The sequence below is a fragment of the Nicotiana tomentosiformis genome, chromosome 11, assembly GCF_000390325.3.
Source record: "Nicotiana tomentosiformis chromosome 11, ASM39032v3, whole genome shotgun sequence".
Taxonomy (NCBI): Eukaryota; Viridiplantae; Streptophyta; class Magnoliopsida; order Solanales; family Solanaceae; genus Nicotiana; species Nicotiana tomentosiformis.
The window spans coordinates 83704175-83776263 of record NC_090822.1 but is presented as its reverse complement, the minus strand read 5'-3'; the positions used below and the strand labels follow the sequence as shown (position 1 = coordinate 83776263).

Below are 72089 nucleotides of genomic sequence, written 5' to 3'. Positions count from 1 at the left end.
TAAGTGGCATGCTACGGTATATGCTTATGCGAGTGTACTACTGCAACCCAAGTCAACAAGTAATATCAAAGACATCGAGTAGCTCATCGAAGCAACAAAACAAGTCACGTAAGGTGTATGAAATACATAAGGAAAAGCACACCATCACATGAAATTCACCAACACAATGTTCCTAAGCCATCACACGTCTTCCCTGACATTTGCCACCCTTATCTCTCTGATATCCACCCGTATCATTCCCCCAGACAATATCTTTAGCCACTCTTATCTCTAAGATAGCCACCCGTATCACTCCGTATAATAACCACCCTTATCACTCCGCCAGGACAATAACATTTGCCACCCTTATCTATCCGTATAATAGCCACCCTTATCTTTCCATATAATAGCCACCCGTATCGCTCTGTATAATAGCCACCCTTATCACTCCATCTGGACAATGACACAATAGTCACCCTTAACACTTCGTCTGGACAATGATACAATAGCCAACTTATGACTTCGTACATTCAACAACAGTGAGATGCCACCCTTATGTCCCGCATAATAATAACGGTAAAATACCACCCTTATACTCTGCATAGCAACAACCTAACCACACAATAATTCACAAATGCTAACATCACAGTACACGACGTATCAACTCATAACACAAGTACCCATAGGCCACAACATTTCTAAAGATCCAACAATATCAATATTTCTACAACAAATAGCCCACGGCTCACCACAATGTATATAAAATCTCAATAACAGCAAAATAAACGGGAAAGTAACTCACAAGGAACAACACCCCACTTTAAACACTACTTCAATTTAAAATAGATTAATGACTTCCAATAACCTCAATTCCAATTAATTGTTTAAAGATAATCTCGACATTGAAAGTATTTCCATGAAATGGCACACTTCGGATTCTAGTGTATGAGTTAGGCTAACAATAAAAGGAAATGGCACGAACTAGCAACTATGTCAAAATGCATGAGAATAGCCCGACAACAAAAGGATATAAGATACAGTAATTTCAACTGAGAATAACTCAACAATAAAAGAAATCACATAATTGTAAAAGTGGTAACAACTAAAAATAAGGCATACAAGAGCAAATTTGACAAGTAAAGAATGTAACATGTAATGACAACTTCAATAAATCATGTGATAGTAGACATGGCGAATAAAAGATATAACATGTGCTAACAATTCTAAATAAGTACATGAAAGAAGCATAAGAGTATAAATCGGTCAATATTTCACATATAATCCCGAGTACGTACTCGTCACCTCGTGTACACGGCTTTCACAAGACACAAATAGCACAAATAACTCAAATCCTAAGGGGTAGTTTTTCCACACAAAGTTAGGCAAAATACTTACCTCAAGGAAGCTAAGTTAATACTCTAAAATGACTTCTCGTGTGAAACAACCTCTGAACGGTTCAAATCTAGCCAAAATAACTTCATATCATATATAAAAACTATAGGAAACAATTCCTGATAATAAAACGTTGATTTTTAAAACAAACAACTAAAAAGTCAACCCAAATCGGCAATACCGGGCCCACATTTTAGAATCCAATAAAATTAACAAAATCAGAATACCCATTCAACAACGAGTCCAACCATACCAAAATTACTCAATTTCGATCTCAACACGACCCTCAAATTCTCAAATTATAGTTTATGAAGTTTCTATAATTTTTCCAACCCAAAACACTAATTGTGGTAAAAACAATTATAGATTCATGTACAACAACTAAATCCGAGTTAGAATCACTTACCCCAATCAATGCCTTTAAAATTCCTTCAAGAATCGCCTCAATCCGAGCTCCCAAAGTTTAAATGTGAAATAATACTCTAACCTTCGTTTATATAGTACCATGTCTGATCTCCCGTAGTGCCGACCATACTTTTTTGTGTGGTCCGCAATTCCAAGTTCTGCGGCCGCGAAGCCAAATTGTGCGGCCTCACTTCAGCAGCAACTGCACTACCAGTCTTCAGTAAATTAACATAACTTTTTGTAAAAATGTCCAAATGATGAACAGTTTAATTTTTTGAATATAAGACTCAATGGGCAACAACTTTTATTTTTGGATCATCTCCAAATTCCTTATAGATTAAAAGATATAAGCTTCCGAAATTAGACCAATAAACCTATCGATTTACATGTTGCGGTCCGCACTTTGGCCAATGCCTCCACAAAATTTTATTTGCGGCCGCACATGGGCTTTGCCTCAGCACTCCAAAAATGTTCCCTCCGCACTTCAACTGATCCAAAACATCATCAAAGTGCTAAAATGCCCAATCTTGCTCAAAACTCACCCAAAACTCACCCGAGGTCCACAGGACCCCATCCAAATATACCAACAAGTCCTAAATCACAATACGAACTTACTCGAAGTCCCAAATCACATCGAACAACATCGAAATCACGAATCGCATCCCATTTCAAACCTAATGAACTATTGAACTTCCAACTTCTAAAACTAATGCCAAAACATACCAAATCAACTCCGTATGTCGTAGTAACGACACCTAGTCTCTACGACTAGGTAAGCCTAACATTTCCGAAATAATAAAATGAAAACATAATTTTAACAAATAAATGTTTAAAAATATACAGCAATCCCAAAATCCGGAACATCGTGAATCATAAACTACAGAAGGAAAATCTAGCGTCTTTATACATCAGAATCTAACAAAGGAAAAATACAGAAGATAATGGACATGAGAAAGACTAGAAGGGGACTCCGAGGTCTGCGGACGTGATAGATAGACCTTGAAGTCTCCAAAGCTGTCCCGACTCACTGATAGTGCGGCTAATAAGGAGCACCTGGATCTGCACACGAAAAATATGTGCAGAAGAGTAGCATGAGTACATCACAATCTGTACCTAGTAAGTGCCAAGCCTAACCTCGGTAGAGTAGTGACGAGGTCATATCCGAGCCCTACTGGAATATGATAATAAAGCAAGGCAAAAATGAAATATCGTAGTAAAATAAAGACTAAAATTTAACAAGAAAGAATTTATAGAAGGTAACAGCTCAATACATAGAGATAACAATAGGGGATCTCCCGAGATACCTTCTCGTAGTCCCAAACATAAATGTATAAGGGGGATCTCCCGAAATACTGTTTCGTAGTCCCAAAGTAAATATGCAAGACATGAGGATCTTCCGAAATACCGTTCCATAGACCCAAAGTAAATATGCAGTACAGGAGGATCTCCCGGAATACCGTTTCGTAGTCCTAAAGTAAATATGCAGTACAGGGGGATCTCCCTGAATACCGTTCCGTAGTCCCAAAGTAAATACGCAGCACAAACAATAGAAATACAACTACATCACGAAATCTTATGATTTGGACTAAGTACCAGTCAAGGAAAAAGCAAGAAATTCACTAAGCATGTTGCACAGAGTTCACATAAGCAATTAGGACACGTAGACATGTTGTATTAGACTAAACATGATAGCTACACATATTGGAATAACTCAATTAAGAATGAAAATATATTAATACTCATTAAAATGGTATAACTCAAAATAAAAGGAAAACAAGTTGCTGCTCAGTAAGAAAATCGGGTTTTTCCACAACTAGCATGTGTACGTACTCGTCACCTCACGTATACGGCACTCGCATATCACAATAGTTCCAAATCATAAGGGGATTTCCCCCACACAAAGTTAGGCAAGCCACTTATCTCGAACCAAGCCCAATCAATCTGTCACAATACATTTCCCACGAATATCCGGCTCTGAATGGCCCAAATCTAGCCAAAAGCAATTACATATCATAAATACAACCATAATAGACTCATCTAATTAATGAAATCAACATTTTAACAAAAATTCCGAAATTAACTCAAAATTCGCTTGTGGGGCACACGTCTCGAAATCGGGTAAAAGTCACAAAATACGAACACCCATTCACTCATGAGTCTAACCATATATAAATTACTCAAATCCGACCACAAATCCCCTTTCAAAATTTGAAATCTTTGTTGAAGAAGTTCTTCAAAAAATTTCCAAATTTCAACCCAAAATCCGAAATTAAATAATGAAATAAACCATAGATTAGTGGAATATAACCATAAAGGAGTTGGGAATCATTACCCAAAAACTTCCTTCGAAAATCTCTCCAAATTTCGCTTTCTACCGAGCTCTCAATCAAATTTTGAGTTATGAACCAAAAACCCTCGATTTTGAACTATAATTCTGCCCCAGATATTTTTCCTTTATCGCGATCGCGAGGCTGTTTCCGCGATCGCGAAGAACAACTTCGCTGCCCCATTATTTTACTCTACGCGAAAGCGTAACTCTTCATGTGAACGCGATGAAATAGCTCCTCAGACTTACGCGATCGCGAAGAACAACCCCAAATTCCATTACTGCCTTATTTCTTCTTCGCGAACGCGGCCTAGTCCACACGTTCGCGATGCATAACCTGACAAACCTATGCGATCGCGTACCATTCTTGGCGAACACGAAGAGATAACCCAGCTGGTCTCCCAATTACTCTATGCGATCGCGAGCCTTCTCACGCAATCGCGATGAAGGAAACCAGCTGCAGAACACCAGCAAACACTGCCAACTCCTTAAGTCCAAAAATGACCCGCTGAGCATCCGAAACACGCCCGAGGCCCCCGAGATCCCAACCAAACACACCGACCAATCCTAAAATACGATACGAACTTAGTCGAGTCCTCAAATCACATCAAACAATACTAAAAATTGTGAATCACCCTCCAATTCAAATCTTAAGAACTTGAAACTTCAACATTCTACAACCGATGCCGAAACCAACCAAACCACGTCTGATTGGTCCCAAATTTTGCACATAAGACATATTCAATACTACGGACCTACTCCAACTTCCGGAATCGATTTCCGACCCATTTATCAAAATTTCCACTACTGGTCCAAAACTCTAAAATTTCGACTTTCGCCATTTCAAGAAATAGGAGTTCGGGGCTCTAACTCTCAAAAACGACCGGTCGGGTCGTTACAAGTCATAAATGACATAACGGACCTATTCCATGTTCCGGAATTGTAATCCAACCCCGATATCAATAAAGTCAACTCCCGGTCAAACTTCTCAACCTTTCAAACCTTCAACTTTCAACTTTCTAACTTTCGCCAAAATACATCAAATCAACCTACGGACCTCCAAATCCCAATACAGACACACGCCTAAGTTCAAAATCACCATACGAAACTATTGGAATCATTAAAACACCATTCCGAAATTGTCTACACAAAACTCAAACTCCGATCAACTATTTTCACTTAAGCTTCTAAAACAAGAATTGTCCTTCCAAATAAATTCTGAATCATCCGAAAACCGAGCTCGACCGCACCCGCACCCGCACCCGCACCCGCACCCGCACCCGCACCCGCAAGTCATACATAATACGAAGCTGCTCGAGACCTTAAGCCACTGAACGAGACGCTAATTCTCAAAACGACTGCTCGGGTCGTTACAATTTTGGGTATTAAATCGTGTATTGGATTATTAAAATTCAAAGAACATGTTTATATTTTAGAACTTAAGATTTGAAATCTGAAGTTGCATTCAATAGATTGAACTACCTAAGATTCGAATTTTTTAAGTTGCATTTGAAAGATGGAAGAACTTCAAATTTGATTTGTGAAGTTGTATTGAAGAGATTGAACTATTTGAGATTCTAATTTCTGAAGTTGCATTTGAAAAATAGAAGAATTTCATATTTGATTTCTGAATCTGCATTGAAGAGATTGAACTACTTAAAATCCAAACTGATATACTTTACAAAATTTTGTGCAATACGGATATAACTTCAATCGTGGCCCCAAAAATAAATATATATGAAAATGCTCCGTCATTTCTCTTAAGTTCGCGACATATGGATTTCTCACGACAAAACTGTGTCATAATCACACGACAAGAATTAGGAAGAAAGTGCGGCCATTTTGCTTGGACTAATGGAAGGCCTAAATTAGTCTTTTTTTTGACGTTTTCTTTAATTTGCCGGATTTTTATCTAAGAATCACTAATCTAGACCCAGTCCAAGCAATAATCAGCCATTCCTTAATTCACTAAATTTTTATAGATTTAAGTTGTAAGATTTTTAAGATTTAAGGTGTAAGCTTTGTATTCTAACCAAGTTATTGCTAATCTAATGGATTTAATCAGGAAAGTAAAACTTAAAAAGGAAGTTAACTCTCTAACTGAAAAGGATATAATTTTCTAATAATAAATCACAAATTCCATTTATTTCTTCCGTCCGTGGCTGGCCTATCCTATTAGTTCCTTGGGAACTTGAACTTTATATTATTGAGGTCACAAATGCTGTGGTTTGTAGTAATACCCGAAGGTTGACTCATTTTCATTGGTATTCTTGTCTTAACTAAAATGAAACTGAGCTGTCTCAAATAGGTGATTTTAAATGTCTAAAACTATTTTTTTTTTAAATAAAAAAAATATATAGTGACATGAAGTCACGAACGAGCCAAGTCAAATGCTCACATTATGTATATGATAATGTCACGCATTAGGCAACCAACTTAAGGTGATATGATTATCCTAAATTAAAATAACTAGTACCCTTATAACATACCTAGCCAGACCAAATAAAAATAATTAAAAAGAAAACTTCAATGTTTTAGTGTTAAAAGCAAAAGAATTCTATTGCAATGAGCATGGTCAAATGCTTTGAACGTCTACGTGATGTATGTTGAAAAAATAAATGTGACTGATTCCTTTAGACTTACTGATATAGTTAACAAAGATGTAGACCTAATCTAAATAACAGTAATCGTGATGTTATCAAAATTGAACCGGTGACATTGCGCTTCCAATTGCGATTCCTTCAAAACAAAATGAGACTGATTCATTGCAATCCTTTTTTTTATTTTTTCAGCTCTACGCTATTGTTCTTGCTTTTTTTTACACACTAGTTTCAGCATACGTGGTTGCACATGTGTATTGTATGGGGTAAAATTGATTGATGACAGCCGGACAAATAATGAAGTGACATGTGACACTAAAAACAGGTGAGATGTGAGTCAGCGAACAGCTGACACTGGATGCAAGCGAGCAATCAGTGCTGAACAAGTCTCGAAGACAGAGCAGCCGGTAACAAAAATTTGCAACCTTGTCATCAGGTAACATTTATTGGACAGTCATTACAGAGAATATCTGCATTTAAAGCCAACCGTTATGCACCCATCAATGACGATTTTATTCTCATTCAATAGGATCTTGATTTGAGAATCTTGTTTCCTTGAATAAGGCTATAAATAGAAGGGTTAACAACCATTGTAGACACAAGAAACTCTATACACAAAAAGCTATAAACTATTGTCTTATTAAGCTAAATTTAAACACTTGAACATTGCATTCATTCTTGTCATCGAAAAGACTAAGTTCTTAGTTAGGATTGTTATCTCTTCTAATTGCATTTGATAATCTTATCTTTGTTCTCATTTACTTATCATTTTTGGGTCAGATCGATTCGCTTGTCTATAAATCACGCTATAAATTCAACTGTACCGTTTTACTGGTAAATTGTTTGGCGTCGACCGTGAGGAATAGACAGCTGCGTAATTGCTTTGATCCATTCATTTGTTACTAATACGTTTTGACCCTTTCCTTAGTGAAAATCAAATATGGAAGCTAATGATGTCAACAACGCTTACAATGTTGGAGCACACGATGAACGGGAAGATGTGTTCCAGCATCATGATTCAACCAGCAAAACCCGTAACAAAGAGGATGAAGCGACCCCGGTTCGCGAAGGACAATATCCTCGGCATGTGCGTGGCTAGACTCCTGATGACACAGAGGACGAGCATGTTGTAGAAACGGTCAAGATCTTGAGATAATAACAAAGGGCGATTATGGATCACCTTTCAAAGCAAGATCGTGTGATGACAGAATTGAAGCAAGCGTTATCGGGTGCTTCCAATAACGCCAATGGAAAGGCACTGGTTCCTCCCAGCGTTCCCACAAATCAGCTGCCTCAAAGAACCGATAACAACACTCCAAGGAATAAAGTCATTTTCGACGAAGCTGGAGGGACCGGAAGCGGATATGGGAATAACAACTTGGATGACCCTTTCAAAACCACGCTCGTGAGATTCATGAGAGAACTGAATGAATGAATGGACTAGAACGCAAAGGAGTTCGTGCTCAGATGGATCAGATCCAGGCGTGCCGTCGGTGTTAAAAAGACCAAATTCGAGGAAGTACATGTAGTTGTCGTTTAAATCAAGCACGACACTGGAGCAGATCCTAAAGAGGTATAAGATGTCGGATATCCCAAAGTATAATGGGACATCTGATCCACAGGAGCACATCACGACCTACACTACGACGGTAAAAGGAAACGACCTGGCTGAGCACGAGATCAAGCCGGTTTTGTTGAAAACGTTTGGCGAAACCCTCATGAAGGGTGCCCTGACAAGGTATTCTCTCTTGCCAGAACATTTAATCGATTCTTTCAAAATTCTTGCAGATTCGTTCATCAAAGCGCATGTAGAGCAATAAAGGTCCAGGCCAAAAAGGTGGAAATATTCGGAATTTCGCAAGGAGAATCCGAGTTGCTGCAAGAATTTGTGATCTTGTTCCAGTAGAAAAGAAGGTTTTACCAGTAGTTCCAACGAAAGGGAAACAGAGGCATTTACAAAGGGCCTCAATTCGTTGAATTCCAATGCCTCCCAAAAATTGAAGGGGAGCTTGCTCGAGTTTTAGGAAACCACATGGGTAGATGTTCATAATCGCTACGAGTCGAAGATAAGGATAGAAAATGATCAACTTGGCTCTTCGGCATCCTCTAAGTGACAGAGTTGCGATAGGAATCAGGATAAGTTTAAAACTGACTTTGATACAAATCGGATGTCCTCTAAGGTTCGTTTTCTACCTTACGAGAGGACCGATGGGTGTAGCAGTAAAGGATTCCAGTCATCGGATAGGTTTAATTCCGATAGAAGGATGGATTATGGCCGGAATAACATATCGTTGCAAGAGAAAGAGGTGTCAGGGTACCGAGATCTCGTATATCCTAAGTTATCAGATTACAACTTTAATATCAGCCTAGTAGAGTTGGTGTCGGCAATGAGGAATATTAAAGATGTTAGGTTCCTAAAACGGATTCGGTCGAATCCTAACCAAAGGGATCCCGATCTATGGTGTGAATTCCATGGGACTCACGGCCATAGGATTGGGGACTGACGACATCTTCATGAAGAGGTGGCAACGCTATCAAAGAATGCACACCTTAGAGAATTTCTAAGCGATCGCGCCAAGAACAACAATGGTATAAACCAGGATAATGTGGAGTCATCGAAGACGGCATCAGGGTCACGTTGAATGATATTCAATATGATCTTCGGAGGGGACGAAGTCAATGCGGTGACATTTTCAACAGCAAAGAAAATGATGATATTAGTAACTCATGGCAAGAGGATCTGGGAGGTCTCGAAAGATGACATCACCTTCATAAAAGGAGATGTTGATGGACTTATTTTTCCACACAATGACGCGCTTGTAATTTCACTTAATGTTTTAGATTTCAAAATTAAGCGTATTTTGGTTGATCTAGGAAGTTCGGCCAATATCATACAATGAAGAGTTTTGGAACAAGCGAAGTTAACCGAGAACATCATTCCGACGATGAAGCTTCTGGCTGGCTTCAACTTAACAAGCGCGACTACCCGATAAGAAATTTTACTACCCACGCATGCCAAAGGAGTAATAAATCCCACCATGTTCGAAGTGGTAGATGGCGACATGGGCTATAATGTGATCCTCGGAAGGCTGTGGATACACGAGATGAAGGATGTGACCTCGACCTATCATCAACTATGGAAGTTTTCGATACCAGAAGGGATCAAACAGGTAAGAGGAGACCAATCGGCAGCAAGGGCGATGAACAATGTAACTATTTCCAACAGCAAGTACATAGAAACTAGCAAATAGCAGTTACAGGAACCGGTGTCTACTCCCATCTCAATCGAAGATGATAAAAATGAGGAGTCATACGAATTATATCAGGTACCGAGATCTTTTCAAGTACCAGAGGATACGGATGCGACCAAATCAACCGCAGAAGAACTCGAACAAGTGGATTTGTTTGAGAAATATTTGCAAAGAAAATTCAATTTAGGAACAGGGTTGAGTCCCGAACTCAGATTAAAACTTATAGATTTTCTTAAAGCTAACATTGACTGCTTTGCGTGTCGCATTCAGATATGCCAGGTATTCCATCGGAGGTAGTGGTTCATAAACTAAGCCTGAATCCAAACTTCCTACTGGGGAGACAAAAGAAGCGCTAGATAGCAGAGGTTAGAAACAGGTTTGTTAAGGAAGAGGTAACCCTATTACTTAACATTAGTTCGATTTGAGAGATAAAGTACCTGGAGTGGATAGATAATATAATAGCAGTAGTAGTGCCTAAAAAGAATAACAAATTTAGGATGTGTGTAGACTACAGGGATTTAAATAAGGTGTGCCCCAAAGACTCTTTCCCATTGCAAAACATTGATCAAATGAATGATGCTACGGTCGGGAACGAGTTAATGTGTTTTATTGATACTTATTCCGAGTATAATCAAGTTAGGATGAACCCATAAAATCAGGATAAGATTTATTTCATCACAAACTTTGGCGCATATTGCTATAATGTGATGCCTTTTGGGCTTAAAAATATTGGAGCCACTTATCAGAGGCTCGTTAATAAGATATTCGAAAAACAGATAGGTAAGACGATGGAAGTCTATATTGACGACATATCAGTTAAGTCTCTTAATGCAGATGATCTTCTGGAACATCTCCAAGAGACATTTGACATTCTGAGAAAGTACAACATGAAGCTCAACCCAGAGAAATGTGCCTTCGGAGTTGGCGTTATCTTGATTTACTTAGCAATCTCAGAACTAGCAGTAAGCGTTATCTTGATTTAGAAGAAGAAGGTATGCAATTTCATGTTTATTACATTAGTAAAATATTATCAGGAGCGGAAACACGATATCCGCACCTTGAAAAACTGACCTTAGATCTTGTAGTTGCCTCTCGAAAGTTTAAGCCTTATTTTCAATGTCATCCAATAGCCATTGTGACAACCTCTCCCTTAATGAATGTCCTTTCCAAGCCTAAGTTTTTAGGTCGATTGGCTAAATGGGCAGTCGAAGTTAGTGAATTCGACATAGAATACAAGCCCAGTACTGCAATGAAGTCACAAGTTTTGGCCGATTTCAATCAGGGATTAATGTCTTTGGCTACGAAAGAGGCAGTTCTAGTATCAGGAACGATATCAAGAATTTGGACCATAGTTATGAATGAAGCCGTCAACGTAAAATGGTCCTCTAATCACTCCCTCGGGGGAACCCTAAGGCAGGGCATTAGAACTTTACCATTAACTATTAATGAAGCCACGTACGAGGCTTTGGTTGCAGGACTTAAATTAGCTCAGGGTATGGGTTCTGAGGTCATCGAAATAAAGTGCTACTCCTAGTTGGTGGTAAACCAAGTTTATGGAATTTTCGACACAAAGGAGGAGTGCATGCAACAGTACCTGAACAAGGTTCAATCATTACTTACACAATTACGAGAATGGTCAATCGTCCACATTCCGAGGGAGGAAAATATGGAGGTAGATGCATTGGCTAATTTGGATTCGTCCACATCGATGAAAGGATATGGTTTTGGTACGATCGTCCAATTATTGCATTCGGTGTTGGATGTGGATAGCTACTGTAAAGTTAATTCAACCAACTTAATTTGGGACAGCAGGAACGAGTTAATTGAATATCTCATACATAGTAAATTACCCGAGGACCCAAAAGTATCTCGGACACTACGGACCAAAGCAGCTCGTTACTGTCTTGTTAATGGACAGTTATACATAAGGTCATTCCAAGGACCATTGGCTTGATGTATAGGGGCCTCATAGGCTGACTACATAATAAGGGAGGTCTATGAGGATGTCTGCAAAAACTATTCCGGTGCAGACTCGTTGTTTCTTAAGTTAGTCAGGATCGACTACTACTGGCCTTGGATGGAACAGGATGCAAAGCGATTTGTACAAAAATCTGACAAGTGTCAAGTCCATGCACAACTAGTACACCAACCAACGGAACTTTTGTATTCGGTAGTGTCACTGTGGTCGTTCATAAAATGGGGGATGGACATAGTCAGTCCCTTACTACAAGGGCCGGGGATGGTAAGATTTCTTTTGGTTTTAACTGATTATTTTACTAAAAGGGTTGAAGCAGGTCCTTACTAAAGATTAGAGAACGTGAAGTAGTTGATTTCATATGGGACCACATAATCTACCAATTTGGAATACCGAAGGAGATTGCTTGTGGAAACGGGCCAAGTTCGTACGTTCTAAAGTCATAAAGTTTTTAGAAGGATTAAAGATCAAATGAATTACGTCTTCTCCATACCACCTGAGTGCTAATGGACAGGTAGAGTCAACTAAGAAGGTAATTATCCAAAACCTTAAAAATAAGTTAGAATATGCTAAGGGCAAGTGGCCAGATGAGCTACCGGGTGTTTTATGGGCTTATCGAACCACAATAAAGTCAAGCACGAGGGAAACACCCTTTTCGCTCGTGGGCGGTTCAGAAGCGTTGATACTAGTAGAATTAGAGGAACAAACCCTGATGTTTTCCCGAGCAAACGAAGAAGTAAACAATGAAGCGTTGCTAGTCAAGCTAGATTTACTTGAAGAGCTCCGGAATCTGACATATGTGAGGATGGTGGCACAAAAGCAAAGGATAGAAAGGTATTACAATAGCAGAGCAAATCTCCGATATTTCAAAGTAGGGGACTTGGTTCTAATGAAAGTCACTCAAAGCACCCGAGAAGTCAGCGTCGGGAAGCTAGGATTGAGATGTGAAAGACCTTACCGAGGTTCAACTATAACTAGTAAAGGCTCATACTAATTGGAAAATCAAGATAGTGTTAAATTACAAAGCAAGTTGAATGTCACTCACCTCAAAAGGTATTATTGTTGAAGATCCTTGCCAGTACTGAAAGTATATGCTGTACTCTTTTTACTTCGACCAGTTTTTGTCCCAATTGGGTTTTTCTGGCAAGATTTTTAATGAGGAATTGATGTAAAACATACTATGAAGGAAGGATCATCGGTAATCTGGTAAATCAACAACCAAAAGTTCTGTGTGGATCAACTCATATGGAAATCAATATATGGATGGTTAAATAATCTTTGGCTCAATAACATAACTCGTCTCCCAAGACTCTCATCAGCCTTCGATAACAGAATGTTTATCCATCCACAAGTTGTTTCCATCATTGAGGAAACAACACAAGAGCTTGCTATGAAAGGAATGTCATCGGCGGATGCAAGACCTCCAGTATTCGAATTCTCATGCTTAGCATCCGAACACTAGGGGGAATGATACATGACAAGACACTAAAAGTGTTACGAGAACCGAAGACTGTTAGAACTGGGGTCGATGCCTTATCAGGACCAGGGACTGCATAATCAGCCCCATAAAAATAAGTTGTACAAGTTAGCCACCTGTATTGGCAACTTTATTTACTTAAAAAAATAAATATTTATGTAAATGTACTTTTAAATATAGAAGGAATAAATCAAAGTCATTTTGTTTTAATTTTATTTCTTGTCCGAATGATAAGTTAATTTATTTTATCATTTGAGAGTTAACAAAAATTTCAAATGCTTGTGTCGGAATGAATAAGAGGTGTCCTTTTCAAAAGCAGCATAAATATAAGGGCCCTCTATTATGAAACCTTCATAGTAAATGGTAGATTCCGGAAGTGTTTACGCCCGAAATTAAAATCTATCGGATGCAGTAATATTCCCGAGGCTTTGTCAATTAAATGAAAGAGAATACGTTTTGCACAACACTTAAGCAAAAAGTTTCTTTTATTAATTAAAGCGCCAAACTTAGTAAAAGGTTTTGGCATAGTTATAAAAGGTAAAATAAAAACTTTATACATCATTCCTTGTTGCCAGTACCCGAAGGGAGAGAAGGGTCTTCATTTTCCCTGGTGGAAGAAGGTTGTCCCGCTGCCGGTTCGGGGCCTTCACCTTCTTTGGTTTCCCCTTCGGTTCTCGAGTACTCAGAATTAGTATTAGAAGAATCGGATGCAATAAACCGAGTAGGAAGGTTCTCGCGAGCGGTTATCTCCAGTTCCCAGACCTTAGTAATACAATCATCGATGTCGGCAATGCCTTCTTTGGCCTCATCCAAAGTCTTCATCGTCATATGATATATGGCATATGTGTTTTCGAAGACAAGGGAATCTTCTTGGTCCTGTAGTTTTGCCCGGAGCCTATTAATCTTAGACTGGAGATCTTCGTTCATAACCCTCATTGTGCTGATTTTGGAATCGAGCTCAACGTTGGTGGACGGGTGAAGTCGATTTTTCTCCATGACTCTTTTGAGTCTCTCTTCCATTTTTCCCCTATCCTCGGCAGCATTGGCTTCCTCGGTTTTGGCACTTAAGCCAGCCTCCAAGTTATTAACTTGTTACATGAAAGCAGCCTCACACTCGGCAGCAACAGTCACAGTATCATGAAGCTCAACCTACTTAGCCTTTCCTTCCTTAAGGTTTTCATGTAGCTGGGTGGCTTCTTGGATATGAGCCATCCTATCTTGTTCAGGCCTCAAGCTCATCCATTTGAGCGATTTTGGCCTCCAGTACTGAGAGCCGCTTGGCGAGCTCATTTATTTCAGCAAAAAGTTGATCTCAATCTGAAGCAAGCTCTTACTTGTCTAGGATCAACCTTTGCAGGCCCTCGAAGGCAAGAAGGTTGGTCTGAAAAAGGGATAGAACCAAAGTTATTACTTTGAAATATGAATTGAAAGAAGATAGAAGGAAGTGAGGTTGCTACATGCGCCGAACAATGCATGCAGTTATTTATTAGGCACTCCCCAGAAAAGGAGTCCATCTTTTTCTAATACTTCACTGAGGCCAGCGAGTTTAGTTAGTTGGCAAGCTCCACTGTCTTGGAAAGCAGATGACACCCACTAGAAATCGAGATAACAATAATTATTATTCCGTGAGGGTCTTGAGTGGGTGCCGAATAAGTACTTACTAGATTCCCGTGATCTGGAGACCTCGGGAAAGAAGGGCTCTCTATTTATTTGGCCTGGGCCAGTGGAGAAAAAGAAGCCGGTGCCAGTGGATAAGGAGTTGTTGGCGTAGATGGAGAAAAAAATAACTGGTGTAGAAGAAGTCGCGGTTGTTTCTGACTCAGAAGGTTGTGACATGGGAAGATCAGGGGCCGAGCTCATATGACCGGAGATGTTGACAGGGATCAGAAAGCATGAATCGACATTTTCAATGAAACCAATTTTCTCCCAAAGCGCCTGAACTTCTTCTACTAGTGGATCTTGGAGCCCCCCCCGGTTGAACGTCCGGTTGAGCTGATGAAGACCTTTTTCTTATTTGAAGAGAGACATCTTCATCATTAGACCATTCTTCATCATCAATGGACATTGTGACCGATCCAGTTGATGATGTTCTCACTCTCTTCTCCTAAGTCCCAGTCGAGGAGGTACGCTTCATTTTTGGTTTCTTATTTTAGATTGGGGACTCCGAGAGGAGGCACCCTCACCAGAGGCACGAGCAGATCCACGAGCCCTGCTCCGGTTAAGGGCATTCTGCAATACCTGTTCGGCTTCCGTGGGGTCATCGAGATCCTCGACGTCGGGGCACACGACAGAAACCTTTGGAAGTCCTGTGTGGAACAATAGGACAATTAACATATGTCTCCTATGTTGCTAAGATTGAAAGAAAGAACATTTTTTTGCTTACCGTGGTACTTAGATCTCTACCCGTATTTGGGAGCCACCTCTTTTCACCGTCGAGATTCTGGCGTAGTGATATCAGAATTTTCTGTACCCATTGGTCCAGGCCTTGAACCCATGGTGGTTCCAAGTGAGTAGCTGGAATGAAAGAAATAAAATATCAGTTAAGAAGAAAGTTTTTTCACGAAGAAAAGAAACAAATACATGAAGATTTACGGAAAAGGTTCCATGATTCGGGAAAATCTAGTGATGTGGCCGGGATGATGTCTCTGTAGCAATGACAATAAACCATTCCATCCATCCACGGTCATTGTCATCATCAATGCTGGTAAAGAGGGCGTGATTACCACGCTTGCTGAGGTTTAACACACTCTCACGAAAGATCTTTGTGGAATAAAGATTCATCATATGCGCAAGAGTTAAAGTTTTCCCAATTTCAGCCCATAATTGGCGGATGCAGGACACCGTACGCCATATGGATGGGCCTACCTGTACCAAGCAAACTTGGTACCGGAGGCAAAATTATAAAATTATTAGGTAAATTCCTTCACCCGCTCCCAAGGTGAAAGGACCCAAAATGAAGGGATACGTGTACACATATATGAACCCTGACTTCGAGTAGGTAACTCATTCTACCGCATTAGGGGTAAGAGTTTTGATGTTAGCATATTTTCATTCCTCCTTCACAACAGGGATGCTAGGAGGGCAAAGGGAAAAAGGGTATTTGCGGACATTCCATAACCTGTCACTTTTATAGTTAGGAGGTAGTTTGTGTTCTTGAATATTAGATGCAGTGCTAAGGTAGTTTGGACCGCCACCGAAGAGAAGGCCATCGTTTTCGTAGATAGCAGTATAAGAAGACATGATAGTAAGATATCTGTGAAGAAGTTTTTACTGAGAAAGTTGAGTGTTGTAGAAAAGTTCTAAGGAGATTCAGAGAAGAAGAAGGAGTTGTGAAAGTAGTAAAAGTAAAGAATAAAAATGATGAGTAGTGGAGAAGTTATAGACGACAAAAATTATGGTCATGATTACCCCGAAAAACGGCAAAAATACTTGTTGAATCATAAAACAACACGTGTTCGGGTTATTAAATGCGAGAAGACGTGTGTCCTTTTAAATGTCAGCTATTGTTCAGGAGCTTTTCCGCCAAGAAAAGAACTTTTATCTACATCCCGATAATACTAAGTTGCATCACCGAAAAGTAGGGGGACTATCTGTATGGGGTAAAATCGGTTGATGACAACTGGGCGAATAATAGAGTGACATGTGGCACTAAAGACATGTGAGATATGAGTCAGCGAACATCTGGCACTGGATGCAAGTGAGCAATCAGTTCCGAAGACAAAGCAACCGGTAATAAAGACTCGCAGCCTTGTCATCGGGTAACATTCATTGGATAGCCGTTACAGAGAATATTTGCATTTAAACCCAATCGTTATGCACCCATCAATGACGATTTTATTCTCATTCAACATGAGCTTGATTTGAGGATCTTGTCTCCTTGAATCGGGCTATATATAGAAGGGTTAACAACCATTGTAGACATAAGAAACTCTGTATACAAAAAGCTATAATCTATTTTCTTATTGCGCTCAATTTGAACACTTGAACATTGCATTCATTCTTGTCTTCGGAAAGACTAAGTTCTTAGTCAGACTTGTTATCTCTTCTAATTTTATTTGATAATCTTATCTTTGTTCTCGTTTACTTATTATTTTTGGGTCAAATCAATTCGTTTGTCTATAAACCATACTATAAATTCAATTGTACTATTTTACGGGTAAACATGCACTATATCAATCAATAAAAATTATGTAAAAAAAAAAAAAAAGTTTTGGTAAATAACAGTGGACGTTAAAAATAAATGCAAAATTTATTTTATTGATGAATATAAATGTTATTACATTGTCACAGTTGCTTAATGCAGTATTTATATTATGAATTTAGTAAAATTAACTTTATAGTATTTTCAATATATTGCTTAATGCAATATATATTTTCTTTCTAGTTATCCATTTAGAAATCAATAGATAACTTTAAGCTTAATTCTAATTTATGAAGAAATGATGTTCATTCTCTTGGAGAATAAAAAATACAATCAGATCTTAATTTATCAAGATTCTAAAATAAATGTTTTCTGTAGAACCAACATAATATCAACAATCAAGTCTTGTAATTGTGTAAAACGAAGTACCTTAAAATTGTCAACAAACCATATGAATGAATAGATAAATAAATATTCACATGTCAATATTATTACCTTGATGGTTTCCAATAAAAATCAAATTTTAAATATTTTAACATCACAAGTTTCTTTAATAAGAGTTCAATCAACTAAGTGTTAATTTCGAATTAGTTTATATAAATCTTGGTTATGGCAATATTCTATTATGACTATTTTCTTATAGACAGAGTTTTCAAGCCATAAATATTTTTGAAACTAATATTAGATCATATTAATTTTTGCATCTGTTATTGAACTTAGATGAGGAGAAGCCATGCCATAAAACTAAATGTATGATTTTGTGTAGCAGAAGCAGAAGCAGAAGCAGAAATCTTGCCTAATTAGTTACTTGGCATAAATTATTCAAACAAAAAAGAATAAAATTCCTAAATATTAGGAGTTCTTACATAATTCAAATAAGAAAAAAGTTTGATAGTTAAAATTTAAGTCAATTAAGGAAATAATTAAATAATTATTTTATTCAATATAAATTTTATTTTAAAAAAATAAAAAAAAAGAATAATATTCTGTTAGAGTCTTCGTATTTTTAATATAAAATAATTAAAATATCCTCCTTTGCATACCCTTTCCTTTTTAAAAAACAAATTGTACCTGAGACTATTTTCTCGTTTCTCCTTTGTTAAGTTAGTAGCATGTGGGACACAATTTGTCTTGTTAAATGATCTCGAGCAATCATCACATTTTGAGATAATCTGGAATTGAGTTAGTCTCAGTATTCATTTACATTAACATTGTTCTATTTTATGTAACACTACTTCATTTTATTCTTTTTTCTATCGGATATTCCCTAAAGGACATTTCATTTCAATACTATTAACTTGATTTATAGCCATATGAATGTATGAAACGTTTATAACCATAAGTTCTAAAATATTTTTTAAAATTTCTTGTCCAGCCAAATATGCTAACATAATATAAAGTGGAGGGAGTATTCTTCTTTTTTGGTTTACCCTTTTGGTATATGAAAATCATGGCTCGATAAATTTAATTTACGTCGGTATAACCCCCCCCCCCCCCCCCAATGGTAATTAATCTTATTTGACTTCTTCCGAGTAAACCACCCTATTTAGTCTTAAATTGTCCATTTCTTTTAGTGGCATAGTAAACTTCACTTGTCTATAGATAGTATTCCCTCCTTGGCTCCTCTCAACTTAACTTCCCCAGCTATCTCCGCTCTCTCCACCTCTTCACGTTTTCATTGCCATATCAAAACCTCTTAATTCCCTCTCTTTTATCACTTTCTAAAACTTTCCATTAACCCATGCCTTTAATGGAGAAAATGGATATGAATCTATCCAAAATAGAGGACGCTACCCAGCATATCAAAAACGTTGATCCTACCCCAACACAAAACGTCGTCGCTACCCCGGGGGATGAGGATTACTTACCAGCAGAAGAAGATATTATTTCCGACGAAAATGGAAAGTACAATGATTCTGTTTCAAAAGGTCATGTGACAACGATTTCAAATCCCGTTAATACTCTAACAGAAAATATTTTGAATTCCGTTAATCACGGAGGACCGCAAGATATAAATTCAGCTGTCTCTTACAACGAAAACGATTCAGTTAAAGAAAACGGCAACGTATTAGGGGTAATCCAGCCACATAACTTGCTCCCGCAGCCGGAGGCACCACCGGGAATAGCGGTTATCGTCTCTCCACGTGACCTAAATCGTTCTAAGTCCATGCCGGAGAACTTCGACATGCCGGCGATCGGCAAATTCTTCCGCGAGAAGAGTAACAGCTTATCGTCGGCCATCACGAAGCGGTTGTCGTCGATGAGGGAATCCCTCGACGACGAGAAAGTACCGAAATCGGAATCGCACGTGACGGAGTTCAATCTCTCCGGACTAAAAGTGATCGTGAACTTAAAACCTCCGGCGGACCAGCAGCAACAACAACAACAACAGGGGAAGACGAAGCTGTTAGGAAGAGTGAGTTTCTTCTCGAGATCCAATTGCAGGGACTGCACCGCCGTGAGGTCGTTTCTGCGCAAGGAAAATCTCAACTACGTGGAAATTAACGTCGACGTGTATCGTGAGAGAGAAAAGGAATTAATCGAAAGGACCGGAAGTGCAACGGTGCCGCAAATATTTCTGAATGAGAAGTTGTTAGGTGGATTGGTGGCGTTGAACTCGCTACGCAATAGCGGAATGTTGGAGAAGAAATTGGAGGAAATGTTGTCCGGAAAATGCCTGGAGGATGCACCGGCGCCACCGGTTTACGGGTTTGACGATCATGAGGAAGAGGAGCGGAATGACGAGATGATAGAGATAGTGAGAGTATTGAGGCAAAGGCTTCCAATACAGGACAGAATCATGAGGTTGAAAATAGTAAAGAACTGCTTCTCCGGTGCCGAGCTTGTGGAGGTTCTGATTCACCACTTGGACTGCGGCAGAAAGAAGGTACGCTCCTTTCAAACCATTTTCATTTTCTATTTTACTTTTACTTTTGAATTTGTCTTAATTTTCTAATATTCCATAACCTGTGGTACATTTTGTTTCTCGATTTGATTAAACTTTGATTACTGTTTCAAATATCACTCTTTCACCATTTTATATAAAGAAAATTAACTGGTAATGTCTGAATGTTTAGATTTTATTTTGAAAAGGAATTAACTAAATCAAATTCTATTTAACATTAAAATGTGATAATTCCATTTCTAATTTGCCCATGACATGTAGAGTAAGAATTTTACATACACGATAATTGTTTTGCTCCATTTACGATTTAAGCTTGGGGGCAACTTAAATAATAACGACAGTGGCAGCTGAATAACGGCTGCACTTCAATTTTCTTTTCTTTTTTTGGGTGGGGGTGGGGGTAGGGGGCTGTAAATCGTTTGGTGCTACTAGGGGTAATGATTGCAGGTTTGCATTTACCGGATTTAGGACTGGAATATAAGAACAGCCTCATGCTTAATATTGTATGTGCTATATTAACATTAATTCTACATAATGAGCAACTAATTCGTTTGATCTTATTTAATTTATGCATACTTTTGAAATGTAGACTTTTTAATTGATTAGATTTATTCCAAAGAAAAGGATTACGGAACTAATTTAGCATAAAGTATAAATTGGATGAATTACAAAATAACGAAAAGGAACAAGAAAAACGTTCATGGAATTAGGATTGAAGAAATGAAAAAAAAAAACTGCAAGGGGGATAATTGTTTAGATTAGCTTGATCTTTGAATTACTGAAAACGTAAATGGCGTGAATGGAGTAGGTTAAAGTAAATTTAGAGGCTAAAATTTAGAAAAAAGTGAGTACGATAATTTAGGATTAAGGGAGTAAAAAGCTTTTGAAAGGGAAAATAACGAAATTGATCTTACTGGGACTTTTTATTCGGAAACAAAAATATTTCGCACTTTTGGGAATCAAGAAAGGAGTTTGACATTATTGTCTTTTGCTAATTTAAATTATTAATTATAGTCAGCTGAAATCACTACTAATATTCTTTTACTAATCTCAGCCAGAAACCCAAGCATGATATTAATGTTTTAGGATTTTGAGTATATTGGGAACCTATCCTGTGCAGATATTAATGTAAACTTATATCCACCTTAAAAGTACTGTTTCTCTAAAAGAATAACATGATTCGGGATACTAAAGTCAACTCATCTAATTTCTATGTAGATTGGGACTTTAATTTCTTACTTTTTAGAATAATTTAAATATTTGGTAACTATATAAAAAGTAGTACAAATCACAATTTTTATAATTGGAAATAATAAAAAAATTGTTTAGATAAATTATAGGCATAGACAAATAGTTTGCCTCCTCTGAATTGTTGTACTGCAGTAGCGCGAAACAATTTGACTCAAAGAATAATTAATACAACAAAGTATCAATCTATTCGAGACAGATGAGTAATTTATTAAATAAATTAAATGTAAACGTGAATTTGATTTTTAAAATTTTCCTTCTATTCTCTTAACAATGTCTTTCTTCTTTCAAAAAGTTCTATACTACAATTCATATAACACCCCGTTTTAAAAAAAAAATTGAATACGATATATGTGTTTGAAGTGATTCCCTTGCACTAATTTTATAAATTTTTCTTTATGAAATAAATTAGTCTTTATTTAAACTAAGACCATGTTAATGTAATACTTATATTTTAAAACAACTTTTTTTTTTAATCAATTCATAACAAGGAGTAGAATGAAATGAGTTTTAAAGAAATGTAATGAGTTTAAAGCAGATAGGTCATAGTGATTTAACTCCTGAAGTTAAAGTAGTCTTTGCCGATACCGCTTTGGTCACAGTCAAAATAATAAAAGTCAGGCGCAGTTTCTGCCGAAACACACGTCTACCTTGGGCTCACGTAGGACTTGAAAAAGGGTCCGTTATTCCGTGGTCCCGTCGTTGTCGTGCTGGTAATGAATATACCCACACGCTTTTGAAATCAGTGCAATCAATTGACTTGGAAATTATGGTATTCAATCAATTGATGAAGTCATTAGCATGTTTCTCGGGTTAATTTGACAAGTTATTTGGAAAGTGGACACCTTAAGCGTTGCCATTTATTTGCACTAGACGCGTGAATTGGTCTTTTCTGCCACGCGCTGAAAGTTTTTTGCTGTTTGAAAAATAAAAATAAAAACCTATTTCACGAAGTTTTGCTTTTGGAATTATTTGATCTTTTGATAGGAATATTGGATGTAGTATTCTATTTTATGCTATATATTTGGAAAGGAGATGAAAGGATAGGGATGTTGTCAGAAAATCAAGTGAAACCGATGGAAATGTTTTTTTTTTACTCGCTCCGTTCCATTTTACGTGAACCTATTTTTTTTGTCAGTTTAAAAAATAATGACATCTTTCTAAATTTGAGAACAATTTAGATTAAACTTCCAATTTTACCCTTAATGAGAAGCTTTTATAACCAAATACTATGAACCCCTTTTTGACTTGTTTAGGACCACAAATTCCAAAAGTATTTATTTTTTGTTAAACTTTATACCCAATCAAACAAGTTCACATAAATTGAAACGGAGGGAGTAATAAACTTTCTTTTCTTAGGTATAAAAGCAACGTGAGGACGACGTCAATAATAATTTTGTAAAATATGTTCTCTTATTCACTTTCAATCTATTCACTTGGTTGGGAGGGTCGGGGGGTGGGGGTTGTCCGAGGAGATAATATTGTTCGTCCTTTCCTTTTCTTTCCTCTTTTTCTTCCGCTCCTTTTAATTTTCTTTCCTTGTTTCCGAACATAGGATAGTTTTCATAAACAAAAAAGAGTTTTTAAGTTTCAAAATCATGTACGTAATACTATACTTTTAAACTTTTTAGTTCTCAACAGCTTACATGAATGGACACTCTCGGTTGCCAGAAAACTAATGTTAAAATATTTTTGGTAAGCAAGAGTGTGGCCTAACTGTTAATAACTAATTAATATAGAATAAATAAATCATACTTCATAGGAAATTAGAGTTCAAGTCCTATTAGATGCGAAAAATTGTTAGGTTATTTTTTCTCATTTGTCTAGGTAAAGAATTAGGTTTTTTTTTTTCATTTCTCATGTGATAAAGAGAGAATCTTCGGACAATGTCAATATGTTGATCTTTACAATGAATGTCCAATTCCCCCGTAACTATATATCTTTCTATTTATAAGGGTACATATACCACAAAACCCTAGATAGTACAACTGGAAAGAACATTCACTGGAATATTCTGACTCCCAAGAGTATAGCCGAAAGGTACTGAATCATAGAAGACTACAATTCAAATCCTATTAGAGGTATAAAGAAATTTTAGGTTGTGTGTCTGTCCTCTAACCGAATTAGCGCATCTTCCTTTCTCTTTGTTGAATAGTGAAGCACCCCTCCAGTGAAGCAAGACTGAATCTAGAGAGTTTGATCCATGTACTCTGTTCTCTGTACACTTGTATTCCCATTTAACTATACCTAGAGGTAGTGTGGTGGTATAGTTGATGTGTGCAAGTTGGTCTATAATACTTGTATGACCCAAAATTAGATCTAGGTTTATACAATTAGATTTATAGTGAAAAAAGGGTTAATCTTAGTCAATATTAATATCCAAACGATGAACCGAATGTATTTAAGGAAGATGTCTCACGTGTGCTGTTGGATAGCAATAAATAATGACAATAATGGTGTAATGAATGACTCAAGAATATGAAAGAGTGCAATAGATAACAATAAATGACATTCAAGTAAATAAGTGGATAGAGGTCACCTGACAAAGGTGAGATTCCCCAATAATTCCTCTGACAATGATAAACCTTTGAATATTCCGATCCTTCTTGGATCAGGGAAGGAAAGATAGATAAAGATCTAAAAAGGAAACTTCGTATGTATGTGATAAAGAGAGAATCTTCAGACAATGTCCATATGTTATTCTTTACAATGAATGTCCAATCCCCCCTATAACTACATATCTTTCTATTTATAAGGGCACATAGGCCACAAAACCCTAGATAGTACAACTGGGAAGAACATTCACTGGAATATTCTCTAAGGAATAGTGATCCTAGAACTAGCCGTTGTTGATTTCCAAAAAAGAGTGTTCGCTCTCGTCTTTTATCGAGTCACCTTGACCTTGCCGACCACATTGTCTTATCGTGACGTCGACCCTTTGAGGTCAGGTCATTGTATCCTTTCGACGACACATGGCAGTTCTTGATGGCTCCCTTTATATTGACTTGGTCAACGTATAACTTGATATTCTTCGCCCATACAATACTGTCATTATTAAAAAATTCAATGGACATTTTTCTTATGACATTTCTTTGTACTCACTTGTTTTCTGCTTCAAGTTCAATCATCTCTCCACGATCTTTAGTAAAGTAACTTTCTGTTAGCTCGGTAGTTAATCGAGGTATGCGCAAGTTAGTTTGAGTACTATCAATATTTTAAAAAAATGAATGGACATTTTTGACATTTCTTTGTGCTCACTTATTTTCTGCTTCAAGTTCAATCGTCCCTCCATGATCTTCAGTAGATTAACTTCCCAGTGGACAATTGGATTAGTCTGGATTTCTGATTGTTAGCGGAACTGATTCTGGAGTTTTACCATCTTTGTGTGCACAACACTAATCCAGCCAGCATGAGTAAAAAAAAAAGGTGGCACAATCATTTTGTGGTTCAAATTTAATTTTTTAAACATAAAAGTTACTTTAGGTTCATTGATAGCATAGTGCTTAAGTATAGCAATGTGGAGGCTAGGAAGCATAATGACAAATGAAATCTAAAAGCTTATAACGTGAGTGATGGAGAAGTGTGCATGCAACACTACCAGTGCTTTACAATACTTTATCAACTAACAGAAAGCCATTGATTTTCTGCATGAGCCTATATTTTGGAGTAATAACTATTTGATCTCTAACGTAGGCTGTGGAAATTGGGAAGAAACTGTCGAGAAGGCATTTTATTCACCACGTCTTCGGGTAAGAACTTTTCAAGGACTTTAGGACTGGTGTCCATCAGTGTAGATTTGATTCTATTGGCAACACTTTTTTACACTACTGTTTAATTATTCGCAGAGAAAATGAATTTGAAGATGGAAACCACTTCTATAGATTCCTTGAACATGAGCCTTTCATTCTCAAAAGCTATAATTTTCGAGGATCCACAAATGACAATGAACCCAAGGATGCTGCTGTGCTAGGCCAAAGGCTTGGCAAAATAATGTCTGCCTTACTTGAGTCTTACGCCTCTGATGATCGGCATCATCTTGATTATGTAGGCATCAGCAACAGCGAAGAATTTCGGAGGTAACTGCTTTTTTATTGGTTTTTTGGACACTGTTAAGTGACTTGTGTTAATTGACTTGTGGGTTCAGTTTGATAATCTCCATCTTAGATTTCCTTGATAAGAGTTACCCTAGCAACTTCAGCCTGCAGCTCATTTTGCCATTTTGGTTTTACTCTTTTCTATCTGCAAACATGTAGCAGATGATGCATATTTGTTTGTTGTTCTTTTCTTTCCTTCTTCATAATCATAGAAAAAGTTTCAGCTAGGTTGCCAAATAACGCTTTTTCTCTTCATATAATCCTTTGGTTGAATATATAGGACATCTTTTACTCTTGTTGTCCACTATTTTGACTAAAGGACTTTTGACCTTCCCATTGAATTTCTCCAATGCCCGTCTCCTTTAAGTCCTTTGCTTCGCTTCTCTATATAGTACTCTGTTAAGCAGTACCTAAAGAAAGATTTTCGAAAACTATTTCAAAGGAGGAAGTGGGTTTTTGTGATAAATAAACGGTACTTCGACCAAGAGCTGAATTGTTTGTAACCTCATTCCCTATAGGAAATCAAAGTGCTTCTTTAGAAGTGCATATTTCTAATCAATATTTTCGAAGGGAGCAAAGTTCCCTTTTGATGTTCATTTCTTAAAATTGAGGCTTTCAGAAGAAGCACCAAAAGCAGTCTTCCCTATTTCCTTCTCAAGATTGCGAATCTCCACAATGAATCTCTTAAGTTCTGTGCCAAGCACGCTATAATGCGGATAAATGCTTTTAGATGAATCAATGATTATAAATAAATATACAGTAGGGGCTGAAGCTCTTCTATGTCGTAGTCCAATATGTTTAGCCTCAAAAATATTCGCAGAAGAAGTTTGGGTTGTAAGACATGATCAGAAAGGGTTCTGGTCACTTCAGTAATGAAGGATATGGGGTTTCCGCGACTAAACAACGTTTAGAAGAGTGGAAGATCACTCTAAGCCTTCGTATACCATCTTATATGTGGAAAGTGATTTGCTTTATTTCATTGAGATATAGATGACTTATTAATGAAGAACGGACACTACATACTACTATCCACTATTACACTACAGGATAATGTGCCTAAAATAACAGCTTAGAAGCATCTCCACTTGATCTTGCCATTTGTTTCCAGTTAGGGGCCATATTTATGACACTTGTAATATGCCTAGGTGGAGATGACCTTCTAGTTGTTCTTCTGAAAATTTCTCATATTAATTAACTAACCAAATTGAGTAGAATATCAGAGAAAAGCTGATCCCAGCAGCCATATTTCAATTTGCAACTTTAGCGCATTCTGGAAACAGGTTAACTTCAATGCTCCATATGAATATCTTTATACAAAAAATGGAATTGCAGAACGTTTTGCTCACTTGGCTTGAGAAAGAGCAGACAGAAACCCTGCAGTTTCTGCGATTAGCCAGGCTCTTATAGGGAATATCTTACTGCCAAGTATAGTATAACTGACATTAGCTGCAGCAGATAGCTAAAGAGATCTGAGTACAGTATCAGTAAAACTCAAGCAAACAGGTCGCAATGGATGTGAAAGGGGTTCATTCCAGAAAGAGGCATAAGAACAATTTCTAGTCGCACCCATTCTACCAGAGATACACCTATGTGCCTTAGCTTCAAATTGTTTCCTCCCACACCATGGGCAATCAGATGGAACTTCGGCCTCCCAGAAATCTTTTGTCCTAGTAGTATAGTGCAGAACTGCAGATTCATTTCATCTACGGTATGTCTATCTTGCTATCATTGGCTGAAAGATGTCTCAAAATGGATTGCAGCATTCCATATCTTGAAAATTATCGTGCCCAAGCCTTCCATCCATTAATAGCTTCCCATTAAACCTTGGATTCGTTCTGCTTCATGTCTAGTCCAGACACAAAAAACATATAAAAATTCTCTCAAGCTAGTGCACCACTTTCTTTAAGAGAACTGAAAGCTTGCCCTAGGAGTTTGTATGGTATGTAATGGTAGCTGTTGATTGCACCTGCCAGCATAAGTAAGCTACATATTTTCCCACCTTGCTTCTACTAAAAAAGCATCCTGCTAAAGGACCAGTGCACCTATTAGAGAACTTGGCAGTCACTAAAGATGCTTAAATTCCGTGACAAATAAAATCGAAATCCAAAATCAGCCTATGGCCCTATGCTGCAAATGGGAAATTTGAACTCATAATATATAACACCCTTCTTGATACTGTACTTAATTAGTGCACATCGACAACTCCTCCATCCCTAAGATGGTTCCTTAATGACTCTTGTATTGGATTTAGAAGAATGTTATCAGCAGACCCCTATTCTTTAAAAAACATACTGGTTCAAAGTCAGAGGATATGAACCATCTGCTAGAATATCTTAGTCATTACTTCAGGAACGTTGTCATAAGTGAGTTTTTACCTTCGAGATAACCTTGTTAGTCAAGCTTGCATCATGCTGAAAATCAACTCTTTATGTGATTCATAGTCAACTTCCTATGGATAATAGTCTGCAGACTATCTTTTGAGAACTCATCCCTCGAGTGTCAGAAAGCTAGTCCGTCTCTATATATCCACCAAAAAGAAAATCCATCTATTTTCTTTAGTAGGTTTCAAAGTCCAATTTCTTGTTTGTTAACCACGAACCAAGACAAGGGGCGGCTCAACAGAACTTGGGGCCTAAGACGAAACCATATTCAGAGGCCCTTAATCCCAGTATAATCTCACTAGTGGGATCTGGGGAGAGTAGTTTGTACGCAGACCTTACCCCTACCCTAGAATAGAGAGACTGTTTTCGATAGATGCTCGGCTCCCTCCCTCCAAGAACTCCCTACCTTGCTCTTGGGGTGACTCGAACTCACAATCTCTTGGTTGGAAGTGGAGGGTGCTCACCACTAGAGCAACCCACTCTTGTCATTAATGAGGGAAGAAAATTATCATAATTTATAAATTTATTGTATAAAATAACGTCAATCAAGTAACAAAAAATATACTGTAACACTTTTTTTATTCTAATTATTTATATAAATTATATAATATATAATAGTAATAATAATAATAAAAATTTAAAATAAATTTGGGGGCCTAAGGCAGTGGCCTCACTGCCCAAAGCCTTAGAGCCGCCCCTGACCAAGACCTTAATATAAGATAGTGGGGTTTTTATGATATCTAATCTTTCTGCTGCCTTATAAATGCAGATATATAAATTTGGCTCAGGATCTCCACAGGGTGAACATCCTAACGCTTACAGCAGATGAGAAGCTAGCCTTCTTTCTGAACTTGCATAATGCTATGGCCATTCATGCCGTGATCAGGGTTGGTCATCCTGGTGGGATGATTGATAGGAGAGCGTTTTTCTCTGAGTTCCAGTACATAGTGGGTGGTTATTCCTATTCCCTATCAGGGCTAAAAGATGGCATACTTAGAAGCAACCGAAGAGCTCCTTTTTCGCTGATGAGACCCTTCCCTAGCGGAGACGAGCGTCTGGAGGTAACCCCTGTTTCTTAGTTTGCTGTAAGAACTGTTGCAACTTTTTATATTTAAAATGTATGCTGCTTAAGTCACATGATGTTGTGATAGACAGCATGGAGTCAGTTTCAGTATTTTGCTCAATACTATATGTTCTGTTCTTTCTTTTTCTGAAAGTAAGAAACTAAGAATGGAACTCACACCTATTATATTATATGAAGGACTTCCACCTATACCTTGAATTCAGCATTAACTTTCTTGTTTTGTATTAATATATTTTCCTTTTGCAGATGGCTTTTTTGAAAGTTAATCCATTAATCCATTTTGGACTATGCAATGCAACAAGATCAAGTCCAGCAGTAAAATTCTTCGCACCTCAAAGTGTGGAGTCTGAACTAAGATATGCTGCAAGAGAGTATTTCCAGAGGGATGATGGAATGCAAGTGGATTTGGCCAAGAGAACTGTCTACCTTAACCGAATGATCAAGTGGTAAAGTTCTTAACTGCAGAATCCTGTAGATAAAAATGGGGGGAGGGTGTGTGTAGATCAAGTGGTTATCTAATTTTGATGGCCATGATTCCACTTTACATTTGATAATTTTCTTTTCAGCCCTAAGATTTAAGGAAAAATACATGACCTTTTAAATTTTGGTATTTTGACTTTCCAATATACATATCTTTTCTTTTGGACATGCTACATGTTAGTCTTGCATCTGTTACCTTTGTAACTTGATATTATGCTTGGCAAACTAGTTCAAAAGTCTTATGTACCACATATTCCTTTTGCAGGTACAGTGCTGATTTTGGACAGGAAAAGGACATTCTAAAGTGGATTACAGGTTATCTAGATGCAACTAAAGCAGGTCTTTTGACACATCTTATGGGTGATGGTGGCCCTGTTAATGTTGTTTATCAGAGTTATGATTGGTCTTTAAATGCTTGACCAAACTGTTTTCTGCTATAGGGAAATTCTATGGAGCACTTTATTTCTTCTTTTTCTTATCAACCCCGCTTCTTAATTTGTTTTAGTGTTCATCTCTCAATTTCTCACAAAGTGGGGCATTGTTGATTGTCCTCTTCGTAGGATAGTTGAAAATTTGTGTATAGAAGAAACTTGTTATGGACATGTTGTAATCACTTCATACAGTCCTCAAAGGAAAAAAAACGAAAACGGAAGGCTGGAGTCCCTACTCAACTCCGACTAGTTAGGCAAATGAGTTTGAATAAAAGAGGACTGTAAATGAAACTAGGCTAATATCACAACTAAAGGTTTCTTGAAATGTCAAGTATAAGGGCAATGGTGACATGTCAAGAGCAAGGGATTTTGATCTCGAGGGCAAAATGGATAATCAATCTAACTGGATAATGGAAATGTCAAGGGGTTTTGATCTCAAGGGCCCTAAAGTTTCAATTTTGTAGTACAATACTCTTACAAGTTTTTCAAGCTTTGCACCTGTTTGGCTGGGCACGAAGTGTAAGAAAAAATAAATACTTTTTAAATTTATAATTTTAAACAAGTCAAAAAAGGTTCAAAATATTTGTGTGGTTATAAAAGCTTCTTACTAAGGGTAGAATTGAAAGTTTAAGCTAAATTAATTCTAAATTTAGAAAGAAATTATTCTTTTTGGAACGATTCGGGAGTAGATTCACATAATCTGGAATGGTGGGAGTACTCGTATCGATTTAAAAGACCAAAAGTCAACATTTAAGCGACAAAACTGCCTTATGACTTCAACCCGATAAATATGACACTAGTATGAGAATATTAGTATAACCCAAATAATCATGGGTTTAGTCAGATGCCTGTTTAATTAGCAGGTTATGACTAATGAATCAATTAGTTGAAGTATGTAGATGGCTTCTCTTTTGTTCCACACTTGTCGGAGCTGTCTTAGTCATTACTCCACCTCATGCAATACAATTACACGATATATATTTCCATTTTAGGTTATTACACTTTTTCCTTAATAATTTGTTAACTAATAAAAGGTGATATTGTTTTTGTTTCAACATTCTTTTCTTATTAATTTCATCCCAAATAAGTTACATTTTTTATTTGAAAAATAATTTGACCTTAAATTTTCCCGTATATTATTAGATACACATTTTTATAGCAATAAAATTATTAAAATATCATGACATGTTTAAAATTATAAATTTTTTTGTTAAATTTCAAACGTAGTCAAACACCACAATATATAAAATAAAATAAAAAGAGACAGAGGAAGTAATTTTCTTCAACACGCTTTTACTTGGAAATTTCAACATGCATATTTTAGGACGTTTGAATGGAATAATAAGCCATACTACCAGATTAATTCTCCTTCTCAAATCTAAGACTAGAAATTGCACTGTTAAATCAGTTGTTTCTCTAATACGCCATATATTTAAGGGCAGATAAACCGTCGTCTACCAAATGACACTACCTACTTCTACCAGGTTCAGTTGACTTTTGGTATATATATATATATATATAATCTTCAATAAAATAAACAAAGTCGATAATTTCTTCCATAATTCATTAGAAAGAGATCATTTCTTAGTTGTATGGGCCAAAATCTGCCCCAAAGGTATTTGGTCTAATATGACATTAAGGAAAGAGTCGATCGAGGTCGACCAAAAGGCAGTAAAATTCATGGCGGAGGTGCCAAATTTGGTCGAGGTCGAGCACTGTGCAAAGGACAATAACGGCTAGTTCTCAGGATAAGACATTAGAGAAAATATTATATTCCCTACATTTGTACTATTCGGGTTTACTAGGGATATGTGTTGGATATATAAGGGAAAAGAAAAAGGGAAGAAAGGCATGTAATATTCATTTTGATAAGAAGATTTTTGAGAAGAAGATTCTCTCTCTCTTGCAAGAATACAAAGACTACCTTTTGATAAAGATTCTTGTTCGAATTATTCCTCACCTTTTCACCAGATCCGATGATTGTTGATACAAATCTTGGACCTATCGGTCACTCATTATTGTCAGGAGAAACATTCATTCAACCCATCCATTATTAGGTGAATCATTCTCCTTATTTACTTAAATGCGTTTATTACCATTTATTGTTAGCTATATCTCCATCAGTGTTCATGCTTTAAGAATATTCTGCACTTGTTGTCATCAACTATTTACGAGATCTGTCCCCATCTACTGCATGTTTTAGAGATTAGTATAAAGACTAGATTTAATCCCTTATTATATAAATTAAATAATTTAAGCGGAAATTGCACTTTTTGGTCAAACAATTTGGCACCGTCTGTGGGGACCTTCTAGCTAAGTCTTTTAGTTTCTTCTAGATCTACAACCGATACTGGTTACTGACGCAAAAAAAAAAAAAAAACTTCTTCTATGCATGCATAGATCTAACGTGGCAAGTAACAGAGAAGAAAGAACGAGAATAATGAGTGACCTCCCAACCAACCTCATGGACATCATAGACCAAAGCTCTGAAGTAGTGGACGAGGACACAACGCCCAATACCTCTCCTAAGCGAGGTGGATCACCCCCTCCACACTGCAGCATCACAAAATCCCTTGGCAAGACAGCCTCCACGTATGTAGGAGAGAAGACACCCCCAACGATAAAGAAGCTCCTTGAGGCTTGGCTAACTGATACACTGACCAGCGTCCTCCATAAGCCCGTTCAGGACGCGGTCGCAGCAAAGACGAGAACCTGTGCTGCATCACCACTGGACAATGTTAACAATGCATGATCAACCTCCTCCACCCACGACGACATGTATTACTCACAATGTTGTTAACAATGCACGCGATGACGCTCTCACAGCTATTCTGAAAAGGATTGAGGAAATGGAAAACGAAAACAAGATACTTCAGGATCAAATGAGAGAGCACCAAGAAAGGGTCGATAAAATACCGGGCGCTCCTAAGTTATTGCCGAAGAGAGATGCCGGCTGGTTCATCGAGCAGTCGTACAGTGATAGCGTTGTCCCACATTCCATACCAAAGACCTTTAAAATGCCACCTTATCTGAAAATATACGATGGCACGATCGACCCTGAGGATCATGTGACCCATTACATCACCGCCGTGAAAGGCAATGACCTTGCCAAAGAATAAGTATCCTCTATTCTGCTAAAGAAGTTCGGCCGATAAGTTCGTGATGGCCGATAAGTTCGTGATGCCCCATGCCGGGGCCAAGAGTGAATGACATCTTTGCTATCAAACAGTCCCCGGGAGAAGAACCGAGGGACTTCCTCGCCCGTTTTAACCGAGTAAGAATGACTTTGCCCAATGTATCAAAAGGAATGGCGGTAACTGCTTTTCAACACGGGCTAAACAGAAATGGTTCAAGGGCGACAAGAAAATTATTAAGCCGACTTATGAAATATCCCCAACGACTTGGGATGAAATACATAATGTGTATTGTGCCAAAGTACAAGCAGACGAAGACGATCTCAATGGGATGACTCATCGACTGGCCTCAGTACAAGCGGAATTCAGAAAAGATCGGAAGATTGATATTAGAAGAGATCCAGCGGCCTCACTGCCAAATCGGGAACGGCATCTCCCATATGTCAGAACTACCGTTGTATCCTCTCTCGCCATGAAGAAGGTCCACCCCGATCAAGAATAGAGACTCATCGGAATGAGAGAGGTATGCCCCCTTTACTATCCGCTCATAATTTTTACGTGTCACCTACAGAGATCGTCTACGCCCTGGAGAAGCTCAGATCAAAGGTAAAGTGGCCACAAAAGATGAGGTCGGACCCGAATACCAGAAAATCAGACACCCTCTGCAAGTTCCACCAAGAGCGAGGACACAAAACTAAAGATTGCATCGCCCTAAGACAGGAGGTCGTAAACATGCTGCGATAGGGACACCTCAAAGAATTGTTGAGGGATCGGGGAAGGACCAACTTCGCTATTGGACGCGAACAACATCAAGGGCCACCGTCGCCAGCTCGCACCATCCACATGATCATCGGTGACAGGGACAACGTTTCCATCAACAACGTGAAGTTCACCACAACCCATAAGCTCAAACGGTCGATCACCCACGGACGGTATGAAAAACTCGAAGAAAGTATCACCTTCGATAGGTCAGATACCAACAGTTTGGCATTCCCTCACTATGATGCTCTCGTTATTACTTTACGAATTTTAGATCCCGACGTGAGATGAATTATGGTAGATTATGGGAGAGGCGCGTGTATTATCCATCCTCGAGTGCTCACCCAAACAAAACTCGAGGACAAGATAGTACCGCGCTACATCACACTAACAGGATTTAACAATGTAGTTGAACGAACATCCGACGAGATCACACTCCCCGTCCTGGCGGGTAGCGTCACTTTGGAGACCACATTCCACATCATGGACCAGGACACGACATACAACGCCATAATAGGGCAACCATGGATACACACCATGAGAGCTATACCCTCCAGCTTGTACCAAAATTATCAAATTTCCAACTCCATGGGGCATTTTCAACGTACGCGGGGAGGAACGCACATCCCAAGAGTGCTACCACATCGCCCTAGACTTCACAACCACCTAACAAATGAGAGATAAAGAGAAAGAGGCATAGCAATCAACAAGGTCGAGGTCGGTGAGCGATGACAGCGAAGATGTCATCAAAGACCCCAAATCGGTCGAGGCCGCAGGATTGACCATAGAGGACCTCGACCCCATCCAATTAGACGACAACGACCACAGCAAGACAGCTTACATCAGCTGCAAACTTCAAGAACCGGGTAAGTTTCGTGAATTTTTAATTGCTAACGCAGACTTGTTTGCTTTTAGACATGCATATATGGCAGGTATCCCAAATGGTATCGCCACACACAAATTAAACGTCGATCCACTCAACCCCCAGTGAGGCAGGTTCGACGAACGTTCAACTATGCAATCAATGATGTAGTGCACGAAGAAGTGGAAATATTATTGGAAAATGGTTCCGTCAGGGAGTCGAAGTACCCCCAATGGATCGCCAACGTGGTCATGGTGAAAAAGAAGAACGGCAAGTGGCGGATATGTGTAGATTTCACCAACCTGAATAAAGCTTGCCCCAAGGATTCGTTCCTATTACCTCATATCGACCAGCTCATCGACGCGACAATTGGGCATGATTTGCTAAGTTTCTTGGATGCTTACTCGGGGATACAACCAGATCCTTATGGAGGAAGAAGACTAGGAAAATACCACATTTATCACCCACTAAGGGACGCACTGCTACAAGGTCATGCCTTTTAGATTGAAAAATGCGGGGGCAACTTACCAAAGGCTGGTGACGAAGATGTTTAAAGAATAACTCGGAAAAATGATGGAAGTATAAATCGATGACATGCTGGTCAAATCCAAAAGGAAAGAAGATCACATCGACCACTTAAGAGAAGCCTTCGGCATACTTAGGCAATACGACATGAAACTGAACCCCGAAAACTATGCATTCGGCGTGGCCTCGGGTAAATTCTTGGGTTTCCTAGTGTCGCAGCGGGGTATCGAGGGAAATCCCAACCAAATTAAGGCCATCGACGATATACTAGAGAACTTGACCACCAAAAAGCAGGTCTAGAAGCTGACTGGCCGTATCGCCGCCCTTTCGAGGTTCATCTCACGATCCTCCAACAGGTGCCACAAGTTATTCGGCGTACTCAAAAAGGATAACGGCCTCCAGTGGACCCCTGAGTGTGTCCAAGCCCTGAAGGAGTTAAAAGTGTACTCGTCATCACCACAGTTGCTCTCAAAACTGGAACCAAGACAGCCTCTCCTCGACTACCTTGCCGTGTCCGGAGTAGCTGTGAGCATGGTCTTAGTCTAAGAATATAAAGGTACGCAATCTTCCATCTATTACATTAGCAAGACACTAGTTGACGCCGAGATTAGGTACCCCCATCTTGAAAATCTGGCTCTGGCCTTAGTCGTAGCTTCATGAAAGCTTAGACCATATTTCTAATGCCATCCCATCTCGGTCGTCGTGACTTTCCCCTTAAGAAGCATTTTACACAAACTCGAACTATCGGGCAGATTGGCCAAACGGGCCATCGAACTAAGCGAGCACGATATTACCTATCGACCGCGAACAGTGATAAAGTCACAAGTCCTCGCCGACTTCAGTGCGCAAACAATACTCAAAGTTGAAAGGGAAGCCGTCCACACTTCTTCCCAAACACAAGACCTCTGGGTCCTGTATAATGATGTGCATCTTAAGCGTCGGGGTCCGGGCTAGGACTCGTTCTCGAAGTTCCAACCAGCGAAGTGATTCGCCAGTCCATAAGCTGCGAATTCAAGCGGCGAGATACAATATCATTCACAACGACCTGTACAAAAAGATATATGGAGGCCCTCTAGAGAAATGCATAGGCCCAAATCAGATGTGGCGCATCATTGAAGAAGTACACGAAGGCCACTGTGGAGCTCACTCCGGCAATTGAGCTTTGGTCAGGTGCCTCATACGAGCCAGGTATTATTGGCCCACCATGAAAAAGGAGGCCGCAGATTTCATTAAAAAATGTGAGCAATGCCAGAAGTACACCCCAATGATCTACCAAGCAAGTGAACACCTATACTCAGTAACTTCTCATTGGCCGTTCATCAAATGGGGAATGTACATTGTGGGCCCCCTCCTCGGTAGGACGAGCTAACATAGGATTTCTCTTGGTTTTAACTGACTACTTCTCTAAATGGGTGGAAGTAGGAGCATTCGCCTAAATATGCGAACAAGAAGTGATCGCCTTCATATGAAAAAACACCATATGCCGTTTCGGTCTCCCCAAAGAAATCAGCTGCGACAACATACCTCAATTTGTAAGAAAGAAGGTCGCTAACTTTTTTGAAAAATGGTACATCAAAAGAATACTGCCAACTCCTTACCACCCCGCGGGCAACGAGCAAAAAGATTCCTCCAACAAGTCAATACTGAACATCATGAAGAAGAAGCTCGAATAAGCCAAGTGACTGTGGCCGAAAATATTACCAGAAGTACTCTAGAAACAATGGAAGGAAAGCAACTACTAAACAAATGGAACATTACACACCTCAAGTACTTCAACTTTTAAAGGACAAGGTCCCCAAAGTCGCACTCTTTTTCCCTCACTCGAGTTTTGCCCCAATTGGGTTTTCTCGAGGAGGATTTTAACGAGGCGATGACGGGGATACTTCAAGATTGAAGTACGCACAGACGAAGACACTGGCCGACTAGTTCATTACTCAACCTCTCTATATTTTTCCAGTTCTAACAATGAAGGGACTAGATAGACCGGGACTGGGACTGAACTACTAGCCAACGCCCGAAAAATATGTAAATCTCTCCAAGAAAATGAGCAGAGCACAAGTACATGAAATTTATTTATGCTCTCTCCAAACAAAGGTTACATTCGACCTCGTTCGAATTAATACCTACGCGGCCCGCAACCCTAAATAGATAAAGGTTACATTCGACCTCGTTTGAATTAACACCTACACGACCCACGACCCTAAATAGATAAAGGTTACATTCAACCTTATTTGATTTAACACCTACACGACCCACAACCCTAAATAGATAAAGGTTACATTCGACCTAATTCGAATTAACACCTATATGGCCCACGACCCTAAATAGATAAAGGTTACATTCGACCTCGTTCGAATTAACACCTACATGACCGACGACCCTAAATAGATAAAGGTTACATTTGACCTCATTCGAATTAACACCTACACGGCCCACGACCCTAAATAGATAAAGGTTACATTCGACCTCATTTGAATTATGACCTACATGGCCCACGACCCTTAATAGATAAAGGTTACATTCGACCTCGTTCCAATTAACACCTACTCAGCCCACAGCCTTAACTAAATGAAGGTTACATTCGACCTCGTTCATATTAACACCTACCCAGCCCACGGCCTTAACTAAACAAAGGTTGTATTTGATCACGTTCGAATGAACACTTAGTCGGCCCTCGGCCATAGATAAACATGCGGCGTGTTCGACCTCGTTCGAACCAACATCTACTGGCCCATGGCCAGGATCAAACCTAAACTTCATTTCAACCTCCTATTTTATTTTGCAAAAATTGAAACTTAGGTAAGTTCTTTTTAAACATATGTATAAAAAAACATAATTTATTTAATTTAGCCCGTTCATGCTTACTATAACAAGTTATTTCGGTTTTCTATTAGCGGCTTTAACTATAACCTCAGCTCTATTTATTGGTCTAAGCAAGATATGACTTATTTAAACTGAATATTTAAAATGAACAATTCATAAAAAGAAATCCTTTTGTGAGATTACGCGTATTCTATATTTACTTATGTTACCAATTGTCAATTCTTGTTCATTACGACGAAGGCGACCGAGCAACAAAATCAAATAAGCGTACAAACTCGAACGAAGAAAAAGAATCAGGTACGAATAACAGAACTGACATTTCATACTTAGAATATTTTTTACAAAGTCCAGAGTACACGCCTACAAAAATACACACAAATCTGCGGCTAAAAAGAAGGAAAAATAACTGATCATCGCCTAGCCCAGCAGCACCACCACCTTGGTCGCCCATACCATCCTCACCTATCTCATCGCCATTGCCAGCGGCATACTCATCCTCTTACCAGTCATCTTTCTCAATCCGTTCCACGCCCGTATCCTCATCATCACCAGCTTCTGGTGTAGCAGGGTCATAGCCGCAAGTAAACCAAACTTTACGTGCCTTAGCACGAGCATCCTCGAAGTCGACTTCTGAAACAGCCCCTACCCCTATCAGATCCCTAAATATATCAAGTTGGGCCTCAGCTTGAATCTATTCCTCGTACAAATCCCAGGGAACATCAGGAAAAGAAGTACGGGAAGAGGATGACTAAGCCAATAACTGCACCTTCTCAGCCCCGAGAGAACCAACTCGAACACTAAGGCTTGAACCCTCTTTTTCCAGCACCCTTATCCGCTCATCAAGCCGCTTCTCTCAAGCTTAGCCTTCTCCAGAGCACCCTCCCGCTCAAAACGGAGAACGCAAATCACGATCTCAAAACCCTCTACTTTCCTCGCAGTCGACAACTGGACCAACTCCGCCTTCTCTAAACCAGCTGCCTTCTCAATGACTTCGCCATCAGAGCGTCCTCTTTGAGTTGACACTCCTCGAGCTCGGCGCACAATAAGACCACTTGGGCCTGAAGGTCGACACATTGGGGCTCGACCCCCTGCTCACCTCAAGCCCCTCCTCTTTTTCCCTCAACGCCCCCCTCAAGATTGCTATATTTTTTGATAAATTTTACCAACTAGTCATCATTCTCCTTAAGTTCGTTCCGGAGAACCAGGAAGCTCCCGTTCTCACTGAACCGTCTGCAGATCTCGCGATTCTTGGTACGGTATTCACAATACTTCCACTCCATCTTCTAAAAGATAGCCTTACACCTCTCCTCTCGTCGGGCACTCTCAATCTCCAAAATCATGGTCTAAAAGAAAAATAGAAAACGAAGAGTGAGAACGAAACTTCGAGCTCGCCATATGAAAACGAAGAGGGATAAAAAACTTATCCTAAGAGCGAGGCCGACTATACTCCTAGATATAGTGGCATCCTTCAACTTCTCGAGGGTTTTACCCTCCACATTAGAGCAAAGGGAACCGGTATAAGGGGCCATGTCCTCCGTGTCCACCAACAAGTCCCGATCCATGGGGATCGCAATAGTCCACACGGTCCTCTCCAACCTCAGCTCGAGTCGGGTAAATCCTTCCCCCATCATCCTCACCTCCACCGGCATCCATGTTGGTGCCCGTCTCGTAACCTTCCTCGGCTGTGAATTTCCCTTTTAAGTCGTCCCTCGAAGAAAGATCCACCGTCGGTCGCGAAGCCGATGGATCACCCTACGGCAAGTCGTCAGGAACTCTCGCTGATGGACCTTCAAATACCATCACAACCTCGGGGAGAGATGTACCCTCTTCGACTTCAGACGAAGGCTGAATCACGGGTGGCAACTCGGCATCACCTCCAAGCTCTATGGTCGCTGTCTTTCGGACGATGAAATCTTCCATCACTAATCTCCTTTTGCGGGAAATTAAATCATCCCCACTCGGTGAAACGACATGACTTGTCATTTTAAGAATTAACGCCTCGTTCAATGACTCAAAGTCTTGAGCAAGTTTGTAATAAGTATTATGACCCGAGTGTGTGGTCGAGTTTGATTTTCGGAAGATTAGGAATTTAATTAAAAGAACAATTCTTATTTAAGAAGCTTAAAAGAAAAGAGTTGACCGGGGAGTTGACTTTTTGATATTGGGACCGGAATCCAATTCTGAAAATTTTAATACCTACATTATGTCATTTATGACTTGTGTGCAAAATTTGAAGTAATTCCGGATTGATTTGATACGTTTCAGCACAAAATATAGAAGTTGGGAGATTTGAAAACTCATAATTCGATTAGAGGCGCTATTCGTAATTTTGACGTTGTTTGACGAGATTTGAAGCCTCTAGTAAGTTCGTATTGTATTTTGGGACGTGTTGGTATATTTGGTTGAGGTCCCGAGGGGTTTGGGTGTATTTTTGGTTCATTGGTTAAGAGATTAGTAAAGTTAAAAAATTTGAGAGTTTGACCATGCTCAATATAGGGTCAAGACGACCTCTTTTTAGTGTTTTAAGTACGCGAGCAGGTCAATAGCGTATTTTATGATGTAAATTCATATATGGTTTGTGTCCGGGAGGTTCCGGATGAGATTCGGGGTGAGTTTTGAGCGAGTTCGGACATTTCGACACTCTAATATTGTTCTAGCAATTTTGGGGGCGCGGACCGCGTATTTTGGGGTGCTGAGGCGAAGGAGAGGTGCGGACCGCAGCAGAATTTCGCGGCCGTGCTTGGAATTTTGCGGACCGCGGCAGAATTTCGCAGACCACAGTTGGAAGTTATTCAGATCCGCTGGTCTAACTTCGAAAGCCTATATCTTTTGATTTACAAGGAATTTTGAGATGATTCGAAAATGAAAGGTGTAGCCCTCGTGTCTAGTTTCCAGAAAGGTAAAGAAGTCATCATTTGGACATCTGTAGAGAACGTTATGGCCAAAATACTAAAGCCTGGCAGTGCAACCCCCCAACAATTTCGCGGACGTACCAGTTTTTCGCGATCGCGAGACCCGAGGCACGATCGCGGGACCCGGGGTGCGATTGCGGGACCTGGGGTGCGATCGCGGGACCCGAGGCATGATCGCGGGACCAGGGCGCGGCCACGCTCCAACTTTCACGGACCGTGAAGTGGGAGATCAGAGGTGCACTATATAAACGGGGCTTAGGGTATTATTTCACATTTTGGACCTAGGGAGCTCGGTTTGTGGCGAAGTTTTGTGGGTTGTTCAATAAATTCATCGAGGTAAGTGATTCTAACTCGGATTTGGTTATTATACATGAATATATCACTGATTTCATCATTTAATTAGCACTTTGAGATGGAAATTTGGGAAAATTGTAAAAACTTCATAACCCACAAATTTAAGATTTGGAGGTCGATTTGTTATTCGAATTCGATAAAATTGGTATGGTTGAACTCGTATCGGAATGGGTGTTCTGATTTCATGAAAATTATGTCAGGTTCCAAGGGGCGGGTCCCGCATTGACTTTTGTTGAAAATTTGATTTTAATGAAGACTTTGCTTTATGTTGAGTAATTTCTATCTCTATTGATTGTTTTTTGGGTGTTGTACACATTGTGTGGAGCTTTTGGCTATTTGTTATAAAATTAATTGACTTGGTTGTAGCTTTGGAATTTGGTTGTGGCCATTGGGCAAATTGTGATATGAATTGATTTTGTTATGTTGCCGTGATAATTTTCCATGTAAATTGTTGTGTTTTGTGAGTTATTATTTTGGGAAAATAAGGGTGTCATTTCACCGTTGATATTATGTGGGTATAAGGGTGGCATTTCGCTGTTGTTGTGTTTGTTGGAATATTGTCTGGGCGGAGCAATTAGGGTGGCTATAGGAGCGATAAAGGTGGCAATAGGAGTGATCAGGGTGGCAATAAGAGCGATAAGGGTGGCTATTGATATTGTTTGGGCAGAGCGATAAGGGTGGCTATAGATATTGTTTGGGCGGAGCGATAAGGGTGGAAATATGAGCGATAAGGGTGGATATTGTCAGGGACGATATGTGATGATGTGGGGTTGTGGTGTTGATGATTTTCATGTGATGTTGTGATTTTCTTGTGTTTATTTTTATACCTTGTGCAATTTCTCTTGTTGTTGGTAAATTGATAACAATCTCATTTATGTGAAATTGAGAGTCTGCGGCTATTGCCAGGCAGATTATAAAATGTAATGTGGGCACGAGGTGCCGTGAGTAAATAATGAGGATATTTGGCACGTGAATTGTCCTTGCAGTTGTGATATAAAATGTGGGCACGAGGTGATGTAATGAGATGATAATGATATTTGGCAGATGAATTGTTCATGCAGTTGTGATATGAAATGAGAGCACGAGGTGTCGGGGAAATATAATGATTTAATTATGGGCACGAGGTACCGTGGAAATTTGGAAAATGGGTTGAGACACGTGTTTATGAAAAATATGGAAATGGGCCGAGACCCGTATTTTTATGATTATGAAACGAGGTGTCACATGGTGACTTTTTAATTAAAAACATTATATTCAAAATATTTATTTGAAAGGATTTTTATGTATAAGGTATTATATGAAAGAATTATATTTGAAGAGTAATTATTTGAGAAAATTATATTTGAAAGAGAGTTATTTGAAAGAATTAAATGTGAAAGACATTTATTTGAAGGATTTGATTTATTGTGTGTAATTGTATTTATTAATTGTTGAGCGATATTAATGGTATTCTTGTTGTCTGATGTACATATTACTGGTTTTTTTATGTTGCCCTTATTGTTATCTGCTTCCTATTATTTTGTATATTATATTGCACAGGCTATTAGACTAGTGAGTGTCTTGACCGCACCTCGTCTCTACTCCACTGAGGTTAGTCTTGATACTTACTGGGTACCGACCGTGGTGTATTCATACTACACTTCTGCACATTTTTGTGCAGATCCAGGTATTGGAGATATTAGACTTGAGAAGAGTTAAAGCGGGATCGTAAGGATTCAAGGTAGAGCTGCTTGGTCGTCGCAGTCCCTTAGAGTCTTTTCATTTCATTGTACTGTTAATTTTTAATCAAACAGTATTGTATATTCGGTCCTCGTGATCATTCCATGTATTCAGTTTGAGTTTGTGACTTAGTACTACCAGTATTGGGAGGTTGTACATTCATATTTGTTTCGTTGTTAGTTTTTATTACTTATTTTAAAATAATCGCTTCAAAATGTAATTGAAATTGGCTTACCTAATCTTAGAGACTAGGTGCCATCATGACGTCTGTGGTGGGATTTTGGGTCGTGACAAGTTGGTATCGGAGCTCTAGGTTCATAGGTTCTACGAGTCACGAATGAGTCTAGTAGAGTCTTGCGAATTGGTACGGAGATGTCTGTACCTATCTTCGAGAGGCTACAGAACTGTTAGGAAATTTTCATTTCTTTCATTACTGTCGTTCGGATTTGTTGATTGTAGAATTTGAGCCTTTATATCTCTATTCTCTCACAAATGGTGAGGACACGTGCTACCGGATTAGCTGAGCAGGCATCCGCACATACTGCTATGGCTACAAGAGGCCGGGGCTGAGGTAGAGGCCGAGGTGGAAGTCGAGGAAGGGCACGTGTCGTGACTGGAGCACCTGTCAGAGCAACAGTTGAGGAGCCACCAGTAGCTCCAGTTGGGGGACAGGTACCAACAGCACCTGTTGTTACCCCCGGACTTCAGGAGACTTTGGCACAGTTCCTGAGTATGTTTGGTACATTAACTGAGGCAGGATTGATCTCTATTGTACCAAATATTTTGCAGATTGGGGGAGTAGCTCAGACTCCTACCACAACTCCAGGGCAGCAGGTTCACGTTGGTCAGGTTCCGGGTGCAATACCGGTACAACCTGTTATTCTGGTTCGGCCCGAGGCATCAGAAGAAGAACAAAAGAGACTTGAAAGGTTTAAGAGGTATAGTCCACCTACTTTCAGTGGCACAACTACAGAGGATGCCCAAAGATTTCTAGAAAATTGTCACCGTATTCTCCACACCATGGGTATTGTGGAGGTAAGCAGAGTTGTGTTTACTACATTTCAACTGTCAGGCGTAGCGTATCGGTGGTGGCAAATCTATGAAGAAGGCAGACCAGCTAATGCCACACTACCAGCTTGGGCTCAATTTTATAAAATGTTCTTAAAAGAGTTTGTTCCCCAAACTCTTAGAGATGCGTGGCGCACGGAGTTTGAACGGTTACGTAAGGGCACTATGACAGTGTCATAATATGCTATCAGGTTCAGTGAGCTAGCCTGTCATGCACCGATCTTGGTTCCTACAATCAGGGAGCGGGTTCACAGATTCATTGAGGGGCTCGATTATGATATTAAAATATGAATGTCTCGAGAGTTGCAAAACGATACTCCATATCTACAAGTAATGGAGATTGCAAGGAAGATTGAGGGTGTTTTAGGCGAGGACAGAGAGTCTAAGGAGGCCAAAAGGTCTCGAAGATCTGGAGGGTTCAGTGGATTTTACTCTTCAGCTAGGACCCATTATAGTGGAGGCTCGAGTAGTCGGCCAGCTCAGTTCGCACATCAGATTACTCAGAGTGCTCTAGTAAGTTCTTACAATGCACCACCGACACGGTATTCCTATAATGGTTATTCCAGTTATCCGGTACAAACTCAATATGAGCAACCGCGTCCTCAGGGGGACTGTTATGAGTGTTGTGACACTAGGCACATTATGAGAGATTGTCCTAGACTTAGGAGGGGTGGATTTTATCAGAACACTCAGGCTATGGACCCCAATGTAGTTACTACTCCACGTACACAACCAGTTAGGGGTGGAGGACAGACGGGTTGAGGGCGCCTAAGAGGTGGAGACCTGACCCGTTGATATAATTGCTATGATTTAGCTGAGGCCGATACACCAGATGGTGTCGTTACAGGTATGATCATGATTTGTTATAAAAAGGATATTTTCCCTTAATTTGATTCGGATCTGAATATTGAGGTGAGTCATCCTATTATGCCCCGCTTATGGGTGAGCTTCGTAAATTGTGACCTACTTATATGTTTATCCATGTTGGGAGATTTAAAGATGTGAGCCCGTGTCTGTTATTTTATTTTTGTACACCATTGAGGGCTATAAGTCCAAAAGTAATTTTTATTATTCATTACAGTGGGTTTAATGTGTTTCGGAATAATTGATTCCAATTTTTATAAATTATATGCCATACCGGTATGAGGGTTCGTTATGTGTTATGAAAAATGTTTACGAAATTTATTGAAAAGAAAAAAGAAAAGAAATTGAAAGTTCAGTTGGCACAATGTGCAAAATACTTGTGATTCGGAGTTGAGGACGGGATCCTCGCATTTTATATATGATGTGCAATATTTAAACCGGGCTACAAGCCGTGGTGGAAGTTATATAAGGACGAGGTCCTGGTGGTGAAATATTTATGAGTTTAAATTCTCCCTTTGTGAAATTTAATTTGTACAATAATATTAATATGGAGTCATACCTGTTAGGCCTATTTGATAATTCTTGTATATTTTCTGTTCATATTCTGTCGTTTTTGTGCTATAAACATTGAGTTTTAGCCTACGAGGTGAGCGCCCAGGTGGCATTAAATGTGACTCATTAATCCGAGTAAGTAATCATGAGGTCTTCATGCCTCACATTCTGTTGTCAGTGTTGTGAAATTTTGAAATGAGGTGGGGGTTAATATGAGATTAATTGATGATGCTGGAATTAATTATGAACGGCTTTTAAGACCAGAGATGCGGTGATGAGCATACATATGATGTGCTTCATATCCTGATATCATTGTGATAATGCAGTGCTTGTAATGCTGAGATTGTGTTATTGATATATACATTGTGGTATTTTGTGGGGTTGTGGATGTGTTGTTAGAAGTTGTTTTGGTGTTACTCTGACAGGTGGTTAGGCCCAATTACAGGGGAGACTCTGCCAAAATTTCTGAAAAATTTGGGAGATTGATATGTGCGAAAGAAGAGATAAATTATGTCATGTGTTTGAGGGCGAATGATCCTAAGCGGGGAAGAATGTAACATCCCAGAAAATTTTTGAAGTACTTCAACACTATCAAGAAAGTTTATGTGTGTGTAGCCACGAGTGGCTATAGCCAGTTGAGACTAATACCGTGCGTTGATGTGAAAAATCAGGCCTTTTGAAAATGTTTGAAGTGTAAGAAATTGATCTTAAAGTTTACAAATATGGATAAAAGAAATTATCTCAAATGAGATGATGTTGTCGGGCTTATCTCAAATGCGGTAACGGGAGATCAACCATGAGTATATGTGTAAAAGTAAAATCATCAATTTGGTAACCTCAGAATAATTCTTAGAACATTCGAGGATGAATATTTGTTTAAGAGGTGGAGAATGTAACGACCTGACTTGTCATTTTAAGAATTAACGCCTCGTTCAATGACTTAAGATCTCGAGCAACTTTGTAATAAGTATTATGACCCGAGTGTGTGGTCGAGTTTGATTTTCGGAAGATTCAGAATTTAATTAAAAGAACAATTTTTATTTAAGAAGCTTAAAAGAAAAGAGTTGACCGGGGAGTTGACTTTTTGATATTGGGACCGGAATCCGATTTTGAAAATTTTAATACCTACATTATGTCATTTATGACTTGTGTGCAAAATTTGAAGTAATTCCGGATTGATTTGATACGTTTCAGTACAAAATATAGAAGTTGGGAGATTCGAAAACTCATAATTCGATTAGAGGCGCTATTCGTAATTTTGACATTGTTTGACAAGATTTGAAGCCTCCACTAAGTTTGTATTGTATTTTGGGACATGTTGGTATATTTGGTTGAGGTCCCGAGAGGTTTGGGTGTATTTTATTTATCATTGGTTGAGAGATTAGTAAAGTTAAGAAATTTGGAAGTTTGACCATGGTCAATATCAGGTCAAGACGACCTATTTTCAGTGTTTTAAGTGCGCGAGCAGGTCCGTAGCGTGTTTTATAATTGAAATTCATATATGGTTTGTGTCCGGGAGGTTCCGGATAAGATTCGGGGTGAGTTTTGAGCGAGTGTGAACATTTCGACACTCTAATATTGTTCTGGCACTTTTGGGGGCGCGGACCGCGCATTTTGGGTTGCTGAGGTGGAGGTGAGGTGCGGACCGCAGCAGAATTTCACGGCCGCACTTGGAATTTCCCGGACCGTGGTAGAATTTCGCGGACCGCGATTGGAAGTTCTGCAGATCCGCTGGTCTGACTTCGGAAGCCTATATCTTTTGATCTACAAGGAATTTTGAGATAATTCAAAAACGAAAGTTGTAGCCCTCGTGTCTAGTTTCCAAAAAGGTAAAGAAGTCATCATTTGGACATCTGTAGAGAAAGTTATGGCCAAAATAGTAAAGTCTGGCAGTGCAGACCCAAGAATTTTACGGACGCACCAGTTTTTCACGGAGCGGGACCCGGGGCACAGCCGCGCTCAAAATTTCGCAGACTGCGAAGTGGGAGATTAGAGGTGCACTATATAAACGGGGTTTAGGGTATTATTTCACATTTTGGACCTAGGAAACTCAATTTGTGGCGATGTTTCGTGGGTTTTTCAAGAAATTCATCACGGTAAGTGATTCTAACTCGGATTTGGTTATTATACATGAATATATCACTGATTTCATCATTTAATTAGTACTTTGAGATGAAAATTTGGGAAAAATTGTAGAAACTTCATAAACTATAAATTTAAGATTTGGAGGTCGATTTGTTATTCGAATTTGATAAAATTGATATGGTTGAACTCGTATCGGAATAGGTGTTTTGATTTTATAAAAATTATGTCGGGTTCCGAGGGGTGGGTCCCGCATTGACTTTTGTTGACTTTTTGCAATAAATTTTTAAGTCGACGTATTATTATCCAGAATTATTTCCGATGAATTTTAATGAAGTTATACAATTAATTTGGATAGAATTGAGCGGTCCGGAAGCCAATTCAAGTAAGAAGGCAAATTTGAAATATCGGCATAACTTCAAAAAAGTAAGTGTCTTGCTTAACCTCGAGTGGGAGAATTACCCCTTAGGCATCGAGTCTTATATGCCATTTGTGAAATGTGAAAAGCCGTGTACGCTAGGTGACGAGTACATACTCGGCTTATATGTATAACTTTTATTGAGTTAAAGTCTTGAGCATATTGTGTGGTGAATTGGGTAATTATTGGTATATATTTAATCATCTATTTATCGTGCATAATTATTTGTTGTTGTTGAATCTGTTGTTATATGATAATTTGATATGATTGTTACTTGATTATTTATGTAATTCCGTGAATTTGTAGGTTTGATAATTATTGGAATTTAATTTCATTATGAATTTTCCATCTGCAAATAATTAATTAAATGAGCTTAAGAAAAGGTGTTTATATAATTATTGAAAATTTGATTTTAATGAAGACTTTGCTTTATGTTGAGTAATTTCTATCTATTGATTATTTTTGAGTATTGTACACATTGTGTGGAACTTTTGGCTATTTATTGTGAAATTAATTGACTTGGTTGTAGCTTTGGAATTTGGTTGTGGTCATTGGGCAAATTGTGATATGAATTAATTTTGTTATGTTGCCGTGATAATTTCCCGTGTAAATTATTGTGTTTTGTGAGTTATTATTTTGGAAAAATAAGGGTGGCATTTCACTGTTGTTGTATTTGTTGGAATATTGTCTGGGCGGAGAGATAAGGGTGGCAATAGAATCGATAAAGGTGGCAATAGGAGTGATAAGGGTGGCTATTGATATTGTCAGGGCGGAGAGATAAGGGTGGCTATTGATATTGTCTGGGCGGAGTGATAAGGGTGGCTATTGATATTGTCTGGGCAGAGCGATAAGGGTGGCTATAGATATTGTCTGGGCGGAGTGATAAGGGTGGCAATATGAGCGATAATGGTGGCTATTGTCAGGGACGATATGTGATGATGTAGGGTTGTGGTGTTGATGATTTTCATGTGATGTTGTGATTTTTTTGTGTTTATTTTTATACCTTGTGCAATTTGTCTTGTTGTTGGTAAATTGATAACAATCTGATTTATGTTGAAATTGAGAGTCTGTGGCGATTGCCAGGCGGATTATAAAATGTAATGTGGGCATGAGGTGCCGTGAGTAAATAATGAGGATACTTGGCTCGTGAATTGTCCGTGCAGTTGTGATATGAAATGTGGGCACGAGGTGCCATGGAAATATGAAAAATAGGCTGAGACCCATGTTTACGAATAATATGGAAATGGGCTGAGGCCCGTTTTTTATGATTATGAAACGAGGTGTCACATGGTGACTTTTTAATTAAAAACATTATATTCAAAATATTTATTTGAAAGGATTTTTATGTAGAAGGTATTATATGAAAGAATTATATTTGAAGAGTAATTATTTGAGAAAATTATATTTGAAAGAGAGTTATTTGAAAGAATTAAATGTGAAAGACATTTATTTGAAGGATTTGATTTATTGTATGTAATTGTATTTATTAGTTGTTGAGCGATATTAATGGTACTCTTGTTGTTTGATGTGCATATTACTGGTTATTTTATGTTGCCCTTATTGTTATCTGCTTCCTATTATTTTGTATATTATATTGCACAGGCTATTAGACTAGTGAGTGTATTGATTGTACCTCGTCTCTACTCCACTGAGGTTAGTCTTGATACTTACTGTGTACCGATTGTGGTGTACTCATACTACACTTCTGCATATTTTTGTGCAGAGCCAGGTATTGGAGATATTAGACTTGAGAAGAGTTAAAGCGGGATCGTAAGGATTCAAGGTAGAGTTGCTTGGTCGTCGCAGTCCCTTGGAGTTTTTTCATTTCATTGTACTATTAATTTTTAATCAAACAATATTGTATATTCAGTACTTGTGATCATTCCACGTCGATTCCACTTAATCGTCCTCAACTACTAGATGATATAGAGGGGAAATCGAAAGTTTCACTACATGTGCGGTCGATGACCGGGAAAACCTAGTCGCGGCTGAAGAAGGAATAGAAGTGAGCAATCAGGCGGGCATGGTCGCAGTCATAATGGGAACCGACCCCGAAGAAGCATCCTTCCTCCTGCGAAATGCAGGAGGATGGGCCTTTGGTCTATACCAAGATCCTCGGGCTAAAAAGATAAAATAAAAGATTCACTTCCTACACAAAACTACAACGGGCAAGCGACTGTGAGGTCAAAACAGTATAGATGGAAAGATGTGAAGGTGAACTCACCGATAGCGGAAGGCGCAGGCCCGAACTTCTTGAGAAAAGCTGGCCATTCATGGATCCCCACTGTGTGATGCAGAATCCGGATGACCCAGTCATGAATATGGCCGACCAAAGGAGGGGGCGTAGTCTCGGCTGCACGAAGATGGGACGGGATGTCAAACCACGACTAAAACAGGCAAATCCAAATGCTTGGGTAAAAACGAGAATACTTACGGGCGTAATTCCAAGTCTTAGGGAATCCGCTCGCGTTGGCCACCACGTCCTCAGTTTTGATGAAAAAGTAGTTGAGTCAGAATTGATGATTTGCCTTATCATACATCTTCCCTACCATGAACTTACTTCCTTTATGGCGAAGGTGCAACATCGTCTCCCTATAGAAACTAGGATCGAAGAGATGTATCAGCTGGCGAAGTATGATCTCGACCTCGGCAAATTCCGCAAATTTTTCTAACATGCGGATAAGCTTGTAGATATATGTGGAGAGTTAGACCAGAAAAACGCCATAATAGCGGCAAAATTCCTCCGCCAATAGGAGAAGATTAAAGGAATAGCCGACGTAGAAAGGGTACGCATAAAACGCGCAATACCCAGGGAGGTCTATTTGTGCCACATCGCACCCCGCTGGGATCAGATCGATATGGGCAGGAATCTTGAACCTCGCCCTAAACTCAGCAAGATCGATCTCCTTCATCATCGACTCCGGGACCTAAGGGTCGTCCTCAGGTACCTTCAAGAAATCGGATCTAGTTTTCTCATTACAGGGAACTATCTCCTCCACCATAGGGAAGTTCTCTTCCTCAGCAGCAACAGAAATCCTATCGGCATGAGGAGGCATGCCAGAACAAGAGGGTGCATTAACCATGTTCTTGAGAGAAGAAGTTTCAAGCACAGAAGAGATGGAAGCAACTGGAATCAGGGGAGTGGATACGCAGTGACGAAGTGAAAAGGGAGTCTAGGGTTCAATATGGAGAATGAAGAAGGAGACACATGGATTCGATGCAAAACAAACACAAATGGCCTCGGGTCCTTATTTATAAGAGTTCTGGCACCAGGACCAAGAAATCAGGCCATCATTACCCAAAGCAGGCATCGAAATGGCAGAGGCGCAGGAAACGACGCAAAGCATCAGGAAAATGCGTCACAATGACGTATAATGTCATGACGTCATTTTGAAACAGTGCGGCCCCAAAGGTTGCGGCTCACGAAAGGTCATGTCGCCACCTCGCCTGAAGCGCCACTATCCGACTTGCTCACCCAATTTTGTCAACCATGATAAACATAGTCCGTTCATCAAGGTCGTCTGGGCTCAACCTCAATAAGCGGATGGACTAACTGTATGGGCCAAAATCTACCCCAAGGGTATTTGGACTAATATGACATTAAGGAAAGAGTCGGTCGAGGTCGACCAAAAGCCAGTAAAATTCGTGGTCGAAGTGCCAAAATTGGTCGAGGTCGAGCACTGCGCAAAGGACAATAACTGCTAGTTCTCAGGATAAGACGTTAGAGGGAATATTCTAGCGAATATTCCCTACATTTGTACTATTAGGGTTTACTTGGGATATGTGTTGGACATATAAGGGAAAAGAAAAAGGGAAGAAAGGCATGTAATATTCATTTTGATAAGAAGACTTTTGAGAAGAAGATTCTCTCTCTCTTGCAAGAATACAAAGACTACTTTTTGATAAAGATTCTTATTCATATTATTCCTCACCTTTCCACCAGATCTGAAGATTGTTCATACGAATCTTGGATCTATCGGTTACTCATCATTGTCAGGAGAAACATTCATTCAACTCATCCATTATTGGGTGAATTATTCTTCTTATTTACTTAAATGCCATTTACTACCATTTATTGTTAGCCATATCTCCATCAATGTTCATGCTTTAAGAATATTCTGCATTTGTTGTCATCAACTATTTACGGGATCTGTCCCCACCTACTACATGTTTTAGAGATTACTATCTAGAGTTATTATACTTAACTAGATTTAACCCCATATTATATAAATTAAATTGTTTAATCGAAAATTACACTTTTTGGTCAAACATTAGCTATGTCGAGTCATACTACTGAATTTCATCTGATAGGAACTAAAGAAAAAAAATAGAAGGTTGAATATATAAGAATTCTAGGTATTTTTTAATTGAAATTAAATTTTTGCAAACATTTTTGTATTAAAGAAAAAAAATTGTTCTCTTTACGAGAGAGAAAGAAAGCGTAAATCAAGTCTCCAATTATTTTTGTCTGATACAAAATTATCAAAAATTAATTCTCTTTAAAAATATTTAGACTTTAATTTCAGAAATGGTCAAAATTTAAAGATGAACATTCCATTTGGGAAAGAATATATAAGTTTGGGAATAGTACATATTTAGCTGCTGGATCGAAAATATTTATAATATTTAGCCAAGATACATATATTATATACTAAAAATGTATGATATATACGTTTGTCGATCATTTTTCTGATTGGGCGACTATTTAAGTTAATTTTTCTATAATTAACTTTCAACTTAATACAATAAGATGTCAAAAGTTTATCTTTTTTCTAAGTCTAGGTGACAAACATTTGGTTTATGGAAAATCAAAAGCTACAGTCCAACTTTAAAAAAAAAGAAAAAAAAACTGAAGTCACATATTCAATGCGAGATGAAGAATAAAATGTAAATCTCTGTTTACATTAAAAAAGGGAGTAAATATAATGATCCAAAAGCCATAAATACGACTCTGGTCTAAACCACTAATTTTGACTATAAGAATTTTTGCATTTATTTTTGTACAGTAGCTGGTTCAATTTTCGTGTGATATTTTCTTGTTCTTATCTTGTCTTCCCAATTGTCCAGTTGACACTTCTACTTAGCCGTTATGGCTTCACATTATCCCTTTGAAATGGAACGAGAAGATTTTGAGCCACCATCGCGCGCTTCTAGTTTCTTCTTTAGTAGAATATAAAATTGGCCGTTCGGCCAAAATTAATATATATATTAAAAGCACAAAATCACTTAACGAAACGTCGTTCGTCATTTTTATTCCCTTAAAATAGAGGTCATAGTGGACAAAATAATCATTTAATTTTGAAATATTTAGGAATAATTATTTAATTATTCCCTAATATTTAGGAATAATTATTTTGTTATTTTCCTAATATCTAGGCATAGTCATTTAACTATTTCTCTATTATTGAAGATGTCTTAATTCCCTCCCGTTCTAAAGGATAAAAGTGGTATTAGGATGAAGAGGAGTAGTAGAGGATGGACACTTAAAACCCCCAACTTATGGCTTATGACTACTTTTGGATTATAAGCACTTTGGGTATTTACCAAACGCATAAATAAGCCAAAAGGTCTTAGAAAGAGCAAAAATTATGAAAGGAGTTTAAGAGCCTATTTGGATTAGTTGATTATAAATAGTTGATAAGTTAGAAGTGCTGAAAAGTATTTTTAAGTACGGAAAATGATTTTATGAATAATCAGTTACGTGTTTGGATAGAAGTATTGAAACTGATAATAAGCAGTTGATGTATTTGGTCCAAAAGTACGGATAGGTTTTTCTTTTGATAAAATGATTAAAACACCATTAAAGATTTTATAAAATTTATAAATTAAAAAATTCTTTTGTAAATGGAATAAAGAGAAAGTTAGGAATTTTTTTGGAAAAGGTATTTTGTGAATTAAAAAAATAATATTAAGTTGGGGGTAACCAACTTATGACTATTTTTGGCTTATAAGCACTCTCGATATTTATCAAGCGCATGAATAAGCCAAAAGGTCTTTATAAGCCAATTTAACTATTCTTTATAAGCCAATTTAACTATCTTATAAACTAGCCAAACTCCCTCTAAATTAGATTTTGCAAAGGCCCTTGTCATTTTGTTGCATAGAATCATTCCTATTATTGTGAATAACGCATGCTCCGAGTTAGGTTTTGTAGGAATTAATTATTTGTGCATTAAAGAATCTATCTATTTATATTTACATTTAATCGGAGTAAGAATCACTTTAGTGATTCCAAACCTTTATATAATTAACATTTATTTTTAAATAAAAAAACTTGTAATTATTTTTGTTAATTTTTATGTTATGACACAGATCTTTTTGAATATATTAAATTATTAATATTAAAAGTTTAGTTTTCATTGATGTGGTTATATGCGCAATGCGCGTAGCTATATATATATATATATATACATTTTACGGCTATTAATTTTTATATATATTTCTCTTTCTTATTTAAGTTATTAGTTAAAAAGAATCCATATTTTTTCTTTTTTTCATCCAGAGCGTTCGGTACTCATTTTGAAGTTTCGATTAATTTAAATTAGAGCCATGTAAGATTTAATAAAAGAGGAAAGTACTCCTTGTTGGATTTCTTTTTCATTTCAAAGCTCGAAATCTAATTAGGTTATCCGGTTGTTTGACCCAAATTTTGAATTTAGGTTTAAACAATTTTATTTTCTAATAGAATAGAGTTAATCTTAGCCAATATTAGTATCCAAGAGATTGTTTAACTGATTTTGTAGCAAGATGTTACTAGTTCTATTCGAGTAGCAATAAATAGCAACAATAAAGCGATATTTCATAGCCCATGAATAAGGAGGATAACATTAATTAGCAGATAATGATAATAAATGGTACTTAAGTAAATAAAAGCAAGTGAGTCACCCGAAAAGGATGAGATTCTTCGATATTCCCTCTGACAAATATAGATGATGATAAGCCTTAGAATATTCGTATCCTCCTTGGATCGTGGAAGAAAAGATATACACAAATCTGAAGAAAAGGTGTATTTTGCATGTTAATGATAAAGCAAGAATCTTCAGAGAATATCAATATATTATTTTTTACAATGAGTGTCCAATCCCCTCTACAATCCTCCCTCTTTCTATTTATAAGAGCACATGGGCCACAAAAACCCTAATAGTACATATGGCAGGAATATTCCCGAGAATATTCTCTATAAGGTCTTATCTCTAAAACTAGTCGTTACTCCCCTGCTAAAGGGAGTGCTTGTCCTCGTACTTATCCTCTGGTGAGTCAACTCAACCTTGCCTTCGTCCTCTGGTGAGTCAACTCGACCTCGCCTTCGTCCTCTGCTGAGTCAACTCGGCCTCGCCTTCGTCCTTTGTTGAAAGCACATCGATGACGTGTGGCAGCCTTCGAAGACTCTCTTAATGTTGACTTAGCCCACATATAATTATGATAATTTTTAGCCCATACAGTTAGTCACTCCGCTTGTTAAGGCCATCATCGAGGGTTGTGACAAACAGGCGACATGGCTCTTTGTGGGCCGCATATTTCAAATTTCAAATTTTCCCAGAAGATTTGTTGGAACCATCTGGTCCAAGAAAAAAGTGACACCATGACGTCATGCATCATGATGATGCAGATTCCCGACACATTGCGTCGATTCACGCGTGATCTTTGATTGGCTCTGCCGTTTCGATTCTAGTGCCAATTATGATGAACCATTTAGGGTTCGGTGCCAATTATAATGAACCGTTTCGGGTTCAGTTCCTTCATCTTTATAAATAGGGTTTGTTTCCTCATTATTCAAACTTTACTTCCTTTCATACCATCATTTCTCTACATAAATTCTATTCTTTTTCTTGAGTCTTCTTTGCCTTCTAAACCTTAACTTTCTTTTATACTCTTATCTTCTTATAAACTTTATCACCATGTCTAATCTTCCTTCTAATATTGATGAAGAGAGAAACTCTATTCCTTTGGCTATCGTGTTCCCTTCTCACGAGGAGGACGTTGTCCTCACTGCTGAGGATAAAGCACTTCCTTCAGTGGAGGAGATTATCCCTCGTAACTCCGATGCTAGATCCGATTTTTAATGGTCGTTGGACGTGATGACTGGAAATTTCAATCGTCGATGGCGTCTAGGCACTTCGCTGAATTCACAATCAAGTTTGGCATTCCCAACCATGTAGAATTGATCCCCCACAGGTGAGGACGAAGTGCACGTTCACCTTCCTGTGTATTGTGCTCTCTATGCCTACTCGTTTATCATTGGCTACTCGTTCCTCCTTCTCCCGCTAGTGGAGGAGTTTTGCGACCATTATGGCATTTGCCCTGCTTAACTTGCCCCTTATGTTTACAAGGTCATCAAGATGCTATCAAATTTTGTTGAGCTTGTCGGGTTCGAGGTCAAGGTGCAGCACTTGGTGCATCTATTCACGCCTAGCTTCTACAGAGGGACGATGTTGAATCTTCGACATCGTGGAGGAAAATATTTGGTGGTGAAGATGGATGATAAGGGTAGTTAGCAGTTTTGGCTCGACTACTTCTTTGTCAATACTGAGGCCGTTGCAACCAATGCTTATGGTTTCACTGAGGCATGGAACCATACATGTAAGTGATCGCATTTTTAGCTTTTTCCCTTTCAAGTATTTTGTTTATTCCAAGTCGGTTGAATAATCCTTCTTTTTCTGTAGCCACAAGTCGTCCTCCTCCTTTGGCGGCACGTCTCGCTAACTAAATTAGGCAGGTTCTACCATACACCATGGGGATTCGTGATTAGCCGAGCTTCAGAAGTTCAAACCAGCCCTCCCCTCGACAGGTAATCTCTTTCTTCTAGTTGTGATAGTATTTATACAGGCTTGTGCCGCTGTAAACTTCCACGCTTTTTTTTTAGGTTCAGTCTGGGGGACTACAAGAAGAAACAGGGTGCTCATGCCGATGTTTAGGAGGAGAAGGGCCGCTACACCTTCCGCCTCTGTCCCCCCCCCCATATCGGTTATTGCGCCTTCCACCTCCGCCTTCATCTCAGTTGTTACGCCCGATCCTCAAACTCTTTCACTCATCGATGAAGATGATGAAGTCTCTATTTGTGATGGGGACCTAAGGCCCGGCAAGAGGAAGGTTGTGGACGTCAGAGGGGGAGTTACCTTGGCTGTCGATTCAGTAGAAGATGAATTCACGCTTCATAAGACAGCGACGATACACATTGGAGACGATGTTCGAGCAACCTCCGAGGCCCCACAACTGGAAAAGGCTAATGAGGCCGTGACTTTGCGTACCAAGGGGGAGATAGTCGTGGAGATGATGCTTTGTGACAACTCCGTATCTGCGAGGCAAGAGGAGGCTTCATCTTCCAGGCCGGCAGCGGATCCTTCTCCGGCCAACGAGGACAAAGGAAAGGACGTCATCGATGGGGGTGATGAGTTAGGTTCAGACATGGACCCTGATGATCTTAGGATAATTGATGAGGGACTCACTCTTATCGAGGTGAGGATGGAGGGAGGCTCAAGGACCATCACAATACCAATAGATCGTAATTTGCCAAGAAATATCGAAGAGGTGGTCCCCGCTCTCGGTCCTCTTTGCTCTAACGCCGAGTGTGTGACCCACAATTAGATAAATGACAGTACTCTATCAAAGAACATTCCCGGTCTTTCTCTCAAGGTAAGTATGGTTGTTGTTCATTCTTTTCCCTTTGTCTTAACTTGTTTCTAAGTTTCAACTTTTGCCTTTTCTTTGATTTGCAGACGGTCATTTTGGAAATTGAGAGTGCTCGGAGTGAGAAGAGACGGAAAGAAATTTATGTGAAGTTGAAGGGTAAGTACGAAGATTACCATAGAAAGTACCGGGACCTTCATAGGCGGCTTCGTGAAGAGCGCGACGTGTCGGCCTTGAGAGAAAAGCTAAAGAAGAAAGACAAGGAGCTGATGGCGGCCGTGGAGAGATTCATCATCCTCGAGGGGGCGTTGAGGAGAAAAAAAGGAGGATCTTGAGATGAGTAAGGGTGTGGAGGTCCAATGCAGTGACCTTCAGAATCAGCTGGTTCAGCTACGAAGACAGTTGGACGGATGTCAGCTTGAGATTGACACTCTCAGGGGGAAAGTCGAGGAGAAACAGCGGATGCTTGAGGAGGCAGAGTTCTCTCGATCAGAGGCTCGAAGGGAGACGATAATTTTGGAGTTGGCGAACAGGGCTCTCCGTTTTGAGCGGGACAATATTCTATCTGCGGCTAAAGCTAAGGAGGTCATGCTCAAGGAGAGAGTTGGGGAATTATCTAAAGACTCTTTATCTAAATATCAAAGATGGTTCTTCCATACGCACCTTTCTTACCTTTGTTTCTGTATTTGTTTTCTTTGTTGTTATTTTCTGATTTGCGATAGCCATGGTGTGTGTGGTCGTGGGCAGATCGGCCTTTGATCGAGTCAATTGAACATACTTTTAAGTTAAATCGCGACCGAGGACCGGTAGGTATTGCTCAAGCTGGTCGAGTCTTACCTTTAAATGACTTACGGCCGAGGGCCCATATGTGTTGTTCAAATTGTAAAGACTCTTTATCTAAATATCAAAGTTGGTTCTTTCATATGCACCTTTCTTATCTTTGTTTCTGTACTTGTTTTCTTTGTTGTTATTTTCTGAGTTGCGATAGCCATGGTGTTGAATGGTCGTGGGAAGATCGGACTTTGTTCGAGTCATTTGAATATACTTTTAAGTTAAATCACAGCCGAGGACCGATAGGTATTGTTCGAGCTAGTCGAGTCATACCTTTAAATGACTCACGGCCAAGGGCCGATAGGTGTTGTTCGAGCTTGGTCGAATCGTACCTTTGAATGACTCATTGACGAGGGCTGATAGGTATTGTTCAAGCTTGGTCTAATCATACCTTTAAATGAGTCACGACCGAGGGCTGATAGGTGTTGTTCGAGCTGGTCGTACTTACCTTTCATTAGGTCATGACCGAGGGCCGATATGTGTTGTTTGAACTTATTTGAACTTAACCTTTCATTAGGTCGTAGCCGAGGGCCAACAAGTATTATTCAAACTCGTCGAACTTAACATTTCATTATGTTAGGGCCGAGGGCCAGGAGGTGTTATTCGATCTTGGTCGAATGTACCCTTCAGGAGAGCAGTTTCAATGAACGTGCATTTCTATTATTTTGACATCGCTCCTCTGATTACATCATTTTTCCCTTAGGTAATATTTGGAGAAAATTACAAATTTTGGGTGTTGGCTGGCGTTCCAGTCCCAGTCCTAGTATATCTAGTCCCTTTATTGTTCGACTTGGAGAATCTTGAGGAGTCGGACAATGAGAAGTCTATATGTTCTCGTATACTCCAACTCAATGTGTCCCACTCGTCGCCTCTTTAAAAACCTCCTTAAGAAAACCCTATTGGGACAAAACTCAAGTGAGGAAAAAAAGAATACGACTCACGGGGAATTTCTTGTTTTTTAGAAGTTGAAGTACTTGAGGTGGCTGATATTCCAATTGTTTGGCAGTGGTTTCCCTTCGATAGTTTCCAATTGGAACGAACCCTAGTCTTCTTTGCCTGTGATTTTATATGATCCGTCCCAGTTGGTTCCCATCTTGCCTTCTCGTGGATCCCTATTTGTTTGGGTTTTGGCTTTAAGTACGTAGTCCCCGATCTTGAGTAATCAAACCTTTGCCTTTTTGTTGTAGTAACGCTCTACTTGTTGTTTCTGAGCGACCATCCTTATGTATGCCATATCTCCTCGCCCTTTGACCTCTTCGAGATCTTGCCTCCTACTCTCGTCATTGTTGGTGCCATTTTCATGGGAGTACCTCAGGCTGGGTACTCCGACTTTGACTGGTATAATTGTTTTTGTCCCGTAGACTAGACAGTAAGGTTTCTTACCTGTGCTCGTCTTCAGGGTAGTTCTGTACGCTACCTCTAGGGGTACTTTCGGCCATAGTCCCTTAACTTCTTTGATTTCTTTTTCATGATGTTAAATATAGAGTTATTGGAGGATTCTGCTTTCCCGTTGTTAGCTTGGTGGTAAGGAGTTGAAAGTATACTTTTAATATGCCATTTTTCGAAAAACTCGGTAGTTTTTCTTCCCGTGAACTGGTGACCGTTGTCATAGCTTATCTCTTTAGGTAGGCCGAATCGGTAGATGATTTTTTTCCATATGAAGGCGATTACCTCTTGCTGATGAACTTGGGCAAATATTTGTGCTTCCATCCACTTGAAAAAATAGTCAGTTAAAACTAAAAGAAATTTTACGTTACCTCATCCTGGTGGAAGTGGTCCTACGATGTCCATTCCCTATTTAATGAAAGGCCACGGAGAAGTGACGGAGTAGAGGTGCTCGCCTACTCGGTGAATTATCGGGGTGTATTTCTGACACTACTCCCATTTCCTCACAAATTCTAGAGCGCCCTGTTTCATGGTGGGCCAATAATACCAGGCCCGTATGAGGCACCTGACAAGTGCTCGGTCACCGAAGTGACTGCCACAATGACATTCATGGATTTCCTCGAGGACGTGTTGGGTTTGGTTTGGGCCTAAGCATTTTGCCAAGGGACCGTCATACGTACTCTTGTATAAGTCGTTGTAAAGGAGGTTGTATTTGGTAGCTTGCATTCTCAGCTTTCAGGATTCCTTTTTGTCGTTTGGGAGGGTGTCGTCCTACAAATAGTTTATAATACAATTACGCCAGTCCCAAGTTAGATTTATAGATTTTACCTCGGTATTATCCAATGCCGAGCTAAGGAGGTGAACTACACCATTATCCCTAGGAGTTATACGTGTGGTAGAGGTGGCCAACTTGGCAAGACCACCTGCTGCGATGTTCTAATCTTGTGGAATTTGGTCGAGCTGGCACTTGTGAAAACTGGGTAACAATCTGCAGATCTCGGTCTGATATTTCTACAACCTATGCTCTTTGATTTGGAATTCCCAATAACCTGGTTGACTACGAGCTAAGAATCACAACAAAACTTTAATTTTTTCTCTCAGTACTTGAGTGCTAGTCTAATCCTGCAATTACAGACTCGTACTCGGCCTCGTTGTTGTCATATTCGGGCATCTTATGGATTGGAGAATTATCTCATCGATGGGATCCTCAAGTGCAAGTCCCATCCCGGACCGCATTCATTGGATACACCATCGGTGTGCAGGACCCAAAGGTCTTATGTTTGAAAAGAAGCTTGAGTAGCTACCTTTTCAGCCTCAAGCATTACTTTTGTGCTAAAGTTTGCGACAAAGTCAGTGAGTACTTGTGACTTTATCTGTGCGAGGCTGATAAGTGATGTCGTGCTCACTTAACTCGATGGCCCATTTGGCCAGCCTCCCCGACAGCTCGAGTTTGTGTAATATGCTTCTTTAAGGAAAAGTGGTGACAATCAAGATAGGGTGACACTGAAAATAGAGTTTAATATTTCGTGAAACTACGATCGGGGCCAATGCTAGTTTCTTGAGGTAAGGGTATATCATCTCTAAATCGACAAGTGTTTTACTGATATAATAAATTGGAGATTCCATGCCTTTATTTTCTCAAACCAAGACCGCACTTACTGCTACTTCCGAAATGGAATGATAAACAAGGAGGCGCTCCCCGGACTCGGTTTTGAGAGCAAAGGTGGTGATGAAAAGTACGCCTTTATTTCTCGCAGTGCTTGTACACACTCGGGCATCTAGTGGAGGCCGTTATCCTTCTTGAGTACGCTAAAAACCTATGACATCTATCGGACGACCGCAAGATGAATCTCGATAGGGAAGCAATTTGACCGGTCAATCTCTGGACTTGTTTTTTAGTAGTCAATTATTTTGGTATCCCGTTGACATCCTTAATTTGATCTGGGTTGATCTCAATCCCTCACTGTAATATCAAGAATCTTAAAAAATTTCCCGAGGCTACGCCAAACGCGCATTTCTCGGGGTTTAATTTCATTTAATACTTTCTTAATATATCGAAAGCATCCTTTAGGTGGTCGATATGATCCTCTTCCTTCACAGACTTGACCAACATGTCATCAATATACACCTCCATGGTTTTGCTGAGTTGATCTTTGAAAATTTCTATGACCAACCTTTAATAGGTTGACCATGTGTTCTTCAACCCAAATGGCATGACCTTATAACAATATGTTCCCATGTGGGTGATGAATGTGGTTTTCTCTTGGTCTTCTTCCTCCATGAGTATTTGGTTGTAACCTGAGTAGGCATCCAGGAAACTTAACATCTCGTGTCCGGGTGTTGCATCGATGAGTTGGTCGATGTGTGGTAGTGGTAATGAATCTTTCGAGCATGCTTTGTTTAGGTCTGTGAAGTCCACGCACATCCTCTATTCCCCGTTTTTCTTGTTTACCGTCACCAAATTGGCTATCCATTTGGGTACTTTGCCACCCTGATGGAAAAGTTTACCAATAACTTCTCTACTTCTTCGTGCATGGCCTAATTGATAGCGTGGTTGAACTTTCGACGGACTTGCCTGACCGGGGGGAAGAAGGGGTCGGCATTAAGATTGTGTGTGGCAATTTCTTTGGGTATGCCTGGAATGTCTGCATGACTAAAGGCAAACAAATCTGCGTTAGTTATTAAGAATAGACTAAATTTACCTGCTTCTCAGAGTTTGTTGCTGATGTAGGTCTTTTTGCTGGGGTCGCTATGATCGAATTGAACAGGGTCGAGATCTTCTATGGTTGATTCAGCGGCTTCGACCGTCTCGGGGTCCATAATATGCTTCTTAAGAATATGCTTCTTAAGAATATGCTTCTTTTTAAGAATATGCTTCTTTTTCCTTTTCTTTGTTTTGTTGAGTCGTCATGCTATCTATGGCAATCCGGTAGCATTCCCTAAACGTACGTTGTTCCCCTTGTATGCTCAATATTCCCCAAGGTATTGGAAATTTGATCACTTGGTATAAGCTGGAGGGGATGGATTTCATGGGGTGTATCTATGGTAGTCCCACAATGGCATTGTATATTGTATCCTAGTCCATGATATGGAATGTTGTCTCTATAGTTACTCCACCGGCGAGAACAGAAAGTGTGATTTCTACTGAAGTTTATTTGATTGCATTGTTAAAACAGGTTAGTGTAATGCAACGTGGCACTATCTTATCCTCGAGTCTCATCTGTGCGAGGAATCGGGGATGGATGATGCACGCTCCACTTTTGTCATCTACCATAATTCTCTTAACATCAGTATCTAAAATTCGTAAAGTAATGACAAGTGCATCATTATGAGGGGAAGCCAAACTGTTGGCATATGACTCATCAAAGATGATTCTTTCTTTGAGTCTGTCATACCGTTCATACGTGATCGACCTTTTGAGCTTGTGGATGGCGGTGAATTTGATTCCATTGATAGAGGCATCGTCGCTGCTACCAAAAATCATGTTGATGGTACGAGCTGCTGAAGGGGGATTTGGTGGGCCTGGACGTTCTCGACCCCTTGCCAAGGTATTCCTGCCTTTGTCACTGAGTAGTTATTTAAGGTGCCCTTGCTACAAGAAGTTTGCCACCTCTAGCCTCAGGGCGATGCAACCTTCTATTTTGTGTCCACATTCTTGGTGGAACTAGCAGAGGGCGTTAGATTTCCTTGTGTTTGGGTTTGATTTCATCTTTGGTGGCCATTTGAATTTTTTTCGATCTTCTCGAGAGCGTAGACCGCTTCTGTAGGCAATACGCAAAAATTGTGAGCAGATAACAAGGGGGCATAACTCGATTGTTCCTATGAGCGCCTGATCTCGGCCTAGACGGTCCATCTTCATAACTGAAGGAGGGACAGCGTGTCCTGACATAGGATTGGTGTCATTCCCTGCCTTACCGCGATACTCTGTGATCTCTCCATGTATTATCTCTATGTTATTTACTGGGCTTAAATTGTACTGAGGTGAGTCATCGAGTTGGTCCATTGAGGTTGTCGTCGTCGTCTCCTCTGACCTCGGCACTGTAGGCATTATGAATTTTATCCCAAATGGTCAGTGGATACTTCATCAATCGACTCGGAAGTTTTCTGGTCGCCCTCGAACCTTCTCTACTCAACCTATTCTAAAAGGTTGCCACAATCATCCCTTCGGAAATATTTGGTAAGGTCATCCTCACCCTGTTGAATCGGGCGATGAAGTCACCCAGTCCCTCTCCTGGGGATTTCTTAATACCGAAGATGTTGTTTACTCTTATTTCAGCTTTCGTGGTCTTGGCGTGTGCCGTCACGAACTTATCGTCCATCTCTTCAAATGTTTCTATGGAACAGGCTAGTAACTATTTATACCATGTCAGCGCCCCTCTAATGAGGGTTTCACCAAATTGTTTCAGCAAGATGGAGGACACCTGCTCTTTGGTGAGGTCGTTGTCTTTCACGGCGGTAAAATAGTGAATCACATGATTTTCTATGTTCGGTCGTCCTGTCGTATATTCTAATATATGGGGGCGTCTTGAAGGTCTTTGGTATGGCATATGGACTCGCTTCCTCGCTGTACGGCTGTTCCACAAACTTGCCCGTGTCTCTTTTTGGTAAGAATTTAGGGGTACCTGGTATTTTGTCTACCCATTCCTAGTGCTCTTTCATTTGGTCTTTGAGCACCTTATTCTTGTTTTCCATTTCCTCCATTATTTTCAGCACGGCGGCGAGGACGTTGTCACCTGCATTGTCAGTAATAGTGTGAGTTTTACCTAGAGTCGGAGGGTCTGGTTGGTCATCCTGTTCATTCACACATTGTGCGGTATGGATTCTCGCGAATTCTGTGGTCGTGCATAGAGCTTGTTTACTAAGAACGCTGACTAGAGTATCAGTTATCCATGCTTCGAGGAGTTTGTTCATAGTAGGTGGCGCCCCTTCTCCCATGGACGTGGAGGCTGATTTCCCATTTGGTTTTGTTGTGTTGCAGAAAAGGGAGAATGACCTCTCCCATCTTGGAGAGGCAGTGGGCGTCACTTCCTCGCCCTGGGTATCATAGCCTTCGTTGATAGCATTCATGACGTTGAGGGGAACATTATCTGTTACTCTTATTCCATTTCCTTGGTTACCTGCTATGAAAATATTTGTACGCTCAAAGAGGAAAGATAAACTTTGTGGTTTGTTAGATTAACAAGTCAAGTGAGTTGTAGATCTTATGAAAACTAAAAGATTGGTTGATAAAATCCCCACAAGCGGCGCCAAACTGTTTGACCCAAAATTTTAGATCTAGGTTTAAAAGATTTTCTAATAGAATAAAGTTAATATTAGCCAATACTAATATCCAAGATATTGTTTAACTGATTTTGTAGCAGGATGTCACTAGTACTATTCGAGTAGCAATAAATAACAACAATAAAGCGATATTCAATTGCCTAAGAACAAGGAGGATAGTATTAAATAGCAGTAAATAATAAAAAATGGCACTTAAGTAAATAGATGCAAGTGAGTCACCCGAAAAGGGTGAGATTCTTCGACATTCCCTCTAACAAAGATAGATGACGATAAGCCTTAGAATATTCGGATCCTCCTTGGATGGTGGGAGAAAAAATAGACACAGATCTGAAGAAAAGGTGTATTTTGTATGTTAATGATAAAGCAAGAATCTTCAGAGAATATCAATATATTATTTTTTATAATGAGTGTTTCATCTCCTTTACAATCCTCTCTCTTTCTATTTATAAGGACACATGGGCCATAAAAACCCAATAGTACATATGGGAGGAATATTCCCGAGAATATTTTCTATAAGGTCTTATCTCTGAAACTAGTCGTTACTCCCATGCTAAAGGGAGTGCTCGTCCTCGTCCTTATTCTTTGGTGAGTCTCAGCTGAGTCAACTCGACCTCGCCTTCGTCCTTTGTTGAAAGCACATCGATGATGCGCGGTAGCCTTCAAAGGCTCTCTTAATGTTGACTTGACCCACATATAATTATAATAATTTTTAGTCCATACATTGACGTGTTCATCGGTCTAGAAAACGTCTGATGAAAAGTAATTTGTTGGTTTGAGCCTTTGGTTGAAGGAATATATTTTATATTTTCAAGTGTTGATTGCCTTCGCTATAATTACTTTATTTATACCACGTTATTTTTCTTCTTTTAAATGTACACCTTACCAAATGCAATTACCGACGGATGTGATGATATATCCATTATATATACTACAAGTTTGCATCTTCTTATTTAACTGGCCCTACCTTCAGTTGACACATGTCGTTATATCATTGGATCTGTCATGTAAACGGTTTACAGGTGGATCCAAGATTTCAAAGTCATGGATGCTTATCGGAAAGAGTTCCAAAAGAAATCGGTAAAAGAATTAAGTACGGGTGTTCGTTCAATACTTAATTAACTCTTTTGCTAATAATTATGTAAATATACTAAATCCGGTAAAGACAATGGGTGCTTGAGCACCCACAACTTTCCATGTAGATCCACCACTATGTAAACCAAGTTCAACTAATGAACAACATAACCAAATCAAATTCAACTAATAATTGGAAAAATATAGAATTACCCCATTTGGGTTGTACCACATTACCAGATGCACCCTTATACTTTGCGGGGGTCCTATGAACCCCCTATCATTATTTGAAGTGAGGTAAGTTCCCCATTTTGTGGCTAGTACTAGTTTAAAAAGAAATAGTGGATAACACGCACCAATCACATTTTGCCACATAATTTCTATTTTTATACTGTTTTTCTTTGTTATTTACTATTTTTATTTTACCTTTTTTTCCTTTTCTTTCTTATTTCTTTTCTTTTTCTTTTTTTGTGTCTCCACCATAGCCACTGTCACCACCACCCATGTCCAACAGAAATCAAATTCACCACCACCAATCAAAATTACTATTACAATCGATGGGTCCTTTTCCACCAATCGATTTTTCTTGTTTTCTTCTTTTTTCTTTTCTTTTCTCCTTCTTTTTCATTCTTTGCAATTGGTGAAATTTCAAATCTCCAAGTAAGTGATTGATTCAAATTTCAAATCTTTGGGCTTGGTCCCCATTTTTTCTGGCGAAGAGTTCGTGAGAGTTTTTTGTTAGTATGGTGAATTTTGAAGAATTCTCAGAAAATCCAAGAAATTCAGCACCATCAAACTATTGCACAATTAAAAAGTATTAACAAAAACCAAAATTATCAATAGAAAAAAACTCTATTTAGATTCTAAAAATGGCAGCCCAACGCAAAACATGAATAAAACACTAAATGCGGCAGAAAGAAACCTTATCGAAAAAAATAGATCTAGTTTATATTATATTTGCCGATTAAATATTGGTGAAGGAAATGGGATAAAAGAGGAGGTAATGAAGAAGGAGAAGGGTGAAGGAAGCCATGGTTTCACGCCAAAGAGAAAGAAGAACAGTAAAAGAAAGGACGAGAAAAAACAAAAGGAAAAAAACTAGAAAAAATAATATTTAATGAAAGAAATATTAATAAAAATAACTTTTAATAACCTTTTTACCTCTCACTCTCTTCAAGAGAGTGATTTACACTCTCTATGCCACATCAGCTTAGAAGGTTGTAGTTATTACACTTCTAACAAGCACATGGAGGTTATAGGACCCCCACAAAATATAAGGGTGCATTTGGTAGTGTGCTACAACCCCAATGGGGTAATTATGTATTATCCCCTATTAATAAGGAAATCGATTTTCAACCAAATTTAATAACTTCTCTTATATGCCTAGTTGCATGACGGGAAAAATTTATTAGTCCAAGCGATTCACAATTTATTTTTTCAAAGAAATTAAACCCTTAAAAATTGGTATATTTGTAGAAGGCACGCATCATTATTGAGTAAAATCAAGATTTGCTCAGTGCTCCACGAGCTGCGCACCATGGAGTTGGTAGTAGATAATAATAAAAAGTTTATCTGGGTATTTCATTTGTCATATGATTGCATGTTTATGGCATGAACCATGTCCTACCCCGTTTTCTCACGAAAGCGAGCCTGTATGCTGTAGAGTTCCGATGCTTGATCTTGAATGTTTCACATATAGATTTCATCAAGTCACTGTTAAGATTGGTGGCATTGTCAGTAATGATTGACTCATGTACTCCAAATCGACAAACAATGCGGTCCCGAATAAAATCTGCTACGACCTTCTTAGTTACAGCCTTATAGGATATGGCTTCAACCCATTTTGTGAAGCAGTCTATAGCCACCAAAATGAACCTATGTCTGTTTGAAGCAGCGAGTTTGATTGGTCTGATGACATCTATGACCCAAGCATAGAAAGGTCAGGGCGAACTTGTTGCATTGAGTCTGTTGGGCGGTACTCGTATCATATCAGCATTTACCCGGAATTGGTGACACTTTTGAACATATTTGATGAAATTCTTTTCCATAGTCATCCAAAAATACCATGCTCTTAATATCTTCTTGGCCAAAACGAAACTGTTCATGTGGGGTCCATAAATTTCGGCATGTATTTCTTCGAGCAGTCTAGATGCCTCCTTGGCATCGACACATCGCAATAATCCCAAGTCAGGAGTTCTTCTATACATAATTTCTCAGCTTTGAAAGAGATGATTGGTCCATCTTCGGAGCATGCGCTTCTGAGTGTGTGTAGCATTCTCTGGATATTCTTCCTTTTTCAAGTATTCCTTGATGTCGTGGAACCATGAATTTCTGTCAAACTCTTCTTCTACATGAGCACAATAAGCTGGATGCTTATGAATTCCTATTGGGATAGGATCGATGAATTTCTTGTCTGGATGTTGTATCATGGAAGACAAGGTGGCTAATGCATCTGCAAACTCATTCTGAGTCCTTGGAACATGTTTGAATTCTATCTTTGTGAACCTCTTGGTCAACTCTTGTACACAATGCAAGTATGGTAATATTTTGGTGTTCTTTGTAGCCCATTCTCCTAGAACCTGGTGCACCAATAAATCAGAATCTCCAATTACGAACAACTCTTGAATGTTCATGTTGACGACTAATCTGTGTCCCAAAATGTAGGCTACGTATTCTGCCATATTGTTGGTTCATGGGAACCTCGGTTTTTGCAGATACCTGGTAATGTTGAACGGTTTCTGATACTAATATAGCTCTGATGCCCACTCCCTTGAAGTTTGCTGCTCCATCGGAGAACATCCTCCAACCAACGTATGCTTCGATAATGTCTTCTCCTACAAACGATACCTCTTCGTCGGGAAAATACGTCTTCAATGTTTCGTATTCTCCGTCTACGGGATTTTCTGCCAAGTGATCAGCCAATGCTTACCATTTGACTGCCTTCTGAGTTACATAGATGATGTCGAACTCACTCAGCAATATCTTCCACTTTGCTAACTTACCCGTAGGCATGGGTTTCTGAAAGATGTATTTTAGTGGATCCATCCTTGATATGTGATATGTAGTGTATGCACAGAAATAATATCTCAACTTCTGAGCTATCCATGTCAAAGCACAACAGGTACATTCCAACAAAGAGTACCGGGCTTCGTAAGGCGAGAACTTCTTGCTCATTTAGTATATCATCTGCTCCTTCCTTCCAGTTTCATCATGTTGTCCTAGAACACAACCAAAGGCTCCATCCAACATGTACAAATAAAGCAACAGAGTTCTTCCTGGTTCTGGCAGGACCAACACGGGCAATTTAGATAAATACTCCATGATTTTGTCGAAGGCTTTCTGACATTCTTCAGTCCATCTTGTTGCAGCATCTTTCCTCAACATTATGAAGATTGTCTCACACATCACCGTTGATTGTGCTATAAAACAGCTGATATAATTGAGGCGTACTAGAAAACTCATCACATCTTTCTTATTCTTTGGCAGAGGCAAGTCCTGGATAGCTTTGATTTTTGACCGGTCTAACTCAATATCTCGGTGGCTGACAATGAAACCTAACAATTTTCCAGCAGGGACTCCATAGGCACATTTTGTAGGGTTCAACTTCTAATTGTATTTCGAATCCGATCGAAAAATTTCTTTAAGTCTACTATGTGTTCTGAACTCCTTTTAGATTTGATGATAACATAATCCACGCATACCTCTATTTCCTTGTGTATCATGTCGTGGAAGATAGTTGTCATAGACCTCATGTAGGTGTCCCCAGCATTCTTCAAACCAAACGACATTATTTTGTAATAATATATTCCTCATAGTATGATAAAGGCGGTCTTTTCGGCATCCTCTTCATCCATCCATATCTGATGGTATCCTGCGAAGTAATACACAAAGGATTGGAGTTCATGCTTGGCACAATTGTCTATTAGTATGTGTATGTTAGGCAGCGGGAAATCATCCTTAGGACTTGCTCTATTCAGATTTCAGTAATCGACACATACTCTAACTTTCCCATCTTTCTTTGGAACCGGCACAATTTTGGCTAACCAAGTCAAGTATTCGACCACTCGGAGAACCTTGGCTTTGATTTTCTTAGTGACCTCCTTTTTTATCTTCAGACTCATATTCTGAGCTTCTGCTTTACCGGTGGACACATGGGATTGGTGGGTAGCTTGTGAGCTGCCATGGATGTGCTTAACTCAGTCATATTGTCGTAGGACCATGCGAAGATGTCCTTATATTCCTTTAGGAACATGATATACTCTTCTTTCTCTAACGGTGATAGATGAATTCTTATACGAGTCTCCATGACTATTTCAGAATCCCTCAAGTTAATAGCCTCAGTTTCCTCCAAATTAGAATTTGGTTTGTTTTCAAAATTCTCTACTTTTTTGACGATTTTCTCAGGTATTACGTCATCTTCCAGATCTTCCGAATCGATGTCCTTATGTTGCGTTGTCTCATTACATGTCATAGTCATAGGTTCATCATGATATATAATAATTATGATGAATAGAATGTAGAAAGATAATAATAAATATGAAAAGTAGTAATGCATTAATAAAACTTTAAAATATCAACAAGTACGACTCGATGGCTCGAGTAACTATTTCAAAACAAAATACTAAAAATGTCTTAAATGCTTAAAACAATTTGAAATTAAGTCATGCTAATTTGCCATGCTACCCAGTAACTCGGCGAGCCCGGGATGGTGCAGCGGTCTAGTTCTTGAGAACGACTCCTTCTTCCATTGTCTGAATGGTAAGGCCTTCCTCCTCCTCAAAGATTGCACTGCAATCCATGTCTTCTTCATCCATAAATAGCTTTCTCATACTGGCCAAAATCTCATCTTCCTCGGATCCCCACATTATGTCAGCCTGGCAGAACGTCTGGTGCAGAGGCGGTATGGGTTGTTCTTGTAGATAATAATGGGCGTGCCATGGCGGTATCTAATCTTTATGTTCTTGTACGGTATATTCATACCCGATTCCAAAGGTCGTGCCATGATATTGTGGTTGTATGGGTTTAGTGATCCCCTGAAGCTTTTTGCCAAGACCTTTGCCTGGTTCATATCCCGTCCACAACAATATGCTTTCTATATTGATCCAACATCAATCCTTTCAATTGCATTCACCCGCTCAATGCGATGATATGTTTATCCACCCAACTTCCTCCTATTTTCGATGACTGAAATTATATGGTTGGTGTAGATAGGGTTGCCTCCGTCTCCATGAATGATCACCTCCTAATGATTCCATTCGAACTTCACAGCTTGGTGCAGAGTAGAAGCCACTCCCCAGCTATATGTATCCATGGTCGTCCAAATAATAGGTTGTAAGTAGCAGATATATCTAGCACTTGAAAATCAACATCAAACCAAGTCAGATCCATCTGTAGGTCAAGGTTGATTTCCCCGATATTGGCTCTCTAAGATCCGTCAAATGCCTTTACATTCATGCTTCCCATTCGTATCTCGTGCAGACCCTTACCTAATCTTTTCAGAGTGGTCAGTTGACATATGTTCAGACTCGAACCTCCATCTATCAGGACCCTGGTGATGACGTCCAAATTCACTACTAAAAAGTAAATGGACACGGTCGCATGTAATATAATTTACCCAACTATGAGTCGGGGTCGAATCTCACAGAGAACAATA

General features: G+C 39.1%; 1 protein-coding gene across 1 annotated transcript; it reads left to right on the top strand.

The window, feature by feature from the left end:
- The first annotated feature begins 19133 nt into the window (after positions 1 to 19133).
- LOC104106551 (uncharacterized) lies at positions 19134 to 30249 on the top strand. Its single transcript, XM_009615121.4, has 6 exons — positions 19134 to 20433; positions 25393 to 25448; positions 25545 to 25775; positions 28944 to 29235; positions 29505 to 29704; positions 30004 to 30249. The coding sequence occupies exons 1-6, from the start codon at positions 19288 to 19290 to the stop codon at positions 30155 to 30157; spliced, it is 2079 nt and encodes a 692-aa protein (XP_009613416.1). The 5' UTR covers positions 19134 to 19287; the 3' UTR covers positions 30158 to 30249.
- The last annotated feature ends 41840 nt before the right edge of the window (positions 30250 to 72089 follow it).

Bases quoted from the DNA above. Each gene is read 5' to 3' on its own strand.
- LOC104106551 (XM_009615121.4), top strand. From the start codon at position 19,288: ATGCCTTTAATGGAGAAAATGGATATGAATCTATCCAAAATAGAGGAC. The intron at 20,434-25,392 runs GTACGCTCCTTT...TCTCTAACGTAG, and splicing joins TGGACTGCGGCAGAAAGAAG to GCTGTGGAAATTGGGAAGAA. The intron at 29,705-30,003 runs GTAAAGTTCTTA...TTCCTTTTGCAG, and splicing joins CTTAACCGAATGATCAAGTG to GTACAGTGCTGATTTTGGAC.